This window comes from Berghia stephanieae, chromosome 9 (assembly GCF_034508935.2).
Source record: "Berghia stephanieae isolate SIO BIC M18660-M18661 chromosome 9, UCSD_Bste_1.3, whole genome shotgun sequence".
Classification (NCBI taxonomy): Eukaryota; Metazoa; Mollusca; class Gastropoda; order Nudibranchia; family Aeolidiidae; genus Berghia; species Berghia stephanieae.
The window spans coordinates 41,808,791-41,866,290 of NC_088368.1; the positions used below are offsets into that span (position 1 = coordinate 41,808,791).

General features: G+C 36.5%; 1 protein-coding gene across 2 annotated transcripts; it reads left to right on the plus strand.

The window, feature by feature from the left end:
• Positions 1–3,772: 3,772 nt before the first annotated feature.
• On the plus strand, positions 3,773–26,593 carry LOC144979395 (uncharacterized). 2 transcript variants are annotated; one of them, XM_078926046.1, is made up of 5 exons: positions 3,773–3,857; positions 10,651–10,831; positions 12,447–12,580; positions 21,572–21,679; positions 24,193–26,593. In XM_078926046.1, exons 2-4 carry the CDS (start codon positions 10,661–10,663, stop codon positions 21,594–21,596), a joined length of 330 nt encoding a protein of 109 aa, XP_078782172.1. In that variant the 5' UTR covers positions 3,773–3,857; positions 10,651–10,660; the 3' UTR covers positions 21,597–21,679; positions 24,193–26,593. The 2 variants fall into 2 exon arrangements, with proteins under 2 accessions (XP_078782172.1, XP_078782170.1); XM_078926044.1 differs by having other exon boundaries at positions 3,775–3,857; positions 10,654–10,831.
• The last annotated feature ends 30,907 nt before the right edge of the window (positions 26,594–57,500 follow it).

The following is a 57,500-nucleotide window of genomic DNA, read 5'->3' on the forward strand; positions in this document are numbered from 1 at the left end:
AATAATTTTCAAACGAAATAAAGGAAAATTATGCATTCAGAATCAATTAATTTGAAATTTTATACCAACTTTACCATGCAAGTTGAATCAAAATAATTTACAATTAACTTGATTTATATTGCCAGAAAAATGTTGCAAACTATCAAACTGATATAATCTGAAGGAATAATATGTATCTACAATTATACCTATTTCTCTTGAGATAAATACCTTGAATATCCGGTACATAAACGTTGAGCCTAACAGTCTCAATTCATGTTAAAAGCTGCCAGTTGATCTTCTTCTCATTTCCCTCCTTCAGCCTGCTTCCTGTGCAGTCTCCATGACACATGTTAGATTTGGTTCCTGTAATTACTTTTTTAAAACCAAAAAGTTGTTGTTAATATATAAAGATGATGATGATGATGTTCATGTTGATTATAATGATGATGGTGATGGTGGTGGTGGTTCTGCTGATGATGATGACGATGATGATGATGATGAGGATGATGATGATGATGATGATGATGATGATGATGATGATGATGATGATGATGAGGATGATGGTGATGATGATGATGATGATGATGATGATGATGATGAGGATGATGGTGATGATGATGATGATGACGATGATGATGATGATGATGATGATGATGATGAGGATGATGAGGATGATGGTGATGATGATGATGATGACGATGATGGCCCATTACTGTGTCGTGGAAAGGCAGGGAATGATCGTCCCATCGGTGGTTTTATCTCGCCGGGTAAATCTCCCGAAACCGCAGAGCATCTAGCTGAACGGTGTATTGTGACGAAACTTGCGGCTGGGTTTGCTACGGTGTACGAGTGTGGTACGTAATACGCTTCAACAGTCGTACGTCACTTTCCTCGTATTGACGCATAGTAACTCAGTAACTGGCTCTAAACTATCGGAACAATGGCAGACGCCTTTATGAATGATTTCTCCGAAGAGCGTAAAAGCGTATCCAGAGTTAAACAAAAAAAACAACAATAAATCTGATCATGTTTTGACTTTTACACATTCTGATCACAAGACATATAAAAAGTTCTAGCCAGCATGAAGAATAAAAAGTACAGGTTTTCTTTGTTTAGAACCACGATGGCCGCCGTTGCTGGGCTACGTGACAGCAGACTGAATGTTGAATGTTGATTGAGTTGATCGTCATACCATAGACGTGTGAGCACAATGAGAAGCTGCTGCCTACGGGTCGATCGTGCGGGCAAATCCCCACGCTTTGCCCGTGCTTGTAAATGGCCCATTATTTGTACATATTATGCACAAGTCGACTCCCCTCCCTCCCCCCCCTCCTCCCACCTTCCCACCTCCCCCCCCCCCCCCCCCCCCTCCCCCCTCCACCCCCCCTCCACTCCACTCCACTCCAAACCAACGTATCCCATGGACATCAAAAGTAAAAAGTACATAGCTTGAAAAACGATAGAATGTTATTTGCATAAATCAGACCCATTTCCAATAATATTTCAAATACTGTCGGGATAATGTTTGGACCCAACTCAAGACCAAGGCAAGTAGTAAAGGTAAAAGAATCAAGTGTTTGCCAAACCAGTCAGCTGTCGTACTTTAGAAAGTATTATATTATATGTGACCATTCGGCTCAAAACGGTATTATGTCGGAAGGAACTACATACTTAACAGCCGAATTTAAGGTTAAAACTGTTCAAAAATATAAATCGTTGGCATTAGCACCGTAAAATATGGTATCCATTCTCTTCAATAAAACATATAAACTCAACACAAGTCTGATATGTCTGGCTATAATTTCAATTTCCAACATCTTAACCATCCCGACTTAATACCGTTTTGAGGCGAACGGTCACATATCCGTCAATGCATGACACAATCAGTCGGAAGGTGGACATTTTGGATTTGCATTAAAAAAAGTTATGAAAGAATATGATCCCCAAAGCATTTTAATCTTTATTTGAAATAAATCAGGTGATATTTATTTCATGAAGTTGTGGTCAGATGTATAGGAAATATATCCAGCAACTTTTCTCGAAATTTCATACTTTTTCAACTTGACAAGCTGTAAAAAATGTTAAGTTTTAGAAGTGAAATTAAGCTTTGATATTTCTCGAAGATGTGCAAAAAGGGTTGATGTAATCATTTATGACAAGACCTCATTTTTTAAAATAAAAACTGACTTTCTAACTAATCTTGACAATGTCTCGGTTCAAACCTTTTCACCATCCGACTGATTTTGTCACTTATGAATTTGGCCAGAATTTGGCCTTGGATTTGAGAGTTGTTGCTACGATGAGTGTCATTTAAATCGATCGATATTTCAAGGCCGAGTTTTCTGGCCAAAAATTTAAATTTTAAATGGGCGTCTTTCTGGAATGCGACAATTAAATAATTGAGCATTTATATAGCGCAATATCCACTTAACGTGCTCAATGCGCTTTACAAGGGGTCCCTGGTCAACAGCAACATTTAACATGTAGGACGAGACATGACGCCTGTTAGGCGATATTACAATTTTTCGGACAAAGACAACGCTGTTAACGGCCAGGTACTCATTTTACACCTGAGTACGGTGAGAGAATGTGAGTAAAAAGTCTTTTCCAAGGACTCAACTATGCGCCGAGCGAGGCTCAAACCCAGGACCTTCCGATCCGAAAGCGAGTGTCATACCACTAGACCACATAGCCGCACTTAACTGGTTAACATAAACACTTTGATCTTTCTCAGTCTCCTCCCCCTCTTCCCCCTCCCCCCCCCCCCCCCCCCCCGAATTCTCCCGTCGTGATTTGACTGCATTATATAAATATAATGAATAATAGAGTCTCTCTCTCTCTCTCTCTCTCTCTCTCTCTCTCTCTCTCTCTCTCTCTCTCGTCATTATATTATTCGTGTTTTGTTTGTAACTGAAGAAGGTCAAAGGCCGAAACGCTGTTTGCTTTGTATTGTCTCCTTTTCTAGGACTCCCATTTACTGACTTTATATTTTTTCTCTATGTAAACTCCATTAACGATCCATTCGACAGTGGAGAAATCATCAATGGTCTAGTTTGCTGACGACACAAATCTAATATATATTTGACCCCTCGTCTCAAAACGGTATTATGTCGGAATGGACCAGATGTTAAAAATTCAAATTATAGTTAAACTGGTCAAAACTATGAAACGTTTGTATTTAGCACAGTAAATTGTGATATTCCTTCTCCTCTATAAATCATATAAATTCAACTTAAGCATGCTATTTCTGGCTACAAATTCCATTTTTAGCATCTTAATCATCCCGACTTAATACCGTTTTGAGACGAGGGGTCACATATTACCATAACCAAGGAGAATATGAACATAATATTGCAAGACGATCTTGAGAGGCGTCAATTTTCTCCCTTCTATAGATAGTTTAAAGTTGACGCCACTCCGGTTTTTGTTCTTGTTTTTTGCCGTCCGCGTTTATGAGTAATTCTCACTAAACTGTATTAACCTGACTATAAACGGTCATGGTTTTACAAAGTGTTGTGTGTTGATTCGTTATACTTCCGGATGGCAATGTTGTGAGCTTCTTAGCCGAGCGTTATACTATCTATAATCTTGAAAAAAATGGTCAAAAAGGAGAGAGAGAGAGAGAGAGAGGAGAGAGAGAGAGAGAGAGAGAGAGAGAGAGAGAGAGAGAGAGAGTTACTGTTTAAGTGATCCGACCTCACCTGAATATACGACCATGGACGTTAATGGGAGTACGTACTTTATTATTGTGCAAATATTTGGTAAGGAGACTACTGCACTAATCAAATAATTCGAATGGATAAATGGACAGTGACAGTCAACATCTGCTGGAGACATAGCCTACCTTGACGACGTGCCAAAACCTCCTCGTAAAGGTCTGTCATATTTTTATCATTTCTATTATAACTACATAAATCTATATACCTACATAAATCTATAACTGACTGACTTAAGGCATTTCGCTTCCTAATCGCGTCCGATCGGGACGCCTCGGCTGCATCTCTAATCATCTGTGTCATTTCCTTCCACAGTTCACGGTCTGTTGCTGTGGATGCTAAGTTCATAAGGTGTTCCTTTGATTTTAATTCTTTGTTATTTTGAAGGCGTTTTCGGTCTCGATTGAGGACAGTATAAATTGACGTGGGTGGACTACCTTGATATTTCTTGTGTCCGGATGGGGTGAAAAATGTATTCATGGCTTTATTAGCTGGTATAAATCTATATGTCAAAGATATTTATGCTTACTTATTTTGGGGTCCCGGTAGCTCAGTTGGTCGAGCATTCGCAAATGTACCAAGATCGTTCCGTGTGTAGTCGAGATTTTTTTCTAACCCCCCCCCTGTCCACCCAGCAGTAGATGGGTAGCTGGGTCTGTTTTATCTGTCGGAAATTACATTGCGCTTGTTTTCCAAAATGTAACAAGCAATTGTTATTGTCTAGTTCACGCTATAAAAATCGAGAAAAACTCCGGCTTCATGGTCTTATGGTTCTGAAGGACTACTGTAATTACTAACTTACTAATTTTATTCTCGTGGCCTCTCTCGGGACATAGGGCTGCTATGTGCTCCACTGAGCGGCGCATAGTTGAGTCCTTGGAAATAACATCTTGACTCACATCGTATCCAGGAGTGTAGCAAAAAACTCAGAGGTCCTATTTCTCACCATTTTATTTTTAAATTCATTTTTATTCATTGATTGATTGATTGATTCATTCATTCATTTCCAAGCTGTCTTCTCTCATGAGGAGGATGCGTCCTGGCCAGCTGAAACGGCGTAGTTGGTTGGTGACCGTAACGCCCTGCAATATTATGGTTCTTTTTAAGAATTTCAGTAGTGGTTACGTGGTCTAAGTAGTTTACATTGGTATTTTTCTTAAGTATCTTTGTTGGAATGCGTTGAGACGTGTTTTTGTTGTTGATGTTGTATTTGTTTTTGTCCCTTGCATACATTTGCCATGTTTCGCTCCGTATCAAAGGACTGATAAACTTGTTGATTTAAAGATGTTGATTTTGGTTTTTAGTTGGGCAGTCCTTGATTTCATTACCTTACCGGAGTTCCGTCTCCCTACAGACGTTGAATGTCATGGAACGCCATTCTTCACGCTCAAGGGCCATTACCGAGCAGTTGATTATCTTTTTGCCAGTTTTTGCCTATCCAGGGCTTCCTTGGCCTGCCCCGTGCCTTTCTGCCAGTTAGTTTTCCATGGAGCACTGACTTTTGGATGGTGTTGTGTCTCCGGATGTGTTCATAATAAGTCAGTTTTCTCATGTTAACTTCCGCCAACAGTTTTCTGGACCTTTGGCCTGCAAGAACCTGAATGTTTGATTTCTTTCTGATCCATGGTACTCTCAGAATTCTTCGGTATACCCACATCTCAAACGCATTGATTTCATTATGTTGTATAATTTTCCTGATGGTGCATTTCCTTTTCCAATTCTCGTTGTTATTTTTTTGCTTATACCCCTTTCACCTCTAATTTTACTTCCTAAACATGCAAAATCTTCAGTGTTTTTGATCTTGTTTTGTGCGGCTGTATGATATTGCTTTTGGGTCAGAAAGTCCTTGGTTCGAGCTTCGTTTGGCGCACAGCAAGTCTAGATGCTCTGCGGTCTCGGAATCTTGCCCACAACGGGTACTTGTGGGACAAGCTTAAAGTCCCCACTGTTGAAGCGATGTTGCTTTAAGGCAGGTTCTCGACCGAAGTCGATTCGCTGCAAACCAATGCCTCCGGTTGCTGGTACAGAAAACTGCAACTTCTCTCCCAGTTTCGAGGAGTCAACGTCCCCGCGCCCTCGAGGGATTGAATTCGTACAAACCGACTTCCACCTTGTATGCGCATCTCTGTCCCAAGTCAAGGAAGTCAAGTACAAGGGATGCGGGGACTTATTTTAGCTCGAAACTGGGGCACAGTCCATTGTGCGCTTGAGACGGGTTTTGCCACTTCCCCTTTCCATTTTTAAAAGCCAGTCAGGTGTAATCGTCTCCCGCAGGACATTTGTGTTTGTGTGTGTGTGGGGGGGGGGGGGGGGGGTTGGATTGAAGATGGGCCCGATAGGTAAGGCTGCAGTCCAGCGTAACCCCCAGGGGTCCTCACCTTACATTGAGTAACGAGTACCCAGTCGTCCACGTATCCCAGTCTCAGGGAGGAAGTGTTTGGCATGTCGCTAAAGTAGACATTAAACAACACTGGAACAGGAACAGATCCCTCAGGGTCTTCTCAGTTTCCTGACGTTGCTCGTGTTGTCTCCAGGACGACTAGAATTGTCTTTCCCCTAGGATCGAAAAGAAAGAGCAGCTTCAATGTCTTTTCGCACCTTATGTTTGTCCATGTTTCAGAGCCGTATTTCAGAGCTAGGTCCTCGACCCCATTAGTTAAGTCATTCCATGGCTGGAACAGGTAGCGGTCAGGGCAAATCTATGATGCCGCTGAGGGTAATTGCTGCAATATTTCATAGTATCGCTCAGTTCCTAACATGAATATGAAAATTGTTTCCTCACCACAAGGAACGCAAGGGTTTTCTTTCATCATATGCCATGGTTGATAATAATGTATCCTCTTCAGGCTGCTCATAAGAGAGGTGTCAAAATAGTGATTTCTGAGCTATCAATAAAATTCATTTGTAGTAACTTGCATATTGATAATTTAATTCTAATCAGTAAAAATGAAACAAACATCATTGTAAAGTAAAAATTGATTGTCTCGACACATGTCAAGTTTTGTTGTCCGAGCAATAAAATCTTAAAAGATATGAATTTTATATTGTAAAATTTTTATTTGGCATGAGTTGGTGAGATTCTCATTTTCTCCTCCACTGTGATCCATGTTAAGAATTATGGCCAATTATCAGTTTAGTAATAATAAAAGATTTAAAAAATAGATGATATTATTATTATTATTGTTATTTAAAGCATTTAATTGACTTAAATATGTAGTTTTGGGCACACTTGAAAGCCAACTATTAAATGGCTTGTTGACTGTTTTATATACTTTAATCCCTTACAATTCAAGTAAAGATTTGATTTTAATAAAATGAATGTTAGGCATTGTTGTTAAAAGATATATGCTGATTTTGTGTGGTTATCTCAGGAAATTGCCTTCTTGATAGTGTCATATTGGTGTCAATGTTTGAGTGTGTTTCATTAATTGTCTATGTATAGATTTGCCTGGTGTGCTAGGTTGATTTTTGTACTTCACGGAAGGCTCCAATAGGGGAATTGAAATATCCATCTCAATTACTCGTATTTTTGCATTTTGAATTAGTAATACAATGTAAGTTCAAGTTTTCCTTTTACGCACAAGTGAAAGTGTTAACATTTTCTATATTGACTAATAAAAAGCCCGCAATTTCGCGGGGAAGAACTACTTTCATTCGATACTGTACTCACCATCATTTAATGAGGGCAGATTGGTAAACAACGTTGTCTGTGTAATTTGGTATATCTTCGGTTGATTTTTCTGTGTGGCCCAATAATATATTTAATAATATATTCCCTCAACTAACCCCAAGAAAAAAATCAACATAGTACCTTTAATTAACCCCAATAGGAAAAACAAACACCCTAGCACTTTAATAATAAATATGACTAACCCTAATAGGAAAAAAAATCATCCGATCTCGAGCTAACCCTAATAGAAAAAAATCATGACAAATTGAATAAATAAACGCCTGACAAAAGATCAAAGGTGAAAATACAAAGTTAAAGAATACTGGGGATGTAGGAGCTTTCGGAATGTCTCCCCTTTACTTAACTTATGGAAAAACAAACTTCCTAGCACCTTTAATAAGACTTATGACTAACCTCTCGAGCTAACCCTAATAGAAAAAAAAAACAACTCTCGGACTGCTTTGCAATACCTTTCAATATTTAACAAATCAAAATGGCGGCTCAAAATCAAAACAATGGTCAAATTTAGAAATTTTAAACTTTCACAAATCTATCAATGTTTGTTCTAGAGTTTTTAAAATACTGCTAGATGTAATGACAAATTGAATAAATAAATTCCTGACAAAATATCAACGGTGAAAATACAAATTTAAAGAATACTGGGGATGTAGGAGCTTTCGGAATGTATCCCCTTTACTTAACCTATGGAAAAACAAACATCCTAGCACCTTTCCTAAGACTTATGACTAACCTTAATAGAAAAAGAAATATCATCAATCTCGAGCTAACCCTAATAGTAAAAAAAAAGAATCAAAATGGCGACTGAAATACCTTCATGTGATCAAGTGAATAATATCACTATGGATGCCACGATTTGCTGAAAAATGCCAACACCCACACTCACATCTATACACCACACACAACACACACACACACACACACACACACACAAACACAAACACACACACGCACACATACACACACAAACATACACGCAATTAGAACATACATAACAACACTGAACACTGAAATCAACAACACAACGGAAGTAATAATAATACTTGATGCCATAAATAGATGACGCAAATTGACAACTTTTTACAGTGTCAAAATTAGTTGATTTTGGGAGTCAAGTGTCGTCGTTGGTACATGTTTTATGATATCTGTTTGACTCAACGAACTTTCAAACTGACTTTAAATTATAAAAGGAAATCAAGTTATCTGTTTATCTATCTGTAAAAAATACATTTCTATTTTTCAAATCTTTCAGTAGAGTTGTGCGCCGTATCAATTTTTTATTGACTCAAATAAGCACAATGTTCTCCACAATGCTATATTTTTAAAGAAAGGATGTGTCCAGAGATTTATAGCTGATATTTCTGATAAATTAAATGGTCTTAATATGGTATGCCTGTGGGGTTGTACTGATTTGATTCTGATTGTTATTCAATTGTTTTATCTCTAAATTAGACAGAATGGAGTTCAATGGTATATCAGATGACTATGACTAAATGACCCTTTTAAAGAAAGGAAATGATTCTATGTAATTTGAATGGACAGCGTGGTTCGTTTAGGATAGAATTGGTCAATAAGGAGAAAAAGGTCGCTACTTGGGATAAACTATATGATCTCGTAATTTTGAGTCCTCTTTAGACCTCATACTATATCCGTTTGTTTGTGGAAATCATTTAATTTAACTGTTCCAGTGTTTAGTTTTAGTTGTATTTGATGATTGATACTGCAATATTTGTAGCATGTCCAGTAACCTTGTTAGGTGATTGATTTGGAAGGACAACTGATTTTTCAAATGAAAATAAAATAATAAAGTGAAAGAGGCTGTTATAGTTTTCCCGATATACCAACATATGATAACACGATAAATATCCATAACTAGCTATCAGGGAGTGTTAATGGCCCCATGGGAGTTCCATTTCTACCAATGTATAGCCTGGGCTCTAGAATCGAGATGGTGTGCACCAAAATAAAGATGGGTCTCCTGTAATAGGAAAATGACATCACTATGGACGGCCAGCAGCTTTGATAAAAGTTCATTTGTTTGCCACAATCTGGCTCTTGATATCGCATTTTCCAGGTAAAGTTGAGTAGGGACACTCGCTGAATTATCGTGCGTGCCAGCGAACATGACGACACGAGCGCGCATTATTTGGCTAGGCAGTCGGCCTCTTCGAATGAGAGATGGACGTTATCATAATAATATAATAGCGTGGAGCCCGGGACGACCTAAGCAATTTTGGCACCGGATTGGGTCATCATTCAGACTCATACATATCTCGGTGGAACGTTCAATGTGCCCGCTTATTGGGATGGTCTAGTGGCGATCGACCAGAATTACACCGTTGCCCCATGATATACCTCAAGCAACTCCACCAACGTCGAGTCGCTGATCCAGAAGAGGTGATACAGGCGACGAATTTATTTACAATCGGCGAACCCGCCCGGTAGCCTCATCACAACACAACGCTTAATCAGATCTTCTGCAATTTTAGGCTATAAAGCGTATGTGGGACTGGTGGAAACTCCGAAGGCGAATGCAATACAACAAGATAATATTGGGTGAATTACTCAATCACAGATTCTGTCCTTTAGTTGTGTCCAATATAGTGAACTGTATTAAGAGGACAGTGCACATGATGTAAACACTACTTTTGGAGGCTCGGTGGTGTCTACGACAGTGAAATGAATTGAGAGGACATAACACATGTAAACACTATTTTGGGAGGCTCGGTGGTGTCTACGACAGTGAAATGAATTGAGAGGACATCACACATGTAAACACTATTTTGGGAGGCTCGGTGGTGTCTACGACAAGGAAATGAATTGAGAGGACATCACATATGTAAACACTATTTTGGGAGGCTCGGTGGTTTCTACGACAGTGAAATGAATTGAGAGGACATCACATCTGTAAACACTATTTTGGGAGGCTCGGTGATGTCTACGACAGTGAAATGAATTGAGAGGACATCATATATGTAAACACTACTTTGGGAGGCTCGGTGGTTTCTACGACAGTGAAATGAATTGAGAGGACATCACATATGTAAACACTATTTTGGGAGGCTCGGTGGTGTCTACGAATGAACAATACTCACAAAATGAAACTATTCATTAAAACAACAAGCCACAACACTGAGATACCACTCTGTGTTGAGATATCTTTGTAATTAATCTTTGTCCACTAATCAAGGGACTGAATTCGGTAGAAAATGCATTAATCCCATTATCAGCTAACTTTTTTTTTCCTTTTGCCCATGATCCCAGCAGACCCAAGATGCCACAAAATCACCCCTTACTTTTGACAACGATTTTGGCGATCGTCGTTGGGACCTTTACACGTGCACAGGGCAATGGGAAAGAGCCATGCAGATGCTACCCTTCTGTTGGGAGTGTCGTCCTTCTTTACAACAGGCCACCACTTCATGAATCTGGTGATAAACCGGTGGTAGGTTATTCGTATTTGCAATCATCATCATCATCATCATCATCAATAATAATAATAATAATAATGATAATAATAATAATAATAATAATAATAATAATAATAATAATAATAATAATAATAATAATAATAATAATAATGATAATAATATTAATAATAATAATAATAATAATAATAATAATAATAATAATAATAATAATAATAATAATAATAATAATAATAATAATAATAATAATAATAATAATAATAATAATAATAATAATAATAATAATGAAGTTATTGAAATTGAGGTCTAAAAACAATAAGAAAGAGCTGAGTGATGTTAAAAGGGAAGTAAGTCGTGACATCAATCCTTCTACTCTTTTGGTTCCTAAATTCTTGGGAGTGTGTATGTGACCAGTCCTTCGGGGTGCTAATATTGAATAGGTTACATAGGCTTACTCAGCAGAAAAATTATCCAAAGACCATTCTTCAATGTTTGTGATGTATAAAATAAATCTGTATAAGAAAAATGTATATAGGGAATGAGATTAAAGGAAGAGTGACGTCCCTTGATTGGACGTCACACATAGTCTGTGCGAGGACGAGAGACGCATGCGCACAAGCAACATGACGTTCTTTCTCTAATAACTTTTCCGCCGGTGACGTCACAGGGTGACGTCCAATCAAGGGACGCTACTCTTCCGCTAATCTCATTCCCTATTGCGTCGTAACAATTGTTACGATTTTGCTGCAGGTGGGAAAGGATTGGGTTTAAACAAAACATATTTCTGAAATCATTTTGTAATTACTTTGATTTCATTTCTTTTACTCTCGAAAAGTCTAAGCTTGGCCATAGTATTGCAGGAGCTAAAGTTAAAGAGTTTTCAATGTAAGAGCCTTTCAATTATCGCAACGTTCAACAACGAAAGGAGATGAGAGGGATCAAAGTCGAACAGGTCGACCCCGAGTAATAACGGCCAATGATGATCAAACAATTGCTCGAATAACAACCGACACCTCTCTTAAGCCACCGACATGGCTGTTGACAACAACAGTACATGTTGGACAAAGTTTGGAAGACTTGCGAGGCCTTTAATGCAACACCAATTAAACAACGAAAAAGTCATTGGTGCACGAACGATAGTTACAAATCCAGACCCCAATCTGAATGAGCACCTCAGAGATCTCCCCCCCCCCCCAAATTACAAGAGAATAACAGTGTCAAGCAAGTAATGTTTATAAGCTTTGGGACGTTGTTGATGCAGAATATGATATATAAACCCCTTGATAAACTCTATGGGTAGACTTCTTCGAGAAATGATTGGAAATTGTGGTAGCCATGCGCGGTACTGACTTTGTTGCGTCGAATTTTTCCTCCAATTTCTGAAGAAGGGCAACCCATTTTGTGTTGTTAGGGTCGTCGTTACCTTTAGGATTATGCCTTGATAATACTTGGCTCACTTATATTAAAGGTATTTCTGTAATACAACTTTTGTCCAATTTTGTCTCTTAAAATTCAAGTTAATTGATTCAAAACAAGTGTTAATAATGATAATAAGCATATTTATATAGCACCTTTCAGATACTTTTGCGCACGTACGTATGGATAAACATGAATTTCCACGTTTCATTACAGAAAATGAGATATTATTACGACTTCAATAAAAAGCTTGCAATCGCGTATGAAGAAGGGAACCATGAAATTGACTGGGCATTCTATGATGGAAACAAAGGAGTCCATTATGAGAGAAAACGGGACGGAACTTGCACGTGAGTGTGATCCTTACCTTACCTTATCCTCTTGGTTGCTTAGTGAAACTACAAGGCGGCCAGCAAAGTTTCTCCATGCATTTCTGTTTGGGCCAGCCAGCCAATTCAGCTAATTCCATTTCTTTCCAGATTCTTTCATCTTCTCTTTGACTGTTCTCCTCCGGATGCTCAAAATTGTCTGCCTCTTTATCTCTTTCCCGGTTCCCACTGTGTGGGTGGCAATAAGTCAAGGATGTTTTGAAGAAGAAGGATGCGGAGGAGAAGAGGAAGAAGAAGAAGAAAAAGAAGAAGAAGAAGAAGAAGAAGAAGAAGAAGAAGAAGAAGAAGAAGAAGAAGAAGAAGAAGAAGAAGAAGAAGAAGAAGGAGTAAAGCATGTTTCTAGAATATAAGAACTTGTGTTTTCACGATTCTTTATAATTCCTGTGCTCTGTAAGGCAGTCCGGACGTCAATAAATGAATCGTATTTTATTACATTGGAATCTGCATAAAGGCAACAAAATCCGTTGAGATATTTGTCTGAACCTCTTATCCACCCGGCAATGATTGAGTAGCTGTTAGACCACGAGACCGCATAGACGCATGATGACTTGAGTGATGTCGATTCCGTTCCTTCTATAACCATTTAAGACGCAAACTTTGAACTTTGGAAGTCTGTGTTGTCAGGAAATGCTCAAAGGGGAATCTCTAGTGATAAACATGTGCAGTTATGTGATCTAGTGGTGAAACAATCGCCTTCGGATCAGTTGGTTCGGGGTTCGAGTCCATAGCTGGGACTAGTTGATTTTTTTGGAAAGAGCTTTTGACTTCCATTCTCTCACCGTGCTCAGATGTAAAATGAGTACTTGGCCGTACGCAGCGTTGTCTCTGTATGAAAATAAAACCCATTGTTTTATCGCCTAACAGGTATCATGTCTCGACCCTACAAGTGAAATGTTGCTAGTGTCATGGTCTCAAGTGAGTAAAGAGCTACTCGACTATGCATAAAGATATATGTAGAATGAGGCCCCAGAATTTACTAGTTACTATAAATGAAAAACAATTAACGATTTGTTTACAATGAAATAAAAATAATGATGAAATTTAATTAAAAGAGATAAACAGTGATCGTGGCAGTTACAAATAGAGATATGAATATTTTACGTAACTTATGATAATATCTCAGGTTCGTAAGTTTACGTTTCCAGGCAGTTGATGGGCTTGGATGATCTATTCCTCTGATAACAGGATTGGACTCGTAAAATTCCACTTCCAGGCAATTGGTAAGAGGTTATAGTGTAGTACAGCGGGCTTGGGTTTGATCCTTGAAGATTATACAATCAAAGTTAAAAGCTCCGGCGTCTTAATGGTGTAGATATAATATCTACAAAGTCCCAAAAGATAAAAATCTTACAATATATATATAGGAATAGAGTGACTGGCCGTCCGGCATAGATTGTGGAGAGAAAGTGAGTGTCGAATGTTAGACCTATCAGCTTTTATAATAAGTGGCTACGTGACAGAATGTAGAACGAAAAGTATTCACTAATTAGAAATTAATTCGAGGGAAGGCTATAAAAGGAAAGACGATCTAATATTAGAAGGTAAAGTTTATCTAAGCCTACCGAAATATAACTGGAGTGAGATGAATTCAGTTCTTAATAAAATAAAATTTAATAAGATAATTGTGTAATACCAACGTAGAAAGTTTTAAATACCTAGGTTCAATAGTGACAACCGATGGAAGATGTAACCGAGACATACGAGCAAGAATAGCTCAAGCCAAACAGGCCTTCATGGACCTGGGAAACATTTTGAAAAACAAACAGATGTCGTTCGGGATTAGATTCCGAGTCTTGAAGTGCTACGTGTGGCCAATCTTGTTATACGGATGCGAAAGCTGGACTACAAATGCAGAAACACAAAAGAACATTGAAGCTTTTGAAATGTGGTGCTTGAGAAGGATGCAGAGAATATCGTATACTGCACACAAAACGAACGAAGAAGTGCTAAAACAAACATACCAACAAAGGAAACTAATGCCCTTAATAGTGGATCGACAACTATCCTTTTTCGGACACATAGTAAGGAAAGATAAGAATGAATACCTGGCAAGTTGTGGAAAAATACCTGGTAAACGCGCCCGGGGGAGACAAAGAAAAACACTCATAGACCAACTGAAGGGCTTCACCAGCCTAACAATCCAAGAGCTGTTTGAAAAGGCAAGAGACAGGGAGGAATGGAGAGAGATAATTCATGCAGTATCCGAAGCCTGGACCAGGCATGGAACCTAGAAGAAGAAGAAGAAGAACAATCTTTACTGTGACACCCCCCACCCACGTTTAAAATATACTCTTTAACCATTATGGGAAAGATAGATTTTACAAACGGAAGTAAATTTACTATCATGATACTCTAGCATTAATCCATTGTTATGATTTGTGCTACAATTAAATTATTTATTAACTAGACATGGAAATGTTTATATTAACGTAGGTATATGAATGGGTGACAATAACAATGAAAGATTGTGATTACAAATCATTGTGATGAACAACATGATGGCAATGTGATTACAAATCATTGTGATAAACAATAGTGATGGCAATGAAGCATGATTTAAGTCGATGATATGAAGGTAATTTACTGAATGAAATGAATGAAAATGTAAATGGAATATTGACATTTCAATTATTAATCATAAATGAGTGAAAATTCATAACAATAATAGATAAAGAGAAGATTTCCCAAATCATGAATGGGTATGGTATATATATCCAAACAATACTCAATGTTACATTAAGTTGGGTCATCATGTTTACAAATAAAATTATCGAATTTGTGTGTTCTGATTTGGCATAGTTTGCGAGGTAACTAACAGTGTGCATGGGAGGTTAAGTTATACCCTTCTCACGTCATTACACTAATCGAGAAAGTAGGTCGGCGTGAATATGTTCACAGCCTGGTATGTGAGAGATACTGACAGTGTAATTTTGCAAAAATAGACTCCACCTTAGTACTCTACTATTATTCATTTTGTTATTTCTTATGTACGTGAGTGGTTTATGGTCCGTTTTGACCACAAACTCTTTTAGCAGTAGATATCTGCTGAATGTCTTTAAAGCAAAGACGATGGCCAGTCCTTCACGCTCTATTACAGAGTATCGTGATTCTCTGTCCAATAATTTTCTGCTTGCATATAAGTAAGGCATTAGAGTTCCCTCATGTTCCTGTAATAGTACACCTGCGATGCCCTTATCAGACGCGTCAGTTCTTACAACAAATTCTTTTGATATGTCGGGTAATTTAAGAATTGGTTCTGAACAGAGTAATGCCTTTAATTGGTTAAAGCTATTCTGACACACTTCTGTCCAAACAATTTTGTTCGGTGACCCATTCTTTGTCAGATTTGTTAGCGGTGTCGCGATGTGCGCGAAGTTGTAAATGTATTTCCTGTAAAAATTTAGGAGCCCAAGTACTTTGCGTACTTCTTTTTTTGTCTTAGGTGGTTGCAATTGTGCGATTTTTGTTTGTTTTTCTGTCTCGGGTGTCTGTGTCCCATGACCAACGGTATGATTAATCCTGCATTTGAAGCTTCGATATTAGTAAACATAGGTTGCGACACTGTGTCTCTATCAAAATATTTTTTTAGCATATTTGCATGGAATGTCTTTGTTGTGTTGTTAATTTTAATCTCGTAATTAACATTAGATTTTACTGCTGTTATTTTGAATGGTCCTTTCCATGTAGCTAAAAGTTTACTCGAGTCATCGGGTAAGAGTATTAGTACTTTGTCACCAATCTCAAATTTTCTTGACTTGCTTTTTCGATCGGAGTATTCCTTATATTTCTCTGCTTTTTTAGTGACGGATTCCTGTGCTAGCTTACATGTGTCCTCTATTCTGTCTTTCAGGTTTCTTACATATTCGTAAGCAAACATAATTTCGTTATTGTCCTCCTCATTCCCTTTACAAATGTCGGCTACTATATTGATCGGACCGCGAGGTGATCGTCCATACATCAACTCAAATGGGGAGTAGCCTGTAGATTCTTGGGGTATTTCTCTATATGCAAATAGGATTGCTGGTAAGTATCTGTCCCAATCATCTGGTTTTTCTGCTGACACTTTTCTTAACATATTCTTTAGAGTGCCATTAAATCTTTCACAAAGACCATTTGCTTGGGGGTGGTAGGGAGTTGTGAATGAGTGTTGGATTCCCATGAGTTTCATGGTTTCATGCATCATATGTGATGTAAATTGGGGTCCATTGTCCGACAGTATCTCATTTGGTATGCCTATTCTAGTAAAAATTGTCATCAATGCTTCAGCTATGTGATCCGATGTAGTTGATTTTAATGCTATCGCTTCTGGCCACCTGGTTGCGTAATCGACTAGTGTTAGTATGTGTGTATGGTTTCTATCTGATTTTGTTAAAGGGCCTATAATGTCAATTGCAACTTTTTGAAAAACTTTTTCAATAACTGGGGTTGTCTCTAATGGTAATCTCGGTATTCTGCCTTTTGCGACTCTTCTTTGGCATGTGTCACACGATTTCACATATTCTCGGACGTCTTTAGTAATTCCAGGCCATGTGAAATTCTCGGATATTCTCTTCAGTGTGGAAGAGCTCCCAAGATGTCCAGAAGTTATTGAATCGTGCGCTATTCCAAGGATTTTGTTTCTGTAAATACTCGGCGTGACCAGTTGTTTAGCTATTTTGTTTCTTTTCCTATGTAACCTGAACAGAATATCTTTTTCAATGATGTATTCAACTTTTGATTTCGTCCCTTTGTTTGCGATATTGAAATATGAAGTTAAAGTCGGGTCCTTTTTCTGTTCTTCAATGAACCTGTTCCTGTCAAATTGTTGTGGTTCTAGAGAAATAGTCATTGGCTTCTCTGTTGTTTTAGTCATCTTTCTTGTTTCTGCTAGACAAGCTGTTTCTTGGGTTAATGACCATTCTTTTACATCTGTTGGGTTGTCTTTAAGACCTTTTATATTGCCAACAATAACATCAGCGACGGGGTTGGGAAGTATACAGCATTCCACTATTCCTGTATAGTATGGGGTTTCTATGTACACATTAGCTGTTTCAAAGGTTTCGACTGTGCCACTGAATGTGATGCATTGTACCGTTTTTCCAGTTTTGTCTTCGTCATTGATCAAAGATGCTTTTATTCCTACTGTACTGCATCCCGTGTCTCTCAATATTTTGCAATCAGTTCCATTAGCTTTGCCTTCACAAAAAAATAGCGATCCTGATTTGTGAGTTTGTGTTAAAAGTGACATACCTTTCACGCAATACACATTTATATTTTCTCCTGACATTACTCGTGTCTGATTGTTTACACCTGTTTGGAGTGATGCATTTGCAGTTTCTTTTGGATATCCCACGATTTTGTAACATTTGTCTGCTGTGTGGCCTTTCATTCCACAATATTGACATTTAATTATAGGTTTGTTGGTTTTCTTATACTCAGTATTATTGTCAGTGCTATTTCTTGTTTTGTTTTGATAGGGTCGGCTATGGTCTCTCTTGAACTGTTTGTTCCATGGTTTGTTACTATGGTCATCCTGTTTCACTTGCGTGTTCCGAGTGATTGATCGGCTCGTTCTATTTGAGTACTGAACTTTAGGTGTACCTGGACTCTGAGCAGCAGCAGCGTAGTATGGTTCCTTCAATGTTCTGCTAAGGGGTGTCAATGGATGTGCTCTGTTAAAGTTTTCTGCGTAGATTTTTAATTTGTCCAAGTTTTCTGGCTTTCTCTCTTTAAAGAATGCCACTAAATCTGGGTTGCAAGCTTGATAGATTCGATTCTTCAGCGTGAGATAGTAAAGGCCTGCAAAGTCGTCTTGTTTTACGTTTGCCAACTCAAGCCACCGATTTAGAAATTGAGTAATTCGGTTCACGAATGTATTAAAGTCTTCTCCACTTTCCGTTTTGCAGTGTGAAATCTTTCCTGGTAACCATCTTCCGTTAATCTAAATCTTTTTAGTAGAGCGTCTTTAATTTTACCATAATCATCTGCATCTTCAGTTGTTAAGGTATAGAAAACTTTTAGCGGTTCTCCAGATAAGCAGTTAATCAAGGCTGTGGCCCATTTGCTTTCTGGCCAACGATAACCTTTAGCCTGAACTTCGAATCGGTGTAAGAAGGATTCTAGACAGTCTGAGCGTTCATCGTATGTTGGCATGCGTGGAAGTTTCACGAAAAATTCATCACTATTATTATGTTTTCTTTCATGACCGATTTTTGTTTTTTCAATTTCCAGCATCATTTGGGTCCTTTTGGTTTCTTCTTCTGCTAAAGCTATTTGTCTTTTTAGTTCCCTTTCTTGGACTCTTTCTTCTCGTTCTTCTCTACGTATTCTTTCTTCATTTTCTTCTCTACGAATTCTTTCTTCGTGTTCTTTTTCTTCTCTACGAATTCTTTCTTCATTTTCTTCTCTACGAATTCTTTCTTCGTGTTCTTTTTCTTCTTTACGAATTCTTTCTTCATTTTCTTCTCTACGAATTATTTCTTCATGTTCTTTTTCTTCTTTTACTTTCTCTTTGCACCATGAAAATATTCTTTCCTGGGGTATTTCTAAGTCCTTTGCGAGACTTAAGTATCTTTTATATGCTTCCATGTTGCAATAAATTAGTTACGATGTTTTATATATATTATATTGACAGGATACTGTTACTGACTGTTTTATTTATTTACACTTACTGGAATGAACTGTTCTATTTTTAGAAATCTCTCTCTCTTATTTCAACTTATTATGTATGTTGAATTTGATGCCTTTTATCGTTATATCTTATAAAGCAATGTGTCAATACAATGCGGAGTTATTATGACTTGTGTCAATAATAATGTGTCAATCGCGTGTACTCTAAACTATGTTACTACGAAAAATGTATCACCAATGTGTGTGACTCGTCGTTAGTTTGTGTACAATTATTCGCAATGACGCTAATATACTAGAGTGTGATAACAATAATAGGATGCCAAAATAATCCCAAGTTATCTATCACTAAATATAACACGACGGCTAGTAGACTCCTTTTATTATTATTTAGTTTTTAAAGACTCACTTTTCAGAACATAATATATAAGTGGTTTTCGGTAACAGTAATATGCCAAAAATGCATTTAAAACAAATCACTATGCAAAACAAATCACGATGTCTATAGTTACTATGTGATGCCCAACTCATGTAAAAGAGAATAATGAAGGATATATTTACCAACTCAGTTCGTGGCTGGGACCTCTCTCTTGTTCAATGGTTGTTCAACAATTGTAATTAGGCATTGAAGAGTGTTTAACAGTGATGTCTGAAATACAAAACAATAAAATATCGTAAGATTTACAATAGTTACAAAATGTGTTCACAACACTGAGTGATTGGATGACAGGTGAATGAATCGTTATGGAATGTAAACATATTGAAAACAATTCATGAATGAGGCAAACAACAAAATGAAATGAGTGATATAATAACAAAGTGGACAAGGAATGAATGAATGAATGAAAAACTGAGTGAATAGATGAATGAATGAATGGATAATGTATGAATGAACGAATGAAGGGAGGAATAAATGTATGAATTATTGGATAAATGAGTGAATAAACGAATGAATGGATGAATGAATGAATGAATGAATAAATGAATGAACAATGAATGAATAAATAATTTATAAATGAATAAATAAATGAAGGAATGAATCAATAAAATGCTATTCAATTTGAATGAAAGAATGAATGGATAAATTGCTATTCCATTTAAATGAAGAAATGAGAAAGAAAAAAAAAATTAATCCTGTAAATAGGGAGTTCAATTAAAATATGATCAAGTGGGGCAATTAAGAGTTTTACAATTTAAACTTTAAAGTTAGATGAAATAGATATAAGTAACTAAATAAATTCAATTCTTTATATGTGTCCCCTCCAAAATGTCATGGTCTCAAGTGAGTAAAGAGCTACTCGACTATGCATAAAGATATATGTAGAATGAGGCCCCAGAATTTACTAGTTACTATAAATGAAAAACAATTAACGATTTGTTTACAATGAAATAAAAATAATGATGAAATTTAATTAAAAGAGATAAACAGTGATCGTGGCAGTTACAAATAGAGATATGAATATTTTACGTAACTTATGATAATATCTCAGGTTCGTAAGTTTACGTTTCCAGGCAGTTGATGGGCTTGGATGATCTATTCCTCTGATAACAGGATTGGACTCGTAAAATTCCACTTCCAGGCAATTGGTAAGAGGTTATAGTGTAGTACAGCGGGCTTGGGTTTGATCCTTGAAGATTATACAATCAAAGTTAAAAGCTCCGGCGTCTTAATGGTGTAGATATAATATCTACAAAGTCCCAAAAGATAAAAATCTTACAATATATATATAGGAATAGAGTGACTGGCCGTCCGGCATAGATTGTGGAGAGAAAGTGAGTGTCGAATGTTAGACCTATCAGCTTTTATAATAAGTGGCTACGTGACAGAATGTAGAACGAAAAGTATTCACTAATTAGAAATTAATTCGAGGGAAGGCTATAAAAGGAAAGACGATCTAATATTAGAAGGTAAAGTTTATCTAAGCCTACCGAAATATAACTGGAGTGAGATGAATTCAGTTCTTAATAAAATAAAATTTAATAAGATAATTGTGAACAATCTTTACTGTGACAGCTAGTTTGCTAGAGTCCCACATCAAACCGCTTTGGGCACGTTTGGTGGATATTGCGCTATATCAATCCTCTAGTTTTCCCTCTTCACCTTCACATTTTTATAAATTTGACTTACTTGATTTATTGCCGTTCACCTCCTAACAACCGACTTTGATGCCTCGACAGCTTGTCTAATTCTATTGACGGAATCCCTCCATTGGCTTGAGATCATTTCCATTACATTAGATAGCCCAGTTTATAGAGAGCTTATACTACAGCTTATAGTAGATTAATATGACTTTGATATTCCACACTATTGAAGATTTCACAGCCTAATTTACGTTGTCTCCACAGCAAATATACAAAAGAGTACCATTAACTCCGTGTGTACCCGATGAGGCTGAGTATGTGGGCGTATCTATTGAAAATGGAGTGGAAGTCGATGGTTGGAAAGTTATAACGGTAAGCCTTGTTCATTTAACTCATTAGTTGTTACATAAACCGGAAAGAGTAGGGTTATTACTTTTGCACCAATTATTTAGCAATGACTATGAAAAATGTTTTTTTTTTCTCTTTTTGAGGAAAATTTTTGTCTAAAATCAAAGCCCTATCTCCACTGAGTAAAAATGTTTTTGAATTTTGAAAATCCATTCATAAATAAACAAGTTATGCAGTTTCAAAGGTGTCATTTATTTGGATGACCCGCAAAGAGGAAAAAAAAACCGCGAAAATATGGGACGCTTTTTCGGCATTTCTTTTCGACCTTTGGTTGTATCTTGCGTAATAAGTGGATTAAAAGATTGAAACTTGAAGAGCAAATTAGGATGGTGTTTTGTAAAATACGGGAAAAGTACTAGTGATATTCATATGAAATTGTATAACCAAAAAGAACAAATGTTTATGTATTACCTTGTCAGCGACAAAACCTCCACGCCCAGTAGTTTTAGACATATTTTACTCCAAAGAGTAAAAATCTAATTTTGACGGTCTTCTCGTAATCGCACGAATTATATCGCTAGACATAATCTACAATGACCTATTTTCTAACTGTGTGCCAACTTTCAGTCATATTCATCGATAAACAGCGTCGTAATTAATTTTTTTAAATAGCATATACGAAACGGCTTCGTTCCATATTTTGTCGCGAATTCGGGCACTTCGTGAGCGAAAAAGAGGCCCAAAGATTTGTGCGGGATAGTCATTGCTAAATTATTAAAATGTATGTCCTTATCACGAACAAACTCCATAAAGGTTTGTGAGTCCAGTTTGGGTTGGTTCCTATATTGTTGTCTTTAAAGTTCAGGAGATCTGAAATATGGACCCATTATTCTGCTTATATAATCTTTGAATTGCCCAGTTGGGAGTGCGAGATAGATATCTCTAGCCCTGCCTGTCAATTGGCATTAAATGAATAGCGAACAGATTCGTTTGTTCCAGCCAAAAGTGAGAGCGATGCGTTCGAACATGGAAAATAAATTCTCAATGTTATGCTCAGAAATACGTGGTAAGAGAGACAAAAATGAGGGTAAAGGTTTTAAGTCTTTTTCGTCCTCCATGTCCTTATCGTGAGTCGCGTCTGACTTGCACTGAGATTGACTGTCTTGACTATAATAGTAACAGAGGGAGCCTGGAAACCAAGGTGATTTAATATTCTTACTTGTAATTCTGCTTTAGTCGGATTGCTATTTAGTGGAATGTTATTATCTTCAGCTAAACGAATAAGTTGGTCCTTGTCTAGATTTAATATTTCAGCAGGATCCATTCTCATTCAAATATAAAAGAATGTCACGTCTGACACACAACGGATAAAAGATATATGAGCACGTTTAGTGGATATTGCACTGCATAAAAGCTCAAGTTTCTTTTTAACTATTAAAGTACTCCCGTTGCTTCTGCTGCTGCTACTTCCACTTATGATAATACTAATAGCTATATCCCTCACGACATGTTGTATTTATTTCCAATTCCATTCCATTTTTTTTCTAATAATAGTCTACAATTTATTCTATTTCTCTTTCTATACTGCACTACACAGTTCCTCCCCGTACCTTTTACACATATCTATTGTTCTATTTTAGTTCGCGCTCCTTTACAAAGAAGCATAATATTTTCTGTCCTATCAATGTTTTTGTTTGTTCACCTTAACAACGCCACTATCACATTATCTCATTCATCTGTAGTGTTTCAAGCATACTGTTTTTTGATAAAGACGAAACCCGAAACGTTCACACTACCTGTCTTCGTCTAATAAATTGAAGCTTACAATTCCATACGTATCGTTTATAGTAAAGGAAAGGAAATCAAGTTTAACAATAACAAAAAATTATTACAGAACCTAGTTTTTACATATACAAAATGGAAGGGAACCGCATAACTCTATTTATCCTTCCATTCTGCTTGTGTTTCTACTTCTACCAACAAATAGCGAACACCTCAGCACATAGAAATAATTTTTTAAAGACCCGACAGTTGCTGTACGTGGTATCGTGTCCAGTCTAGAAAACTCTCTCTCTCTCTCTCTCTCTCTCTCTCTCTCTCTCTCTCTCTCTCTCTCTCTCTCGCTCCGTCCTCGTGCATCACTTTTATAGCGATAGTACGAACCCCCTGATTAGATAATTGAGGAGTTCAGATTAACTACCAAACCGAGGAGGATTCGGTCATCTCCGGAATATATATGGTGACGTCATAGCAACCAGAGCCAGGACGTAACACCTGTCACCTTGAATATCTAAAAGTTTCATAATTATTAAGAGATATAAATTTTAGTCGCTGATCTTGATTTAAAAGTCAATAATTTACGCTTTCAAAGATTAAATAGCACTTTTAAAATCCCTACAAGTATGCCGTTTGGCATTAAATTTTATTTTAATGAGTTAAAATAAGATAAAGTTGCTTGTAAAGTTCTGAAACTGGAGCGAAGTGGGCAGGTGTGGATTTGTTTCATCACTTTAAATAATAGTTTTATTTTTCCACAGGGCCCGACCAGCTACCAACTATTTGTTTTTAATAAAGCCAATTGCCATTTAACACGCATGGTAAATGTTCCCCAATCACCAGATAAAATTGATGTGAGTGTATATAACTTCACTGAACTCTTACCTAATGACAATAGAATCTTTGAGAAATATGTGGACGATTGTGTCGTTAAAGAGCAAACAGCAAAAAAAGAAACAACAACAACAACAACAACGACGACGACGACCCCTGGGAAGAAGGATAATTATAATATAATAATTGAGATGCTTAACAAAATTTTGGCAGATATAAAGAAGATCTTGTTTGATTTTCGGCAATAAAGTAATTTTTTTGGTATCTATAACTGTTTTACAGCGCGCATACTCCATCTTCTCCCTGTGCTCTGTTGTTATTTAGACTTTTAAAAGCATTTCTCACTTCTCTTGGTGTAATAGGTTTAAATAGTGGATCTCCGTCAAAAGAGCTTACGTGTGGCGTTTTGTTGTCTTGAAATTTTGTTTTATAGTATTCAAAAAGAACATTTGAAATGTCATTGGGGTTAATAATTAATTTTCCCGAGTCGTCCTCTATCTTTGGGATTTCAAATGGTCTTTGGTTTATTCGTCTCACAGCTTTATACATTGCTTGATCGTTGTTGCATTTATTAATAGTATCAACTTTTTTGTCCAACTCTTCATTTCTAAGATCGATTACTCTTTGTCTTATGCGGTGTATTATTTTGTTTCGTTCATATTTGAGTTTCTGTCTTTCCCCTTCCTTTTTTGAGTTTTGTATTCTTATTCGCAAATATTTTTGTTGGTTAGATAATTGAGCTATGATGGTATCATACGTACGGCCTTGTCTTTGGTTGTAGTTGTCCCGGCGCTTTGAATTGCAGTATTTAAAATTTCACTTCGTACACGTGGCCATGCTTCGTTTGGTGTGTTGTTGTTGTTCGTTAAATTGTCTAGTTCAGTATTGAGTTGTCGCTGGCATTGTTTACGAAATCGTGAGTTACCTTGTTGACAATATTTGTAATATTTATTTTTCGTTCAAGAATTGTTGTGCAATGTTTTCTAGATATGTCTGCCGCTTTCGATAATGTCAATCGCCAATCCTTGTCAAATATTTTGAAAGGAACAGTTATGGAAGATGAAGTTAGATTAATCAGATTCCTTATAAGTGAAACCTGGATAACCACCAAAATAATCGAAGCCTCAGATCATAAATCATTCCTTGGCAACATCGGTACACCACATGGAGACAGCCTAAGCCTTTTTTTTATTTATCATTTACCCAGATAATGCTTTGAGAGATGTGCGTAAATCTGTACCTTCGGCTCAATCACGTATTGAAAACGAAATCCCCATGGAAATTGCATATGCAGACGACATCGACTTTATTGGTCTGCAACAAGTCAATGTAAATGACATCCAAAAACCCTTGCAAAATCATCAACTGTACGTAAATAGTGACAAAACAGATGTAACATCATTGTCAAGGAAAAAAGATGGATGGAGAGCCACGAAAAAAGTAGGATCATTAATAGGAGATAAGGAAAATGTAGAGAGAAGAAAAAGTTAATCGACGGCTGCATTGAATAATTTACTACACATATGGATTAGAAATGATAAAATAAAATTAAATACTAAAATCTAATTATACACAACCTTTGTAAAATCCGTGCTTATATACAACTGCGGAACATGGGCACTGACTGGAGCCGAACAGCAAAGATTAGACAGATTCCATAGAAAAGAACTGAGAAGAGTCCTGAATATACGATACCCCACAAAAATAAGCAATAAAATACTGTATGAAAAATGTAATGAAAGACCCTTATCCATTCAAATCCTGGATGCAAGATGGCGGCTTCTCAGAAGAGATGAAAATATACCAGCTAATTAAGCCATGAATAACTTTTTTACCTTATCTGGACACAGGAAATATCAAGGTAGTCCACCCACGTCAATTTATACTGTCCTCAATCGAGACCTAAAACGCCTTCAGAATAAGAAAGAATTAAAATCAAAGGAAGACCTTATAACTTAGCATCCACAGCAAAAGAACGTGAACTGTGGAAGGAAATGACACAGATGATTAGAGAGGCAGCCGAGGCGTCCGATCGGATGATTCGGACAGAGTACAATCACGTAATCTGCCCACAAAATATCGGGATTTGTTGACTCTCTAGTGATTTGAAATCTATGCTTTTAACACATCTTGTACGACTAGACAGGCGAATCAACGACAAGCAAATGGTTCCAGATGAGTGCAATTTGAGTTGTAATACTCTATGGCTACCAAAAAATCTATGGTTGAATTTGGGTTTAATGATTTTGAGCTTGTTCAAAATAAAGAATATTTTATTCAAACCCAATTGGATATTTACAATCCCAGTCAATAAAATATTGAACTATTCGTGTTAACTTTGTTTTTGTTTTGTTCTTATAAAAAGAGTTTTCGGTACTTGTGACCATCTAGGTCATATCAGCGGAAGAGAATAAGATAATCAAACATTCTAGATCTACAACTAAAACATCCAAGGAAAAGCAAGACAAACATGAACAGGTTCCACTAGTGAAAAGGGGTAGATTTCAAGAGCACATCATCAATTTACCAATTTGTAATCAACTAAAAGTCTCGTCCAGACAACGGCACATGATACCACTGGGAGGAACACACTCAAATTATTACAAGATATGTTCAAAACAAAACAAAAAATCCAAATAACTATAATTTAAAAAAAACGAGGGATGAGTTGCAAGGAAAAAACATTACCGCCCCCATGCATATGACTGTTTTCTTCTCAACCAAGGACTCCGATAAGGGAATTGACAAAACCAAGTAATTTCATTCCAAGAAAATGACAAAGAAATACTCGAACAACAGATATAAAGGGAGAGAAGACACAGCAATTGACTTCTCTGCACACTGTGGGAGGTCATAATATAATTCCATCCAGCAACTACCCCACCTTAAAAGGATACAGAAACTCAATTGCAAAAGAAACACAGAAGAAAAATGTAAAAGATTTCGACATCTAAGTAGTATTTTATATGTTACAGTGAATGACATCATCAGTCGGATGGTGAAAAGGTTTGAACTGAGATATTGCCACGTTTAGTTAGAAGGTCAATTTTTATCAGTATTGAGTTCTTGTCATAAATGATTAAATCAACCCTTATTTTGTATATCTTCGGGAAATATTAAAGCTTAATTTCACTTCTAAATATTTTTTACCGCTAGTGAAGTTGAAAAAGTATTTGAGAAAAGTTGCTGGATACCTTTCCCATAATATATCCGACCATAACTTCATGAAAAGTCACCCGATTTACCTCAAATGAAGATTAAAAAGCTCTGGAGAGCATATTATTATAGAAAATGTAAAAAAAATGCAAATCGATAATTTTAACCTTCCGACTGACTATGTCATCCACTGACACATATATTAATTAAGTATTGTAACTTGTATAGGGAAATAATTCAAGTATACCATAATATATAAAATACAGATCACACTCGTAGACAAATGAACATATAAACCCCTAAATTACTATATATATATATATATATATATATATATATATATATATATATATATATATATATATATCAATGTTGATCACGAAAAGTGAGAAAGGAGGAACATTTTGACCAATTAGTTATGTCCCATTTTACAGCAATAACCCCATGCCTAAACAATTGAGATGATAAATTATCATTGATTCTTTAGCTAATATCTGGAGTGTTTCAAAATGTCCCCTATTTGTTCCACAAACATACCATTTATCCTTGCAAGTGTAGTTGATTGGGTGGAATGTATTTTTTATAAGGAACAATTTCTATCAGTGACTCCAAAATAACGGATTTCCGCGGATCCGAGGAAAACCATCAGTATTGATATATGCAATCAAAAATACGTTCTGAAGTTGCCCTTTCGGCCCATGAAAATAGGACACTGGTCTATTGCAAAGTGCATTTCATCTAATATAAATCAAACACAGTTGCCCAATAATACTTAGGTGGGCAGAAGAGTCAGATATACATGTTTATCATATTATTGTTTTCAAGGGCTTTATGGCGCTTGTGACATAAAGGCCATGTCACAGCCAAGAATAAGAAAGTAGATGTGTTTAAAAAATGTAAAGGTTTTTTGCGGCGCATGTGACACATTTAGGTTTTTCAGCGCCAGTAAAAAGTCAGAAAATGGAATAGTCAAAAAGTATAAATAGTTAAAAGCACATGTAAATGTGTAAGACAAAGCGGAATATTTCAAATAGGGAACAGGTGCAGATTCCTATTGAGATTACCTAAAATTCTCGCCTAGACATAAGCATAGGTCCCCATTAAGAAGAGCACAATCGAATTCCAATGATTACAAATCATATTCAAAACGGCTGACACGTCGCGGCTCTGGAATCTCTCGGTGGAAACCGATTGCTACAACACGCATAACACAAAAAACAACTCTTCCATGGTCAGGGTGGTAAAAGGATAGCCCCACGGCACTCACAATGGACAACTTTAAGATAGTTAGGTTCAAGTCAGAAGGAATGTCATTAACAAAGATAGAATTACTGTCCAACCTAAAGGCAAACATAGTCTGTCTACAAGAGGCGCAGATACCGTGGCACCAAACATACCTGGCAAGCACCTAGTCATACAACTTAGCAGCGATATTCACGTTAGTTCTATCTACGCCAAAGACAAATCAATTGTGACATACAGCCAGGACTAGACAGCAAGTGAGGTGGACATTCTCAGAATTGAAAGCAGACACTTCAATGTTATATATGTCTACAAACCTCAACCAAGTGGCCAGTTCCATCCACCACTAGTGAGAAACCAATGATTGTGATATGTGTCTTTAACAGCCACAGCACCAAAGAGGGATACAATGATAACAACTCAGACGGAGATATGTTGAGGAATGGGCTGACCCATATAAAGTGACACTCCTCCATGACGCAAAAGCCAAACCATCATTTTCAAGTTCTCGCTGGATAAGAGCTAAAACCCAGAATTGCATTTGTGTCTTCCAGACATCTACAAAACTTCCAGAAAGCTGTCGGCAAACCGATACCAAAATCACAGCACAGACCTATCACCATTGAGGTAGGACTAGTCAATAGACCCCGTGAGAGCAAAGCCCTACCCAGATTCAATTTTCGGAAGGCTAAGTGGGAAAAAGTCACATCAGACATAAATGACAGCATCTACACCATCGATCCATTTCCCAAAAACTACGACCAGTTCCAGAACTTTGTTTGGAGAATTGCCAAAAAAAAAACACACAACTAAAGGCGGCAGGAAATTATATATAAAATGCTTACAGCAAGACAACAAGAAACTTTATAAACATTATGTGGAGGCTTAGGAAACAGATCCAATTGCTGAAGAAGCTATCCAAATTGGTGAGACCTTAATGACTTCCTTTGCCGAAACAAAGTCAGAAAGATGGAAGGAAATGATAACTAGCACAAACATGACTCATAACAGCAAGAAAAAACTCAATAAAGAATATAACAAACAGACGAGGGTTGCAGCTGTGACACCAAACGATGTAGCAAATCAACTAATCAATGGAAAACCCACATACAGGGAAAAGAGCAAACTTAAAGAAATGAAAAGAGTAATAGAAAAGATTACCCAAGGAAGGGAACAGGAAGTAGATCCTTTCTGCATCGATGAATTGGAATCAGCTGTTGAATACTCCATGCACGGTAGAACAGCTGGTCTTGATGGCATCACAACAAAAAGGATAACGTATTTCGATCCCTCAACAAAAACATGGTTACTAACTCTTATCAACAACTGTGTTGAATCGTGCACACTACCAACGCTTTGGCGACAAGCAAGAGTGATAGCTCTACTTAAACCTGGAAAAGACTCAAATAGCAGCAAGAGCTACAGACCAATATCCCTCCTCTGCATACTGCACAAGTATATAAGCGCGTGATAATGACCAAGACTTCTCAACCAGTAGAAAAACATCTGTCACCTAACCAAGCTGGTTTCCGCCTTAAAGGATCATGCTGTGACCAACTCCTGAACTTGACACAATACATCAAAGATGATTATGAGAACAAATAAATTACAGCGGCTGTGTTTGTGGGCCTGACAGCTGCCTATGACACTGTAAATCACATTAAACTTCACCTTAAGGTTGCAAGGTTAACTCGTGACACAAAAGTAGTTTCAATAATACAATCCCTTATATCAAACCGTCGCTTTTTGGGGGATATGGATGGGGAGAAAAGCAGATAGAGATCACAAAATAATGGACTCACTCAAGGATCGGTACTTGTACCTATCCTTTTCAACATTTATACCAACGACCAACCTGAATTTGAGAACATTCGGAGGTTTCTATAATATGCTGATAATCTGTGTATTACATCCCGGGCCTCTTATTTCAAGACCATTGATGAGCGATTAAAAGACGCCCTGAAGACACTCTCTGAGTATTATTTAAAGAACTCACTAAATGCCAACCCAGGAAAAACTGAAGTATGTGCCTTCCATTTGAAAAACCAAGCCATCAGGAAACTGAACATTTCCTGGAATGGGAACATATTGAAGAACAACACACAGCCGTTTACTGCTTTCACTTTAGTTCGACAGGTAAATTTTGCCGGACGCTAGTTCATAACAGATGGCGAGTCACGGCCTGTGCCGAAAGGGAGACTTAACAGTTTTTCCTATTTTGATGATTTTTTTCTCAAGTTCAAAGTAGCGTAGTAAACATGCTATTAGATGTAGCAATAAGATATTTTAGAGTCATAACAAGTGGTTTACATATTTTTATTTTATATAATTTTAGTAGATCATTTCGGATTAGATTTTATAGGAAATAACCATAAAAATGGGTCAGAAATTTTAATTACTTCAAACGATATAATAAAAAATTACATAGTTATCTGAGTTTATACAAATAAATGAGAAATACTGCAATAATCATCAATATTCACAGAGTAGAAATATATAATCAAAGTCGTTTTGTAATGAAGCATTGTTGAGATATCCGCTCACCTGTACAGCAATATCCTTTTTTGACAGCAATAAAAAAAAATCGTGATCACCGAATTGTAGGGGTTTGTTGATCAAATGATCAAAACGAACTGGTTTTAGTAATGGCAATTGACAATTCTTAGGAAAAGATATGTAATATCTTTGACGTTTGTATAGATGTAAACTATATAATAATAATAATAATAATAATAATAATAATAATAATAATAATAATAATAATAATGATGACGATAATAATTACAATAATAATAAGGATAATAATAATAATAATAATAATAATAATAATAATAATAATAATAACAATAATAATAATAATAATAATGATAATAATAATAATGATGATGATGATGATGATGATGATGATGATGATGATGATGATGATGATGATGATGATGATGATGATGATCATCATTTTCATGAAAATAATATAGTGGCTATCACCTAAACGCCTGCTAATTTTGGAAAAACGCATTAATTTCTCTTTAAAATAGCTTTCGAAATGCCCGTTTAAAAAAATGGAATTCGCCTATAATATTTCCCTCTGACAGAAAGGAATTAAAAATAGAAAGAAAGAAAGAATAAAGAATTTTACTGAATCATTTGCGGCCAAAGAATTGACTCATCGCCTCCGAGAGTTTTATTTAACTTCCCAACGCCCCAAATTACTATCATTCATTCAATATAATTTACTCCTCCCCACTCCACGCTCTCCGGCACTGTCCTTCCATGTCCCTCAAACCGCTTTCTTTCCATGGAGCGTCCAATCAGCTTTTTACAATTGCCCATTTCCAATTGGCTGCTGAATAAGGACAATTCTAATTTCAATTGTCCACCACTCGGTCATCAGCAAAGTCAAGAAAGCTCCTCCTACTCAAATCACACATACCCACGAATATGATAGGCCTTGTAGACCAGTCACTGGTCTTTGATGTTACACAACCATCCGCCAGCTTTGATCACATCGCTTTTGATGATGTCACTCAATATCTATCTTCTTCTCTCAACCCCGTTGACTGTACCACGAGACAGCATAAAAGAATGTCGCGGTGAGGTGCGAATCGTGAAGATAGAATGACGTAGCTGTGTTAAAGTTATAGGTTCAAAGTTCAATTGTCAGAGAGAACTGATGAGATTAAACTGAGGTGGTAAAATGAAAATTAGTTCGTGGTAAAACGTTGCATAAATTAGTTTTATGTTATGTACACAAACACACACACACACACACACATACTCTCTCTCTCTCTCTCTCTCTCTCTCTCTCTCTCTCTCTCTCTCTCTCTCTCTCCAGTGCTGCGACAAAAAAAAAAGGACGCCGACCAGATAGCTAATACTATTTAAAATGGAAATTTGTTGAAAATGGTCTGCTTATTGAACAACCAAAGCATCGTGGATAACAGAAATGATCATTGTGAATCAGTTGAAACACGTGATATCGATGTAATACTAATACTAGTAATAATCATATAATATCAGTGTATTTATCTTACTCTTGATCACCACTGTAATAATAACAATATTATTATTGTTAATAATAATAATAATAATAATAATAATAATAATAATAATAATAATAATAATAATAATAATAATAATAATAATAATAATAATAATAGTAGTAGTAGTAGTAGTAAAAAATAAATAATATCCATTTTTTGACAATAAAAAATCGTGATAAACGCATTGAAAAGGACGGAAAGGGGGGGGGAGGATTAATGATCAGATAATCAAAATGAACTGTTATTTTAAAATAAATTGACAATCATAGGTAAAAATAAGTTATAAGTATTCCTCTGAACTTTGTATAGATCTTAACATATTTTTATACTTTTTATTAACATACGTAAAACCTCACGATTATTTTAAGGAACAGCATCAAATTAATCAACCAACGTTCTGTTTTCTTTTTTTTTCACCGGTGGAACTTCACTTGCTAATTCTGGAGCAGTTTGCATGAAATGTTTTTTAACCACATATCTCATTTGAGCCCTTTCACAGCTTATTCGGCAGAGTCCATTTGCATTGAGACAATGCTGGTTTTCAGTATGACCATTCATCTGAGTAAAGAAAAAAAAATCATTAGTTATTATTGATATTGATGATGATGATGGTGATGGTGATGTTGATGATGATGATGATAATAATAATAATAATAAGAAGAAGAATTGTAATAATAAGAGTTATAATAATATTATTGATTGTTAGTAATAATAGGATAGTGATCGCCTAGAGGCCTGCTAATAATAATAACGTAATAATTTTCTTTTAAAATATAGTTCTAAATGCCCGTTATTCAAAATGGAATCCGCCTATATACCCACTCTGAAATATTTTTAGCAAAAATAAGATAGAGAAAGAAGTTTACTGTAGCATTTGCGGCCAAAAAATTGATTTATCACCGGTCTGCGAGAGTCTTATTTGACACCTAGACAACGCCCAAATTACTTTCCATTCATTTCAAATTTACTCCACCTCTCCAGAAATTTCAACCCATGACATCCAAACTGCTTTCTATCCATGGAGTGCCAATCAGATGTTTACAATTACCAATTTCCAACTGGCTGCTGAAAAAGGACAATTATAATTTCAATCGTCCACCAGTCGTTCATCGGCAAAGTCAAATAAGCCCCTCCCACTCAAATCACATAATATCCCCTCGAATGCTCGGCATTGTAGCGCAGTCCACCGGGCTTTTGAGGTTACACAATCATCCGCCACCTTTGATTACATCGCTTTTTGATGATGTCATAATATATCTATCTACCCTCTTTTCTCACGCCCGTTGACTGTATCAACGGGCGATGTAGAAGAATATCGAGGGAAGGTGCGAATCGTGAAGACGGAATGGCAAATCGGTGTGAAAGTTATAGGTTCAAAGTTCAATGCAATAAAAATCGTTCCGTGCTAAAAATGTGCGTACATGAGTTTTATACACACACACACACACACACACACACACACACTCTCTCTCTCTCTCTCTCTCTCTCTCTCTCTCTCTCGTGTGTGTGTGTGTACTACTACTACTACTACTACTACTACTACTACTACTACTACTACTACTACTACTACTACTGCTGCTGCTGCTGCTACTACGATTACTACTATTACTGCGCTATCATCATCAACATCATCATCATCATCACCATAAAACAACAACAACAACAACAACAACAACAACAACAACAACAACGTTATCATCACCATTGGACTCGTGTTCTTATGTCTCTGGAGTTTGTCTGAATACGGGACTATTTTGTTAGCCAACAAAGAATTAGACAAGGTGTGTTTACACATTCATTGTGCAGAAACCTGTCATTACAAAACGGTGAAATAAATGCTATATTAAAAGTAGATTATTACTCTTGTATTTACTACCATGTGTTAGGGTAACAAAACTCAGATAACATCAATTTTAATTTTTTAAACAATTAAAAATATTTTTCAGGTTAATTTTAAATAGAAAAATATACATGTTTCAAGAAAGAATAAAGTATACTCACCTTTTCTTGATATCAATGAAAATAATTGCGTCTTGAAGATGAAAATGTGGCCGTTATATCCATATAAAATAGAAAAAAAAGGAAGAAGTGTATGGTCAGCAATTGCAGTGTAAAAATGAACGATTTTACGAAATCTGTCCTATAGCCTGACTGACAATGAAATCCAAGCGGTGCATTCTACCTGCAGGGATAAATATAGGCCAGTTTTCACGTTCTGGACATCTGTTATGACGTAACCACACGGTGGTCTCCCCGTCATCGACGGTGGGTCGTTCCCATTGGGGGTGAGGCGGTAGTAAACTAAAGTGAAAGATTTCTAGTGTAATAAACGGCTGTGAACACATTCCCCGTGTACCTCGGTGTCACCTTAGACCGCACATTGTCCTTCTCTCATCACACAAAAAAAAAAACAATAGCAAATGTGGTCACAAGAAACAATCTCCTAAGAAAACTGGCAAACACTATATGGGGAGCAGATCCAGAAACAGTCAGGACAACTGCACTAGCCCTTTACAATTCATCAGCCGAATACGCCTCACCAGTCTGGGCAAGATCTTGCAATGCCAAAAAGATTGACCGTGCACTACATAACACCTGCCGGATCATTACAGGGAACGTGAGACCGACTGCAGTTCCAGTCCTCCATCTACTGGCTGGCATTGCACCTCCCCACATTCGAAGAGCCACTGCTTCCAAAGCTCAGAAATATAAACATGAAATGGACCCCCACCCCTCCATGACCACAACCCAACGACAAGTAGACAAGTCGAAAAAAAGCCTCATGATGGAAGAAAGCATCAACCATGACCATGCAGCTGTATACAGACTTTCCACATGGGGGGAGTGGGACAATCATGCAAATAAAGCTGTTGAAGATCCGAGAGAATAACTTCCCTACGGAACTGAACTCCTCAGGAATTAATGGCTAACACTGAATAGAGCACGGGCAAAAGTTGGGAGAATAGCTGGAAGCATGAAAAAGTGGGGGCTGGCTGAGACTAGCGTGTGTACATGTGAATGCACAGAGCAGACGATGGAGCACATCCTTGGACAATGCCAGGATGGGCCAGGATGCACTGACTATGACCTAACAGGCTGCTCCACAGATGCTATGGAGTGGGTTCGGTGTTGGAGGGACAAACTATGATGATGATATTCAAAACAAAAAAAAATTAATAGGACATAGCAAAGTTGTACAGATAAAAAAATATTATCTCCCAAAATTATAACTAAAGTATTCATTCGACTGTTCCCCTCCCAACCAAGGAGCACACGATCAGTGTATTATTTTTGTGATCACCTAAAAGTCTGTTCCAGACACAAGCACTGGACCGCACTAAGAGGAATACGCTCAAATGTTTACAAAACATTATAAAACAAAATATGTAACAGCACATAACTGGTATTTGATTTACAAGCGAAAAAATATCATCTCCCAAAACTAGAGCTATCTATACATATGACTGTTTCCATTCCGGTGAAGATCTACGCCCCGGGCTAGGAAAAAAACCAAGTAATTTAATTCCAATACAAAGACAGAAAGCAACTCAGAAAACAGATGTAGGGGTATAGAAGATACAGTAGGTGACCTCCCTGCCAATTATGGGAGGTGCTAAGCATTTTTAAATCCCGCTTTTAACCAATCAGAGACCAGCCTGGTGCTATATAAGCGTCATATAGGAAATTGTAAGTTGTGTCCAGCTCAACAGAATACCGTTTTCCAGCGTTAATGTTTTATATCATTTTAATTGTGGTGTTCCTTATTTGTGGATGTCAGGAGAAAGGATGAATGGATAAGTAGAGTTGTATCATTCTTATTTGTGTTATACATGTAATTTAGTTCAGCAATAAATGTATCGTGTTTGTAAACCTCGATCATCATTTATTTGATCATTACAATTGTCTGGCCGTGAAGCACGGACTTTGTCCTTCCTTTCTTCCCTCTGATCAGGCTAGGTCTAGTGAAGTAGCCTGATCTTCCTCTCCGAGGGAACTTAACTACAAGTTCACTCCTTCTATCCTCCTAGTCTTTTCTTTTCTGTTCTGTTGGTAACGTTTCGAGCTATCCGTCTCTACCGACTCTCCTGAAGTATCCCCCAGAATCGTCACAACGTTATCTGTGAAATAGGCAGAGCACAAACATTTATCGCGATAACGCGATCTTAGATTTATATTTACATATAACAGACATGAGTTGCAAAAAAAAAATATAAGAAGGATAGAAAAAAAAGCAACAACAGCAACGAAAGAAATGTGACCCACCAAAAAGATATTCTGTCGAGATGAATCGGGACCCTACAAGTGAATGAGCAATTGAAGGGGAAAGAAATACCAACTGTCAGATTTTTTACAAAGTAAGAAATTCTATTCAATCTCCATCATAGTGAATAGATATAAACTCCAAAGTTTCATATTTCAACTGTTATTAGAATTTCCAACTCCTAGGTCATCCCGCATAATACCGCTTCAAGTGATACAAATACGAACGTGCAAGAGATATGGCTATAGGAAATGTAATGCTTTACCTACTTGGCTTCCACTAAACCATGCCATCACATGAAAATCGCAAGTTGAAAGTCAATAGACCGTATATGACGTTATATTATTTGCATAAATCAGAACATTTGGGCACTACTTAACTCAAGGCCAGGGCAAAAAGTATAGGTGCATTATACTCAAGTGTTTGGTAAACTAGTAAAGTGGTAAAATGTTAAAACTTATATCAATCAAAACCTGAATAAATTATTCTTCAGATATGACACAAAAAACCCCAACCATTTGATGAAATGATTACATAGCTCTGTGAAACGATATGGTTGGACAAGTAGGTTGACTTTGACTCGAGGCCAAAATCCAAACATGCCTTCCCATTAACCAGTACTTCAGAAAGACGCTTATTAAATAATTTGGGCTGAAATCTCGTCCTTCAAATATCGATCGATTTAAATGATACTCATCTTACGATAGATTTCAAAATGTTCCTTTTCTACTAATGGCATCATACCTCAGCTACCAATGGGAGCACAGTGCTAACCAGTATATAAATCGAAACTGAAATAAATTCTGTGCCTTTGGCAAAAAAAATAACGTGTGATGAAATATTACATAGTTATGAAGTTATTAAAAAATGAAATGTGTCAATTAAAAAACACACTGATTATCTGTCCCAGCTACTTTCTCCTTCCCAGTCTCCGTGGTCCTTACAAAAAAAGGGAGCGGACTGTTCGATAGTTCTATTTGTGTGCGATTAAAATCGATATTGTCTTTTATTCTTTGTGATAAGCCATAACAATTAAGTCTGATATTTGCTTTTTTCATTTTTCTATTGCAAATGGCTACTGGATTGTGACCAAAGTAAACCCGTTGCATGTATAAGGGTGCTTCAAAATCAGCTGAGGTTGCTCACGCCGCCATTATCTTTCCCAGCAGCATGGTGCAAAGGGACATCAATCTAAATTTGTTCTACGCTCTTTAATGAGAATAAAAGCTCTCAGTTGTCAATCAAAGTATAAAGGTTATATCTTTTCTGATTGATCTACTTTATAGAAAACAAATCATAAATATGGCTGCTTAAAAACAATAACAAGAGCTGAATGGCGTCTAGTTCGTCCTTTTTATAATCTTGAAAATAGTTGAAAGGAGAGAGAGAGAGAGAGAGAGAGAAAGAGAGAGAGAGAGAGAGAGGGAGAGAGAGAGAGAAAGAAAGAGAGAGAGGGAGAGAGAGGGAGAGAGAGGAGTCAATATTTAAGTGACATGACCATACCTGAGTGTGCCACCATGGACGTCACCAAGATTATTTAGTCCACTTTAGTAAAAGTAATACTACAACTACTTTATTAAAATCAAAAGAATACCATTCTTGTGCAAATATTTGGTGAAGTCATAACCGAACAAATCAAATAATTCGATAAAGTAAAAGGACAGGGAAAAACAGCAGCTGCTGGAGACATTGCTTACCTTGACGATGAACCAAAACCTCGACTAAAAGATTAGTGATATTTATATATTTTCTATACTAAAGGAAAATTTATATATATATATATATATATATATATATATATATATATATATATATATATATATATATATATATTATATATATATATATATATATTATATTATATATACATTGAGATTTTAAATATAGCAATATCTGCTAAACGTGTTTTACAAAGTGTCCTAGAGCAACAACTACAGGTAACATGTAGGACAAAACATGACGCCTATTACGCTATATTACATTTTTTCGTGTGTAGCAAAAAACTCAGAGGTCTTATTTCTCATCATTTTAATTTCAAATTCATTTTAGGGGTCGTATTCATCCCGTCATAAAACCGTTTTGAGATGGTAGGGAACACATTGTCAAGAATTGGAAACTAAGGGGAAATTTATCTGTTTCATTGAAGCCATGAGATGTCATTTCTTAACTTAGACGTTAGTTCCTCTCGTGTCAATTGACACATTCGGCCGCCCAGATTCCCCGTTCCTCCCTGTCCTGTGCTGCCATGTGTCCCTCGTCCCAAGTCAGCACACCGGTTTTCAGGACTTTGTGGACAGTTACTTCCCAAGTCGTCTTTTGTCGTCCCCATTTTCGTCCTTTGTTATCCTTCTTCTATTCATTTTTTTGGGAGGGGAGCGGGGGGGGGGGGGGGGGGGAGTGGTCTTCTCTCATGCGGAGGACGCGTCCTGGCCAGATGAGACGGCGTTGTTGGTTGATGATCGTAACGTCCCGTATTCCAGTTCTTTATGGAATTTTAGTATTTGTTACATAGTCTAAGTAGCTGACATTGATTTTTTTTCGTAAGCATCTATGTTGGAATGCGTTGAGACGTTTCTTGTTGTTGAAGTATTTGTTTTTATCCATGTATCGCTTCTGCTTTAGAGGGTTGATAAACATGTTGAGTTTGGTTTTTAGAACGACAGTCCTTTATTTCATTACTTTGCATAATTTTCAAAATGCTGCATTTGCTTTTCCAACTCTGATATGTTTTTTGTGTGTGATTATGCCACTATCGCGTATACTTTTACTTCCTGTAAAGTGTGTTTGGTTTTGTTTTGTGCAGCTATGTGGTCTTGCTTCTGGATCTGAAGGTCTTGGGTTCGAGCTTCGCTCAGGGCATAGCGTGTCCTTGAAAAAGTTTCTTTACTCACATTCTCTCACTTTACATACGTATAAACTGAGTACGTGGCCGTTAACAGCGTTGTCTATCTCGGAAAAAAAAGTAATATGCGCCTAGGAGGCTTCAAGCCATTTCTACATGTCACGTGTTGCTATTGGTCAGGCATGTTTAGTGGCTATTATGCTATATAACATCTCACGATTATCTCCCGACACAATTATTTCTGGCATCATCCAGCTTGTTGTCATTGTTTAATATTTCCTTGTATCTTACAGTGATAAGGACACTGTCCGAAGATAGGGAAGTCAAATACTAGGGATGCCGGGACTTATTTTTGCAAGATACTTGGTCACTGTCCATTGTGCACTTGAGAGGGTTTTTGCCATTTCCCTTCTCTATTGTTTTTAAAGCCAGCCTCTTCAAATCTTTTCACGCAGGAAATTTTAGTTTGTGTGCGCGCGCGCGTGTGTGTGTGTATGTGGAGGGGGTGGATTTGAGATAGGCCCTATTTGTAAGGACGCGGTCCAGCGTAACCCCCAGGGGTCCACACCTTACTCTGACTATTGAGTCCCCAGTCGTCCACGTATCCTAGTCCTAGGGAGGAAGTGTTCGTTTTGCCGCCAATGTAGACATTAAACAAATATGGAGCAAGAACATATCCATGAGGGACTCCATTCCTCAGTTTCCTGACTTTGCTCGTGTTGTCACACAGAGCGACTGGAGTTGTCTCTCCCCTAGGATTAAAGATAACAGTTTTAAGGTCTATTTGTACCTTATGATTTTTGCATGTTTCAGTATTAAATCATCGCACCAGTCAGTATCATGTGCCGCCGATACGCCTATTAATTCAACACCAATTTGCTGTTTCCGTTCAAGCCGTGCGATTCAATGTGGTCTGTAAGGCCAATGACCTGCTCCTTTGTGACCTACCATAATTGAAGCCCGCCTGCTCGGTGACAGTGCTGCGTCTAGGACCGGCTCAATCGGTTCAATGGCATTCATTCCAAAAGTGTGTAAAAGCCGTTCAAAAAGTGATATGGGTATGTAACTGTCAGCCCACTTCGCCAGTTTCCCTGGCTTGAGGATGGCAACTATCTCAGCGTGCTTTCACACTTTCATTTTTGCAAGGACGTCGAACATTGCCCCTGCCAACCAGACTCGTGCACTGGAGCCCAGATGCGTCACCACATCGGTCAATATGTCATCTATCCTGCAGCTATCCATTTCTTAACATTGCAAATTGTTGTATCCACTTCTCGGGGACTAAACGGACACTTCCTCCGACGATAGCGAGTCCCAAATCGTACAGTGTGCCTTGTGCACACAGCGCTCGAAGGACAGATTCTGAACCTGTTTCTTACGCTGCTTTATATTCTTGACAATTGTGTCTGCCTCACAGCCCTTGCAGCCCTTGCAACATGCTGGTTGGGATCCAATATTTTTTATCAGTTGCCAAGCGCGGCGGATAGAATGGGTAAAGTCAAGACTGTCCCCCGTTGCGTCAGTCCTTCTGTAAGAGACTGAAGCCGTCTATCGATCTGTTTATACTTCTTGTACAGCTTTTCCGACTCTTCGTCCAGAAAGGGGTATATAATGTTGGCTTGCCCCCTGGAATAGAGCTGTGCGCGCTCTTAACCAGCAGTCTACGAAATCTGGTTATGTTCTCAGACTTGGGAGGAATAGCAAGGCAGATCTGCTCAATATAAGAAGTAAATTCCTCCCAATTAACCTGAAAATCCACCTGCAGAGTAGGAAAAACTGCACTCTCGGGATTATCACCTCAGCTATGGAAAGTACAGATCTGTGCTGGCTATGCGGGAACTCGACAATTGTCCAATTAACCCGTCACAGTTCCCCATTTGCTCCTTTTGTCACGAGGATGAGATCGGAAGTATATTCATTCTAATGTCGGGTGCACCTGAATGTACCCTTGGCTGTATCATCTACCTGCCTTGTTGCAGTCTTGGTCGCCCCACTGGTGGTGGTAGCTATTAAAGTCTCCCAGATAAATGGAAGGATGGCTCAAGACCGGCACCGGCGGTGAAGTCCAAGTCACTCTATTTGGTTTGAATATGTTGTGCAGAAACAACCCACCTGTGTCCACGGAAAAAATATTCACCTCTTTGCTATCCGTAACGTTATCTTTATCCTTACCTTCGAAGGCCCTTTAGCATAAACACTAACACCTCCTTTGAGCCACAAAGTGTTTCTCGTTGGACCACTGTATAGCCTGGGATCTAGAATCGAGATCGTGTGCGCCTGGATAAAGATGGGTCTCCTGTAATAGGAAAATTACAACACTATGGACAGCCAGCAGCTTTGATAAGAGTTCATGTTTTTTGCCATACTCTGTCTCTTGATATTGCGTCCGGATGCTGGCCCCGATATCGCATTTTCCAGATAAAGTTGAGTGGAACGCTCGCGAGTTATCGTGAAGTATTTGGCTAGACTTCTTCTTTTAGACATATAAAAACTACTTTAAAACATCTGTGATAAAATTCGACATTTTACATTGTAAAAAATGTGAACAAGTTGCGCACTACAAAATATGACATGAATTAATAGTGATTATGAGTTAACGACTTACTTGTTAGGGAATAAAAACAATTCGCTTTAACTGCCATAAAATTACAGCTTATGTAGTTTGCCTTAAATTTTGAATTTATCATTTATTGCTAATTATCTACATCCTGTCGAAATTACTGATATGCAATCTCTAGTTTTAGTTCTAGTTTTAAATAACTGAAATAATGATTATAATATACTCAATATTGTTATAATAACAATGAATGCTGTTTATATAGCTTTGAAAAGTTCTATATATGCACGAACGTTTCACAGAACATTTAAAAGGCTTTTAAAACATATACGCATTTAAACTATAAGATACGATACTACACTCTAGTAAAGCTTCGACAATAAATCTACTTGTATCTATCGATAAGCCACTAAAGAGAACGGCTATGGAATTGGAATTTCACAATCAACCCCAAGATGATGATTATTGAAATACGACGGAGAGACCTCCAGTGTGGAACGACGTGATAGGAAAAGGATCCAGGACAACTTTGATATGGATATCATCAAAATATTATGGAACTGGGTGAACGTAAACATACATCCGACAAAGGAATGGACGTCTGATAATTAGGGTACAAAAAGACGCATGCGTTCTGGACAGAGTATCATTGATATTCTCGCAGGTGGTGAAGATACTGGGTATTTAGAAGAATGCCATACCATTTTTTTTTCTTTCTGCATCATTTGGACGGTAGAAACTATCATTCTGGGGTCAATGCAGAAGTATTTGAAGACTGGCTAAAGAACCGTTTGCTGTCTTGCTTCGAAGCACCGAGCTGTAATGTATTGGACGATTCCATTCTGTGGCCCATATCACTTCAAGGTTCCAACATCCGCAACGATAAAAACTGATACGATTTCATGTCTCCAATCACTACATATTCTGACTATTTATCGAAGACCCAACTATACTCCTAGTGAAAAGGAACAAACCAGAAACAGTTTTCAAATCAGACTTTCTAATCAATGAGTTTTAATTCGAGGTTGCGTGACTTCCCCCATATCACTGTGAGCACAATCCAATCGAGCTCATTTGGACACAAATAAAGGGACAGATTGAGAGGAGGAACACCAAATTTACTCTCACCGACGAGGCAATAAATGATATAACAAGGGAAGACTGGGAAAGGGCATGCTCCAACCTTCGTAAACTGGAGGAAAACTACATTTCATTGGATAGAGTGATGCCATCAAATCTTTCCATAGTCGTTTCATTTCTCCTTTTCCTCATCCTTGACAATAGAATGTAATGATTGATATGTCCAGTATGTCTTTGTTGTTGGTGGTGGTGTTGTTGTAGTTGTTGTCATTGCTGAACACGTGTACATATTTGTGGAAATAACATATCAATTGATGAATTTCTACTTTTGACCAATTTACATTAAATTTATGTAATCCTCTTTGGCATAAACACAAGCTACTTCCATAAATTTCGCAATCAAAATGATATTGAAAGTGCGTAATGTTCACTTTTACTTGTATTTTTCAGCAACGTGTAGAGTAGTTATAAAATGTAGATGTCTGATAGTTCAGGATTGCTGACTTTGTTACATGTCATTTGGCACAATAAAAATAACTCGTTTAATAAATACAAAGAGATGAGATAGAATCGGATATTGCTTATTCCATCCATCTTAGATGTTATTTGTCTAATTCATATATCGTCTACTTTATCTTAAACGCTTAAATTGAAGCTCTTCATCCACTTCTCCCTATTTTATAATCAGATACTGAATGTATATCGTTTAAATTTCAATTAACCGAACTTTCCATTTTAACGAATTTCTTCAAACTGGATAAGTTGAATTGTCATAATTTTGCTACTGTAAATCATCTATGAGTTACGATCCTTACCAGTAATCAATTATAATATGCTGATATGAGCAAAATCAATTCCTATTTTTTACAATTAATGATTTTTGATGTTTGATTCAGACAAATTGATTCAGAGATTCATACAAGCCTTATTATATTTTTATTTCTAATTATTCTTTTTCCTCGTTTTCCTATCGCGTATGAGCTCAGCAGACCCAAGATGCCCCAATACCTTCCCATCATTTTAACAGCCAGTTTGGCAATCGTCTTTGTGACCCTAACACTTGTACAGGGCAATGAGAATCAACTATGCAAATGCCACCCTTTTGTTGGAAGTGCCGACATTATTTTCAGCAGGACACCACTTCATGAACCTGGTGCTAAACCTGTGGTATGTTATTCATATTCGCAACCATCATCATCATCATCATCATCATCATCATCATCATCATCATCATCATCATCATCATCATCATCATCATCATCATCATCATCATCATCATCATCATCATCATCATCATCATCATCATCATCACATCATCATCATCTATCATCATCATCATCATCATAAATCATCATCATCATCATCACATCATCATCATCATCATCATAATCATCATCATCATCACACTCATATATAATTCACATCAATATCATCAACAATACATAATATAATAACAATAATAAATAATAATAATAATATAAAATAATAATAATAATAATAATAATAATAATAATAATAATAATAATAATAATAATAATAAAATAATAATAATAATAATAATAATAATAATAATAATAATAATAATAATAATAATAATAATATAATAATAAAATAATAATAATAATAATAATAATAATAATAATAATAATAATAATAATAATAAATAATTAATAATAATAATAATATAATAATAATAATAATAATAATAATAATAATAATAATATATATAATAATAATAATAATAATAATAAATTAATAATAATAATAATAATATAATAATAATAATAATATAATAAATAATAATAATAATAATAATAATAATAATAATAATAATAATAATAATAATAATATAATAATAATAATAATAATAATAATAATAATAAAATATAATAATAATAATAATAATAATAATAATAATAATAATAATAATAATAATAATAATAATAATAATAATAATAATAATAATAATAATAATAATAATAATAATAAATAATAATAATAATAATAATAATAATAATAATAATAATAATAATAATAATAATAATAATAATAAATAATAATAATAATAATAATAATAATAATAATAATAATAATAATAATAATAATAATGATAATAATAATAATAGTAATAATAATAATTTTAATAATAATAATTAAAAAAAAATAATACAACAGCAGGTGGTCGTTCCACAAAAGAAGTGACAACTTTCCCGTGGAATTTGCAGTTTCCTGTGGCGGATTTTTAACAAGTTCAATCCTCTCCTGTAAGATATCGATGCATTTACGACTTCGTAATGAAGTGAATGGTAAAAAATGTACATATAACATCTACTTGATTTGATTGGAAATATGTAGAGGCCGACCAAACTATCCAGCAGGTCAATCGCGTCCTTGAATTTATTGTACTCCACCACATTGGCCCAATGTTTGATCTCAGTAAAACTATTGTCACAGACATACAAAGGAATGATCTGAAATGAAATGATCTGTGCTGACGCACAGCAAACGTCGCAGAGCTACCTATTCTTTTATCGCAACGTTCATCAACGAGAGGGCATGTGAAGGATCAAAAGCGATAAAGCCTACACCGAATAACATGGGCCAATGATGATCAAACATTTGCTCGGATCACAACTAACTCCTCTCTTAAGCCACTGACAATGCTGTGGAAAAATATTTCATTTCATGTTGGACAATTTTGGGAAGACTTCTAACAGTTGTACTCAGAACGAGGAGGCTTTCTGTGCAATATCAACTAAGAATAGAACTTTGGTGCTTGAACGGCCAGCCACAAATTCAGACCACAATGTTATTGAGCACTTCTGAGATCTCCTCCTAAAACGTACAAGTAAACAACAGTGTAAAGCAAGGGATGTTTATAAGCTTTGGGACGTTGCTGATGCAGAATATGATACATCACACCAGATAACACAAACCCCTTGATAAACTCTATGGGGAGACTTTTACGACCAATGATTGGAAAGCTGGCTCACTTCTGTGATACAACTTTTGTCCATTTTGTCTTTTAAAATTCAAATTAATTGATTCAAAACAAGTGTTCAGTTACTTTTGCACATATGTGTATAATAAAACATACCGTTTCCTCTTTCTTTTCAGAGAATAAGGTTTTATTTCGATTACAATAAAAAGCATGCAGTCGGTTATGGAGATGGAAAACATGAAATTGACTGGTTTTTCTTTGATGGAAACGAGAAAGCCCATTATGAGAGAAAATGGGACGGAACGTGCATGTAAGTGTGATCCTTACCTTTACCTTATCCTTTTGGTTGCTTGGTGAAACACAAGGCGTTAACAAAGTTTCTCCAGGCATTTCTGCCTGGGCCAGCCAGCTCAACTCATTCCGTGTCTTTCCAGCTTCTTTCATCTCCTCTTCAACTTTCCTCTTTCAGTTTTCTGCCACTTTCTGTCCTCTGTTTGTTGGATCCCTTTTGTCATATTTTCCCATGTATCTTAAATTGAGCATTTATATAGCGCAATATCCACTTAAAGTGCTCAATGCGCTTTACAAGGGGTCCCAGGTCAACAGCAACATGTAACATGTAGGACGAGACATGACGCCTGTTAGGCGATATTACAATTTTCGGACAAAGACAACGCTGTTAACGGCCAGGTACTCATTTTACACCTGAGTACGGTGAGAGAATGTGAGTAAAGAGTCTTTTCCAAGGACTCAACTATGCGCCGAGCGAGGCTCGAACCCAGGACCTTCCGATCCGAAAGCGAGTGTCATACCACTAGACCACATAGCCGCACATCTTGTCAACAAGCATATTATACAGTATAATAAATAAAGACCCCATGCGCCTCGATGACATACAATAACTGAACTATTTTCATTTCCATCAAAACTACAGGGAATATCCCCTTTTTACAAAGTTAGGAACAGTAGAATCTTGGTATAGTCGACACTGATGGGCGAAAAATAATGGTCGATTTTATCCATTATCAATGTTATATTCATTTTTTATTTATCACTTTTTACAGTCCACATCTTATAGTAGCTTAGTATCACTTTGACATTCCATAGTATTGATTATTTCAAAAGCCAATCCACGTTGTCTCCACAGCAAATACCCAAAAAAGTACCCACTAAGTCCCTGTATGCCAGATGATACCGAGTAACTGGGCGTAAGCAATGAAAACGGCGTGGAAGTTGTGGGGTGGAAAATAAGACAGGTAAGCTTTGTTCATTTCACTCATTAGGTGCTACATACGCCGGAAGGAGGAGGCCTGTATTGTTTGTTTGGTTGCTTGATACTCCAAAAGGCGTCACTCATAGAGCTGTAGAAAGGAGTGAATTACGAAGTCCATAAGTCAACTTCTGTGACTGCCAGCACTTGCAAGGACCTTTATTGAGGATGTCAGTTCACAATGACGATCTCAGGAGACCACAGACTGGATAGATAAACGATACTTACCAAAGTTAAAGTTTGTCTGTTATTCTACAAGATCGGCTGACTGTGAATTCATTTGATTGATGAACTCTCAGTTATCGATCACACTTTATATATTGAGAGGATACTATATGAGTCCAGATACTACCAAACTCTAAAATAAACGACTCAATAATCATATGAAGATACTATAAATCTATTAACAGAACTGGAGGAGATGGAGTATGATATTGATAGAAAGGGAAGGCAATTGAATTGTAGAATAACAAACTTCGACTTTGGTAAGTGTTGTTTAACTATTCATTCTACAATACAATTGGTCGAATTGTGAATTCATATGAAACATCAAAGTCATGTAGTAGCAGACGACCTAAAACGCTGAAAAGTCAGAAAGTATTATTGATTCAAGATAACTAAATGCATTGTGAAATAAAATAAAATATCCAATAAATAATTAATCCAAATCAAAGAATCCATTATTCTAAATGTATATCGCCCTACGTACGACTGGGTAAGGTCGGATATAAGAAGAGAGTGATTGAAAACCCGAGTGACACATGCATGCACCCTACAGAAACACCCTAAATTGTAGCTTCATTTAGGTGGCCTGACACTCCTAGAAAAATAACGCCATGTCAAAGCCAGACCTCCATAAGAAAGCAAAACGTGGAGTTAATACAATAGGTCAACCAATGGAATATGTTTCCATGAGCACTACTCTAACGACAAGTCAACAGTCGATGCAATAAACTGATATAACATCAAAATGAAGGTCCTGGTGCAAGTAAGTTAACGGAGGCTAAACTGGCTTCTAATCCTATAGCAGAAAAAAACCCATAGTAGAGACATATTCACTTGGCACAAGTTATGTTATGTCGCTAACAATCAAAATAAAGTTGATCCAATACCATCACAATATACTTAGTCAAACTTTAGCATGTAGACAACATAATATACCCCGCCTGGAGTTGGCCGAAGCAAGCCATCAAACTGGGACCAGTACCTCAATAACATTGCTTATAAATCATAATGATTTCTGAGACGAAACCTGTGACTTGATTTGACATAAATACTAGATTATGCATGCATTATTCGGACCCGAACCAACAAGCTCACCTAAATACGATGGAACACGTACAAAGAATGACTTCGAGAGTCTCACCAACTGTAACTCACGCCAGGAAGCGTCATCCCCACGCTCGGATAACTTAAGACTCTCACATCAAAAGCCCGAAGGATAGAGGAGAGGGTTTAAAGTCTCTAATAGGTCATTCGGTCCCGAAGAAAAGCCATATAAAATAAGAGATTAACTCCAAACAGCGATCACTCAAGAGTTGGTCCACGATATATCCATCGATTTGTCCATAAACCAACATCGGGTCCGCCAGGAAACTGACGTTTTGACAAACCGACTACCTCCATGGTTATAATATGCCCGATTGTCCAAGCCGAAAGATCAATTCCTAATCGGACCTGTCTTATAAATTCATTTTTTTAAGATACAGTATCATTTTCTCAATTCACATCTATAAACCTCCGTAGGTTTTATGTATATATCGGGAGATCTGCGTTGTATTAGATCATAATCTTTGAGTTGCTTAGCCGGAAGAGCAAGATAGACATCTCCAATTATGCCCGTCAATTGCTTTGAATGAAAAGCAAACTGAAACATTTGTTTTAGCCAAAATTGCGAGTGATACGTTCGAACATAGACAATAAATTCTAAATGCTATGCTCACTAAAATGTGGTAAGAGAGGCAACAAAGAGGGTACAGATTTTCTAAAAACTCTATTCATTCCTCCATCTCCGAACTGTGAGTTGCTTCTGATTTCCACTGAGATTAACTGTCTTGATTATTAATAGTAACAGGGGTAGTCTGAAAACCAAAGTGATTTATATTCATACTTGTAATTTTGCTTCAGTGGGATTTTTATTTAGTGGAATATTGTTATCTTCAGTAAAGCGAGTAAGTTAATCCTTGTCTATATCTAATTTTTCAGCGAGATCCATTCTTATTAGAGTGTGAAATATGGCACGTCTGAGGCATAACAAATAAACGCGGAACACAACATACTAATACTAGCAGGATATCGCTGTTTTCAATAGCAAGTCAACGAAGAAGAAATATATGGGGGGAAATACCACAAAGGCATGTGAATAAATGTCAAATAGACAAAATATATGCCATAAATAATCATAAAATAACGAACATCTAAATTAAAACCATTATTCCACTTCATTAAATCTAGCAGCCATCAACCGTAGTGAAGAATATCAAACTATGTTATGTGTAGGGTCAAAGTTACGCCGACTGTGTCGTCTTCCAATTTATTTACACGACACACACGCACGAATTACATATCTTCTTCTTCTTCTTCGTTCCCGTCACGTCACATGGTCAGTCCGGTCTGGTGAATGAAGCCCACAGTGGTCCTGAGGTCGTCCTCACTTCCGTACAGCTTCTTTGAGTATGGGGTTGGGTCAGGCCAGAAGTTCCTTCTCAACTGGTTGTACTTTGGACATTCCATTAGGACATGATGTCCATTTTCATTTTCAAGTCCGCAGTCACATTGTCCAGAGGCACCTGCTCTGGACATCCTCCACATATGTTCCTTTAACTGGTTGTGTCCAGTTCTTAGTCTGAAGATGATGACCTGTTCCTTTCTGTCGAGCACCTTGATTGGGTCATTCATGTTGTATTCTGGGTGCTTCTCTCTCCATCTCTGAGACTGGATAAATTTGGCCATTTTGTTAATTTCTCCTGTTGAGTACATTGGAGAGGGTTGCTGCATGCAACTGCCTGCCTTTATTACATATAAATCAGTGATTTAAGTAACACTGATGTTATGACTCGTACCTTGTCACATATCTTACTGGGCTGCGATCCAAGCGATAAAAAAGTATCTAAGACGCGGACTTTGACGTTTTGAGTCAAATTCCGGTCCTATCCGTAAGCGATTTGACCGTAATTAGATAAGTAGTCTGATGTCACGCCGCCCGGCAACGGCGGCCATCTTGGTTCTAAACACAGAAAATCATTACTTTTTATTCTTCATGCTGGCTAGAACTTTTCATATGCCTTGTGTTCAGAATGTGTAAAAATCAAAACATGATCAAATTTATGGTTTTTCATCCTCTTTTCTTCCTCCTTTTTACGCTTTATACTGCACGACATATCCTACCTTTTTAGGTATTGCCATGAATTGCACACCTTTTTATCATTATTTATTCTCATATATTCATTTGTTCTTCTCTTCAAAAGGTCATTCTATTTCCTGCCCCATCATTGTTTTGTTTATTTACTTTAACTACGCCATTCACACATATCCCATTCATCCATAAGATTTTATTCATCGTTTTTTGTTGATAAAACGGAAACCTGAGATGACCACAATATGTCTTTGTCTAATAAATTAAAGCTTACAAATAAATACGTATCCTTATTTTTTCAAAGACAAAATTACTTTTTAAATCCTTACATTTATATGGTTATATTTGATTTTTATGATTATGAGCTTGTTCAAGATATAAACGAATAGTTTATTTCAAATCCTGTTAGGTATTTACAACCTCATTCAATAAAATATCATTGAACTATTCATGATGACTTTTGTTTTGTTTTTGTTTTTAAGGGTTTTACGGCGCTTGTGACACATTTAGGTCATATCATTGCAAGTCAAAGAAATGGGATAGTCAAAGAATTCTAGATTCGCAATTAATACACCCAAAAAAGAGTAAGTCAAATGGTAATTGGTTCCACTAAGGAACAGGGGTAGATTTCAAGAGCATACCATCTATTTACTTAAGATTGAGATCACCTGAAAGTCTCATCCAGACAACAGCATAGGATCCCACTAGGACGAACACACTCACATGTTTACAAGATATGTTCAAAATCAAATTAAAAAAAAACAACCGATCAGTGCAAAAAACAAAACCGGATGAGTTACAAGGGAAAAAATATCACCGCCCCCATAAAACTATGCATTTGACTGTTTTCCTCTCAACCAACGACTCCGGTAAGGGATTGGATAAAAACAAGTAATTTCATTCCAAGACAACGACACACAACTACTCGAAAAGCAGATATAAAGGGAGATATGACACAGTAAATGACTTCTCTGCACACAGTGGGAGATCTTAAAATTCCATCCAGCAACCCCAACTTAAAAGGATACATAAACTCAATTGCAAAAGAAACACAGTAAAATAGTGTAAAAGATTTTGACATAAATGTAGTTAATTATATTATACAATTAATTAAGTATCTTATAATATGGAAATAATTCAATAATATCACAATATATATATATAATATATATATATATATATATATATATATATATATATATATATATATATATATAGATCACCCTCGTACATGAATAACAAACAGTATACATAAATATCAATCAAAAGTCAAAAAATTAACAACATGACGAAGACAATTCATGGAAATATGAAAATAAAACTTCGATAGAGTCACAGAGTCAGGACCAATGTTAATAATATCGAAGCTGCAAGTCAAGTACAGTATTCTTTATCACGTGACACAGACACCCGATGAAGAAATGCAAACAAAAATTGCGCAATTGCAGCCACCAAAAACAAAAAAAAGAAGTACGCAATCCACTAGTGCTCTTGAATTTTTACACGAAATACATTAACAACTTCGCGCCCATCGCGACACCACTAACAAATCTGAAAAAGACAGAGTAACCGAATAATTATGTTTGGACAAAAACTTGTCAGAATAGCTTTGATCAATTATTAAAGTCAGCACTTTGTTCAGAATCAAGTCTTAAATTACACGACATGTCAAAAGAATTTGTTTTTAAGAACTGACGCGTCTGATAAGGGCATCGCAAGTGCGCTATTGCAGGAAATTTTTGGACTCTCTAATACAGCTTGGAAGAGTAGTCCTTGTCTTTGATTTAAAGACATTCATCAGATATCGACTGCTAAGTAGTTTTCTTGTTGAAACGGACCATAAACCACTCACGCATATTATAAGAAATAACAAAATGAATAATAGTAGAGTGCTAAGGTGGAGTCTATTTTTGCAAAAATACACCTTCAAAATCTCTCATATACCAGGCTGTGAGAATATTCACGAGGACCTGCTTTCTCGGTTAGTGTAAACACATGAGAAGGGAGTAATTTAACCAAACTACCTCTTATGCATACCTCGCAAACGTATGCCAAATCAGAACGCACATTTTTCATAATTTCATAATTTGTAAACATGATGCCCCACTCCAGAGTTTCCTATTTGCAGCGTTTTTTTCCATTTCCAGGCCCTAGTTCATACCGTTAAGATGTACTTGATCATTAAAAACAACGTGCACGAGATATGGATAGACAGTCTATAGATAAATGTAATGCGCTAGTTACTTGACTTCCACTAAACCAAGCTATCACCTGGAAATGACAAGTAGAAAGTCAGTAGGTCATACGGCATTATATTATTTGCAGAAATCCATTTCAAATACTTCATACTCTGACGAGATAGTTAATGTTTTTACACTACTTAAAACCAGGGCAAGAAGTATAGGTGTATTTTAATCAAGTGTAAAAACAAAAACTGGTAAAAAGTTCAAACATAATATATCAATGAAAAGTTGAATAAATTCTGCACATATGACAAAAAAATCTTTCGATGCAATCTTACATAGCCGCTGGAGTTATTTAACACACACACACCCGCACACACACACATACATACATACAGAGAGAGAGATAGAGAGAGAGAGAGAGAGAGAGAGAGAGAGAGAGAGAGGAGTTCAATAGACATATATATATATATGTATATATATATATACACACACATATATATATATATATATATATATACATATATATACATATATAAATATTGAAACCAAGAAGACACACACACAATCACACAATCACACACACACACACACACACACACACACACACAGAGGATAGACAGAGATAAACATATTGAAACATCGGAGTTTGAGAGAAAGAGTGAGTGAGGGAGATAAAGATATATATATATATATATATATATATATATATATATATATATATATAGAGAGAGAGAGAGAGAGAGAGAGAGAGAGAGAGAGAGAGAGAGAAAAGGGAAGTGGGAACCTAAATGAACAAATAATACAATGGTAGACTGAAAATTCTTGAGTCGGCTCTTGTAATTTCAAAACTGTCATAGATTATTATAATAGTTTGAGCTTGACCGATAGACTGAAACACTTTCCTCCTCTTTGGAAAATTCACATTATCACTAAGAAATATTTACCTTCATGGTCTTGTCGGTCCATGTAAACAATTCTGTGAAACGCAAAGAGAGAAACTGCGGGTGTGATTTGATTGTACGCTTGGCAAGAACTAATCACTTACAAAGAAAACTTAAATGAATGGACAGGCACTATAATTGGATATATAAATTTTGCATTAAACTGTGTATAGAAAAAGCAAGAAATAAAAATATATTTAGACAATGGGTCCTGGGTGACAATGAAAATAAAGGTGCTTTTAATGTGGGGACCAAATTAAAGTGCGAGAAACAAACAAAAGACTGCGGACATTAATAAACGAAGAAAAGATCGCTTACAAAAAAAATGGAAGAAAAAAATTAAAGCAGATAATGACAGCTTGATCAAGGATTCGAGAGATGGGAGGAATGGATATCAAATCGGGAAACAAAAAGAATACACAAATTTCAATTGACATAGAAGAACTGAACAATATCTACTGTTGTTTTGACATCGATAAGAATACCGATATAAACATCGATATCGGAAGACAGTCATTTAGCTGTACCCAACACAATCAGGAGCGACCTATCATTCTAGAAAAATATTTTAAATAACATCAACCCAAGAAAGGCCCGAGGCCCAGATGGAATTTGTGGTCGTGTATTAAAATAATTTTCTGACCATTTAGCATCAGTTTTTAGAGAAATAGTTCAAAATAGATTGGATTATGGCAAAATTCATACAAATGGAATATATTAACCATTGTGCTCATTCTCAAATACCCCTTGTCATCAACATTAAAAAAGTTCAGACCTGTTGCTTTGACATCCATCACCATGAAATGTCTGGAGTAAATCATAAAATATGTTCTTCTCAATGAAATTAATGAAACATTGGATCCACTCCAATTTGTCTATAAACACTCACAAAGAGTTGACGATGCGCTTGTGACTCTAAGCCAGACCTTAATATCCCACCTAGACAAAGCATCGGGGAATTATGCCAGAATCCTCTATTTAGATTTTTCATCAGCCTTTAATGCTATGAACTCACAGTGATAAAATAATAAATTACAAGAGATTGGAGTGAACGATTTGAATTTGAAAACGTCCTTGATAAAAGGCCTCAAAGAGTCCTCCTTGGGTCAAAGCTGTCAAATGATAGAACACTATCAAACGGAATACGCCAGGGTTGTGCAATGTCACCTATTCTATACATCCCATACACCAATAACTGTCGATCACTCCATTATGATGATAGCATAATAAATGTTTTGTCTCAGTTGATTTATTCACTAAATGGTGCTCTGATAACATGCTTCACTTAAATATCACAAAGACGAAACAACAGATTTTTGACTATATACTTAAATAGGAAAATGAACATGCGCAATTAAACATAAAAGACAGGGAGGCAGAAGTAGTAGATGAATTTAGATACCTCGGAGTGCATATTGACAATTCTCTCACTTTAAATAAAAAGATAGCTTTTATCAACAAAAAAGTGGAGCAGAGATTTCATCTCTTGAGGAAATTTAGATCTTTTGAAATTAGCAAAAAAACACTGATCCTAATGTATAACTGGCTTAAAAGAAGTGCTATTTTCTTTGGTATTGTGATGTGGTATGGCATCTACGGGGTAAATAAGAAGAATAAAATCCAACATATAATAAATATCTCTGAAAAAAATCATTGGATGTTATTGTTTTAAAAACCATCTGAATTCCAGAATAGCAAATTCTATACTTACCCGACGATCTCATTATCTAATTAAGTTGTTACCCTCTGGTAGACGTTTTGAAGGCATTAAAACTAGAACAAACAGATACAAAAACTCATTTATGTCCACAGTAGTAAGAGTACAAATGAAAAGAAATAATATATATAATGTCTTACCTGTTATTAGACATTACCTGATTATGATACAATGATTTCTAAAAAATGAAAGTGTGAATCGTCATTGTACTTGTCGCTCTCTCTCTCTCTCTCTCTCTCTCTCTCTCTCTCTCTCTCTTTCTCTCTCTCTCTCTCTCTCTCTCTCTCTCTCTCTCTCTCTCTCTCTCTCTCTCTCTCCCTCTCGACCTATCTCTCTCTCACTCACACACACACAATCTACCTATCTATATATCGGTCTCTCTCTCTCTCTCTCTCTCTCTCCCTCTCTGTTTATATAAATATATATATATATATATATATATTTATATATATATATATATATATATTAATGTTTGTAATCGTGATGATATGCCTTTTAGATAGGTTGTACGACGCATATTTGTGACCCTACGCATCTTATCGGGATCTGGAAAACGAAGAAAACAGGGTTTAAAGTGGGAATGGTCAAAATCATCAAATTTCTGTTTTTGGTTGTTTCAGAAATTACAATCATTTGAAAATATAATAATTAAACATAGATATTGAGGATAAGTTATGTAAGTTTAAAGTTTAAAAAAGCAACTATCATTGACACATTCAAAAGGAGAGTTGACTTTCTCTCAGAGAGCAACCAATTCCAAGACTTAGTAATATTAAGTCTTTTCCTCCACCAATACCATGTAAGATACCACAGCAAAGGACGTGACTTTATCTATCTCAGAAAAAGCGTGACTGTTTCCACAATTTCATGGTTCAACCAATAATGAACTTTAAAAAAATGTAAACAAGTCTAGGGTTTTCCCTGACAACTTTACAAATGAATGATTCTGATTGGTCAACGCTCATCACACGCACCTGTTGGCCATTAAAATGCCTGGGCAATGTGTCATGACGTCAGCATGCGTGTGTTTGTGCATTTTGATACACACCACGTGCTGTTATTTCTTTGTCTAGCTGCATTGGTTAATGATCGAGGTGAAGGTCCTTTGCCACTCATTCTTTATTCATGAAATTATAGAACATGCTAAGACTTTAATTGGGTGGGGTTCCTGACCTCCCATAGTTGACAGGGAGGTACTTACTGTTTTCTATCCCCCTATATCTGTTTTCCAACGAGCTTTCTGTCTTTGTCTTGGAATGAGATTACTTGGTTTTTGTCATGGCCCTGACCGGATACCTTGGGGAGGGGAAACAGTCAAATGTATAGTTAGTTTTGGGAGATGATATTTTTTTTCTTGTAAATCATCTCTCTGTTATGTAATGTATTATGTTTTGTTTACTTATCATGATATGATTTTTACACGTTTGAGTGTATTCCTCTCAGTGTGGACCTGTGCTTGTGACTGAATAAGACTTTTAGGTGATCTCAAACTAAGTAATTCCATAGTTTGCTGTTGGAATCTGTCCCCTATTTGATCCAATTCTCCTTTGTCTTACTTTTTCTTGGGTGCTTTAATTGCAATTCTAGAACTTTTTACTATCCCATTTTCTTCCATTTTACTGGTGCTGATATGTCCTTAATGTGTTG

Bases quoted from the DNA above. Each gene is read 5' to 3' on its own strand.
- LOC144979395 (XM_078926046.1), top strand. From the start codon at position 10,661: ATGCCACAAAATCACCCCTTACTTTTGACAACGATTTTGGCGATCGTC. The intron at 10,832-12,446 runs GTAGGTTATTCG...GTTTCATTACAG, and splicing joins AATCTGGTGATAAACCGGTG to AAAATGAGATATTATTACGA. The intron at 12,581-21,571 runs GTGAGTGTGATC...TTGTCTCCACAG, and splicing joins AAACGGGACGGAACTTGCAC to CAAATATACAAAAGAGTACC.